The following is a 72089-nucleotide window of genomic DNA, read 5'->3' on the forward strand; positions in this document are numbered from 1 at the left end:
AGGGGAAGTTAGATCTTAGGCTGTGCCGAGGGGTCTAGGGAGCGTCAGGGTCTAGGGAGCGTCAGGTACCCCCCACGGCTATTTTTAGTTGCGCTGCTAGGTTCAGGGTTTGCGGTAAGTACAGATACGACCTCCTTCAGAGCTTGTCTCATGTTGTTCCTAAACCACCAGATCATAACAGACCTGTGATGAAGTCGTGGTCACATGACCGTGACGTCATGGCAGGTCCTTCTCGCGCAGGGCCTGTGATGACGTCGCGGTCACATGACCGTGACGTCATGGCAAGTCCTTCTCCCATACCATCTTTGCCACCGGAACCTGCAACGGAAGATGGCGGCCGGCGCGAGCGACTACGGAGGGTGAGTATAGCAGGTTTTTTTATTATTATTTTTAACATTACATTTTTTACTATTGATGCCGCATAGGCAGCGTCAATAGTAAAAAGTTGGGGACACACAGGGTGAATAGCGGTGGTAACGGAGTGCGTTACCCGCAGCATAACGCGGTCCATTACCGCCGGCATTAACCCTGTGTTAGCGGTGACCGAAGGGGAGTATGCGGGCGACAAACACTGACTGCGGGGAGTAAGGAGCGGCCATTTTCTTCCGGACTGTGCCCGTCGCTGATTGGTTGTGGCAGCCACGACAGGCAGCTGGCGAGACCAATCAGCGAATTAATACCCGTGACAGAAGGACAGACAGACGGAAGTGGCCCTTAGACAATTATATATATAAGATTATTTCTAGTGGATCGCGATATTCTAATTCTGCAACCCTCTCTTCCTCTTTTTCAAATTCCCTCATCATTGTGAAGGCTCTTGCGAGTGGGTTAATTGCTTTCCTTTTTTATTTGCTTGACTTCTTGTACTTAATGCTTCTTCACTGTCCAAGATATAAATCTGGGCAAACTTGAGAGTACTACCCACAGCGGGATGCAATGGGGCAGTTCTGTGGTAAATTTGTCCATGAATTCGAAAACCGTATGGACCATGCCCAGGGGGTGGCGCTACTTGTGCTCCCATTGATACCCAAGCAAATGAGCCATTGTATTGCCTTAGATTAGCCACAAAGTTAATGGAGTGCTGATGCTCTCCTTTCATCAACCTGACTAATTGGTCATCCATACGAATGGGACGTAATTGGATGCGCCCTCTCTTGCAGCAGAAAGGGAATGTTTTGTCCTGCCCCATTTCGTCTTTGAAATTTTTAGATTGGCAGAACTGACATCGAAATGTCAGTTCACCAGCATAGTGCTCTTCAATACGTGTCTCCTCTGTTTGATTGAGAAGTCTTCTAGCGGCAAATGTAACTTGCCGTCGTCGAGTGGCTCTTGCATTTTGGACACGTATTCTATCTTGTTCTCTTTTTTGTGAAATGTGTGCCACTTTGTGCATTGTGTGCTGCTCGTTGTCGTGCAGCATTAGATGCTCTACGTCAGGGGTGTCAAACTGCATTCCTCGAGGTCTGCAAACCGGTCATGTTTTCAGGATTTCCTTGTACTGCACAGGTGATAATTTAATCACCTACACAAATAATGAGTTGGTGATTAAATTATCACCTGTGCAGTACAAGGAAATCCTGAAAACATGACCGGTTTGCAGCCCTCAAGGAATGCAGTTTGACACCCCTGCTCTACGTGATTCAGTTACTTCATTGGTTTCTCTTGCTCTGGCCGCCATCTGTCGGGCTGCATCAGCAGTTCTTCGACAATTTTGTTCGTCTTGTTTCATTAAGATGCAGGTTACGCATCCGTATGCGATTCGCTTCTCTACGTGCAGCAGCGCGCTCAATTTGATCCATCTTTGCAATGTTGCATCACAGTGTTGTCTCACAGGCTAACGTTCGAAAAAGGCTTATGCCTTAACTCGCCACCAGGGGAGCTCCTCTCCTTAGGTATCCATGGTTACAAAAAGCAAAAAAAGAATATCCAGCTCAACGAGACAGTGAAAAGTAAAAACTTGGTACTTTATTCACTTCATGTAGAAGCAGAGGATAAAAACATCAGCACAATAAGGATAAGAACACTATCTATCTACGCGTTTCAGGTGGCAAAGCACCCTTAATCATGGTATCATGATTAAGGGTGCTTTGCCACCTGAAACGCGTAGATAGTGTTCTTATCCTTATTGTGCTGATGTTTTTATCCTCTGCTTCTACATGAAGTGAATAAAGTACCAAGTTTTTACTTTTCACTGTCTCGTTGAGCTGGATATTCTTTTTTTGCTTTTTGGATTCCCCACGCCTTGACACAGTGTTTCCGTGCTCCGAGTTAAACTGTTACTATGGTGAGCTGGATTTTCTTTTTCGTTACTATCCATGGTTACGCCCAGGCAGTTGTCTGCTAGTGGTAGCAACTACGGATACCTAAAGGTACCTTCACACATAACGATATTGTTAACGATATCGTTGCTTTTTGTGACGTATCAACGATATCGTTAAGGAAATCGTTATGTGTGACAGCGACCAACGATCAGGCCCCTGCTGGGAGATCGTTGGTCGCTGAATAAAGTCCAGAACTTTATTTCGTCGCTGGACTCCTGCTGACATCGCTGGATCGGCGTGTGTGACACCGATCCAGCGATGTCTTCACTGGTAACCAGGGTAAACATCGGTTAACTAAGCGCAGGGCCGCGCTTAGTAACCCGATGTTTACCCTGGTTACCAGCCTAAAAGTAAAAAAAACCAAACAGTACATACTTACCTACAGCCGTCTGTCCTCCAGCGCTGTGCTCTGCACTCCTCCTGTACTGGCTGTGAGCGTCGGTCAGCCGGAAAGCAGAGCGGTGACGTCACCGCTCTGCTTTCCGGCCGCTGTGCTCACACAGACAGTACAGGAGGAGAGCAGAGCACAGCGCTGGAGGACAGACGGCTGTAGGTAAGTATGTACTGTTTGTTTTTTTTTACTTTTAGGATGGTAACCAGGGTAAACATCGGGTTACTAAGCGCGGCCCTGCGCTTAGTTACCCGATGTTTACCCTGGTTACCGGCATCGTTGGTCGCTGGAGAGCGGTCTGTGTGACAGCTCTCCAGCGACCAAACAGCGACGCTGCAGCGATCCGGATCGTTGTCGGTATCGCTGCAGCATCGCTTAATGTGAAGGTACCTTAAGTTGCTGTTCGGCTGTGGATGACTCATTGTGCACAGACTCGTCCAAATTAGGTATATTAATAGTTTCTCAACCCAACGCCATAAATCAATATAACAAGCTTTGTAATACATTATCAGCTAAAACGACTTTCTCCATTTATGAGCCACTTCTTCCATGGCCTCATGAATTCATCACACACTCTGAAAAACTGCAACAATCTGTCTTGCTCAAAATTTAAAATGGGATACCAACTCACTGATTGCAACTGCCTATTGAGGTCTACGGATAGGCACGGTACCTTAACAAAGTGAGGGTGTGCCCAAACGTGTAACATTGGGGGCAAATGGGGGAGTGCCCGATTTGATGTCCAAATAAGTGATGTGAGCAATGTATTATATTGAGTTTTCCAGCGGACAGAAGTTGGAATAATAATTTCCACGATTGGATGTGTTTAAATAAAATTTTCCTGTGCTGAGAATCTTATAAATGTGCCCCTGCTGTGTACTGTGTAATGGTCGTGTCTGACTGCACACCACGCTCTGGTCCCAGGTTTTTTTGCATCCATCGCCTCCCTCTTTATTTCGGGGTTAATTGTCCCCGTTCCAGAAAGAACGATTCACAGGTTTCTACTCAAACCTGTTTGTGGTGCCGAATAAAGACTGCGCAGTTTGTCCCATTCTGGTCCTCAAGTTACTGAACAAAAGGGTTTGTCTGCGACATTTCAGGATGGAATCCCTTCGTTCAGTAATCGCTTCCATGGAGGCGCAGGAATTTCTGTACTCCATAGACATTCAGGACGCCTATCTTCATGTCCGTGTATTCCCGGGACATCACAATTTCCTGCGTTTTGCAGTACATCAGGAGCATTTCCAGTTTGTCGCCCTGCCGTTCAGTCTTCCAACCGCTCCCAGGGTTTTCACAAAGATCATGGCAGCGTTGATGGCCATTTTGAGGATCAGATGTCTTGTGCTCTTTCCAAACCTCGACAACATGATAGCCCCATTTTGGGACAAAGTAAAAAAGTGAAAAAAATGTAAATGATTGTAAAAATAAAAATAAAAAATAAAAAAGTATTGTACCCATAAATAAATATTTGTATGAAAAAATATACCAAAACAATAAAAGCACACATTTGTTATCTTCGCAATGACCCACCCTATAAAACTGTCCCACTAGTTAACCACTTTAGTGAACACCATAAAAAAAGCAACAAAAAAAGCTAAGCAAAAAACAATGCTTTATCACACCGCCGAACAAAAAGTGGAATAAAACACTATCAAAAATATATAAATAAACATGGTACCGCTGAAAACGTCATCTTGTCCTACAAAAAATCAACTTGCCATACAGCTTCATCTGCGGAAAAATAAGTTATATCTCTCAGAATATAGCAAGTCAAAATATTTTTTTTCTATAAAAGTTTTTATTGTGTAAAAGCACCAAAACATAAAAAAATTATATAAATGAGGTATCGCTGTAATTAGACTCACCCGAAAAATAAAACTGGCTTATTAATTTTACCATACACAGAACGGCATAAACCCCCACACCAAAAAAAATCTAAATTGCTGGTTGTTGTTCATTCTGCCTCCCAAAAATCGGAAAAGAAAGTGATCAAAAAATGTCATGTGCCCGATAATGGTACCAATAAAAACGCCAACTCGTCCTGCAAAAAACAAGACCTCAAATGACTCTGTGGGCCAACATATGGAAAAATTATAGCTCTCAAAATGTGGTGATGCAAAAACAATTTTTTGCAATAAAAAGTGTCTTTCAGTGTGTGATTAGCAGCCAAACATAAAAACTGACATAAAATGTGGTATCGCTGTAGTCGTACTGACCCAAAAAATAGTCGCCTAATCATTTATATTGCACCAGGAACGGCGTAAAAAATAAAACCAAATATCGCAGTAAGGCTTGACGCATAATTATCTTGCCCTCTACGCTGAGCGCTTGCATCGGGATTTTCATGTAAATCTCTGAAATACGTGATTCAAACAGAACCCCAGTCAAAAGATTCCCTATAGTGAGGCAGATGGGGGCACTGTGGATGCCGTCTGACCTGTGATCCAGCAGTGTCTGTCTTTTTAAGCATGCTTAAAAGTGCCGTCGGCTAAAGTTTTGTGCACTTCTCAAAAGAAGGAAACTGTGGAGCAGAGGCCAGATGGTGTCCAGAGTAATTACTCTGCTGCCTCATTATAGTGAAAGGATCTATCGGGGGTTTCATCTGAATCGCGTCACTCAGAGATATAGATGGAAACACCGAAGTGCTCAGCGTAGAGCGCAGGATAACTGTGATCCCAAACGTTATGCAACATGTTCCCAATAAAAGCTTCTACTTAATTCAGAAAAAAAACAAGCCCTCACTCCGGTCGGTTATCTGTTAACAGAAATATAGGGGGCTTCCGCGTTTCTGGTAGCACAAATCTCTGGAAAATCATAATGACTCCTCACCCGCCAAAAGAAATTCAGCAAATTCTCCTCTCCCAAATCCAAATGCCTCCTCCCTTCTGAGCCCCGCAGTGTACCTAAACCACATATATCATCCACGTTTGGCATTTCTGCAGTGATGGGAGCCCGCCTGATTTCTGGGTGCATGTCTCCAGAAGCACGGGCTGGGTATAATGTACTGGAGTCTACAACGTACTGGTCACTACAACGGCAGTTTGCAATGTTCACTTGGCAACATTCATTGCTGCTTGTTTCTGGAAAATACCTGTGAAGTCAAAATCAGCACTACACCTGTAGATAAATTCCCCATGGGGTATAATTTCCAAAATGGGGTCACTTGAGGGGGGATTCTGCTCTTCTACCAATTAGGGGCTCTGTATATGGAGTCGGCACACTTGTCTAGGAACATCTGTGCTCCAGGAGGCAAATAGCGCTCCGTTCCACCCGAGTCTCTCCTTATGGCTAAGCACTACTGTACAGAAACATATGGGGTATTGCCATATTCAGTAGAAATTGTGGAACAAATTTTGGTGCTATTTTTACCCACTTCTTGTGTGAAAATGTAAAATCTGGGACTAAAATAAAATGTTGGTGGTAAAAATGTTATTTTTTATTTAGTGCCCAAGGGTATAAAATTCTGTGACACACCCATGGTGTCAATATGATCACTGCACCCCTAGATGAATCCATTGAGAGGTGTAGTTTGTAAAATGGGGTCTCTTATGGGGGTTCTGCTGTTCTGGCACCTCATGGGCTCTCCCAGTGGGTCATGGCACCTGAAAATCATAACAATAAAATCTGGCGCTCCTTGCCTTCTGAGCTAAAGGATTAGTAATGGATAGGTGTCTTTTAGACTCTTCTCCATTACTAAGCCATTAGGTTGATGTCACCTGACAATATAAAGGTGACATCAACCCCACAAATATTACCCCACTTGCCACCGCTACAGGGCAAGTGGGAAGAGCTGGGTAAAGTGCCACAATTGGCGCATCTTTGGACGTGTGTTATGAAAGGCAATTCAGTACCACAATGGACATAGCGGTCAGAGCACATACAGTGATCTGACAATAACCCAAAATCATAGAACGAGCTTTGAGACGTGGGAACTCTGCAGACCGCAATCCCTAATCCTCTCCAAACAACACTAGAGGCAGCCGTGGATTGCGCCTAACACTGCCTATGCAACTCGGCACAGCCTGAGAAACTAACTAGCCTGAAGATAGAAAATAAGCCTACCTTGCCTCAGAGAAATACCCCAAAGGAAAAGGCAGCCCCCCACATATAATGACTGTGAGTTAAGATGAAAAGACAAACGTAGAGATGAAATAGATTCAGCAAAGTGAGGCCCGACTTTCTTAACAGAGCGAGGATAGAAAAGGTAACTTTGCGGTCTACACAAAACCCTAAAGAAAACCACGCAAAGGGGCAAAAAGACCCTCCGTACCGAACTAACGGCACGGAGGTACACCCTTTGCGTCCCAGAGCTTCCAGCAACAAATTAGACAAGCTGGACAGAAAAAATAGCAAACAAATAGCAAAGAAGAACTTAGCTATGCAGAGCAGCAGGCCACAGGAATGATCCAGGGAAAAGCAAGTCCAACACTGGAAAAGCAACCCACTGGCACGAGAACAGCAGGGCTTAGCCCGAGCACAAATCCCACAGGACTGCACAAAAGCACGCACATCCCGCGACAGAGACGGCCACCAAAAGGATCTAGCCACTAACTCTCTGGTACCAAAGATTCCAGGATGACCAGCCAACACCGAACAATGAACCTCAGAGATAACTTTATTGGTCCACCTATCAGGGACAAACAGTCTCTCCGCTGGACAACGATCAGGTTTATTAGCCTGAAATTTTTGCAGCACCTGCCGCAAATCAGGGGAGATGGCAGACACAATTACTCCTTCCTTGAGGATACCCGCCGGCTCAGACAAACCCGGAGAGTCGGCCACAAAACTCCTAGACAGAGCATCCGCCTTCACATTTTTAGAGCCCGGAAGGTACGAAATCACAAAGTCAAAACGGGCAAAAAACAGCGACCAGCGAGCCTGTCTAGGATTCAACCGCTTAGCAGACTCAAGATAAGTCAAGTTCTTATGATCAGTCAATACCACCACGCGATGCTTAGCTCCTTCAAGCCAATGACGCCACTCCTCGAATGCCCACTTCATGGCCAGCAACTCTCGGTTGCCCACATCATAATTTCGCTCAGCAGGCGAAAACTTCCTGGAAAAAAAAGCGCATGGTTTCATCACTGAGCAATCAGAACCTCTCTGCGACAAAACAGCCCCTGCTCCAATCTCAGAAGCATCAACCTCGACCTGGAACGGAAGAGAAACATCTGGTTGACACAACACAGGGGCAGAAGAAAAACGACGCTTCAACTCTTGAAAAGCTTCCACAGCAGCAGAAGACCAATTGACCAAATCAGCACCCTTCTTGGTCAAATCGGTCAATGGTTTGGCAATACTAGAAAAATTGCAGATGAAGCGACGATAAAAATTAGCAAAGCCCAGGAACTTTTGCAGACTTTTCAGAGATGTTGGCTGAGTCCAATCATGGATGGCTTGGACCTTAACAGGATCCATCTCGATAGTAGAAGGGGAAAAGATGAATCCCAAAAATGAAACCTTCTGCACACCAAAGAGACACTTTGATCCCTTCACAAACAAAGAATTAGCACGCAGGACCTGAAAAACTGTTCTGACCTGCTTCACATGAGACTCCCAATCATCCGAGAAGATCAAAATGTCATCCAAGTACACAATCAGGAATTTATCCAGGTACTCTCGGAAGATGTCATGCATAAAGGACTGAAACACTGATGGAGCATTGGCAAGTCCGAATGGCATCACTAGATACTCAAAATGACCCTCGGGCGTATTAAATGCAGTTTTCCATTCATCTCCTCGCCTGATACGCACCAGATTATACGCACCACGAAGATCTATCTTGGTGAACCAACTAGCCCCCTTAATCCGAGCAAACAAATCAGATAACAATGGCAAGGGGTACTGAAATTTAACCGTGATCTTATTTAGAAGGCGGTAATCTATACAAGGTCTCAGCGAACCATCCTTCTTGGCTACAAAAAAGAACCCTGCTCCTAATGGCGACGATGACGGGCGAATATGCCCCTTCTCCAGGGATTCCCTCACATAACTGCGCATAGCGGCGTGCTCAGGCACGGACAAATTAAACAGTCGACCTTTTGGAAATTTACTACCAGGAATCAAATTGATAGCACAATCACAATCCCTATGCGGAGGTAGGGCATCGGACTTGGGCTCATCAAATACATCCCGGTAATCAGACAAGAACTCTGGAACCTCAGAAGGGGTGGATGACGAAATTGACAGAAATGGAACATCACCATGTACCCCCTGACAACCCCAGCTGGACACCGACATGGATTTCCAATCTAATACTGGATTATGGGCTTGTAGCCATGGCAACCCCAACACGACCACATCATGCAGATTATGCAACACCAGAAAGCGAATAACCTCCTGATGTGCAGGAGCCATGCACATGGTCAGCTGGGTCCAGTATTGAGGCTTATTCTTGGCCAAAGGCGTGGCATCAATTCCTCTTAATGGAATAGGACACTGCAAGGGCTCTAAGAGAAACCCACAACGCTTAGCATACTCCAAGTCCATCAAATTCAGGGCAGCGCCTGAATCCACAAATGCCATGACAGAATACGATGACAAAGAACAGATCAAGGTAACGGAGAGAAGGAATTTTGACTGTACTGTACCAATGGTGGCAGACCTAGCGAACCGCTTAGGGTACCGTCACACAGTGCAATTTTCATCGCTACGACGGTACGATCCGTGACGCTCCAGCGTCGTAACAATATCGCTCCAGCGTCGTAGACTGCTGTCACACTTTGCAATCTACGACGCTGGAGCGATAATTTCATGACGTATGTGCGATGTAGAAGCCGTTGGTTACTATGCGCACATCGTATACGATATATGTTACACCATGCAATCATGCCGCCACAGCGGGACACTAGACGACGAAAGAAAGTTTCAAACGATCTGCTACGACGTACGATTCTCAGCGGGGTCCCTGATCGCAGGAGCGTGTCAGACATTGCGATATCGCTCGAACGTCACAGATATATCGCTCGAACGTCACGAATCGTGCCGTCGTAGCGATCAAAATTTCACTGTGTGACGGTACCCTTAGTGCGCTTAGGACAATCAGAGATAGCATGAGTGGAATCACCACAGTAGAAACACAGCCCATTCAGACGTCTTTGTTCTTGCCGTTCAACTCTGGTCAAAGTCCTATCGCACTGCATAGGCTCATGTTTAAGCTCAGGTAATACCGCCAAATGGTGCACAGATTTACGCTCACGCAAGCGTCGACCGATCTGAATGGCCAAAGACATAGACTCATTCAAACCAGCAGGCATAGGAAATCCCACCATGACATCCTTAAGGGCTTCAGAGAGACCCTTTCTGAACATAGCTGCCAGCGTAGATTCATTCCATTGAGTGAGCACGGACCACTTTCTAAATTTCTGACAATATACCTCTATCTCATCCTGACCCTGACAAAGAGCCAGCAAATTTTTCTCTGCCTGATCCATTGAATTAGGTTCATCGTACAGCAATCCGAGCGCCAGGAAAAACGCATCGATATTACTCAATGCAGGATCTCCTGGCGCAAGAGAAAACGCCCAGTCCTGAGGGTCGCCGCGCAAAAAAGAAATAACAATCAAAACCTGTTGAACAGGATCACCAGAGGAGCGAGGTTTCAAGGCCAGAAATAATTTACAATTATTTTTGAAACTCAGAAACTTAGTTCTATCTCCAAAAAAACAAATCAGGAATAGGAATTCTTGGTTCTAACATAGATTTCAGATCAATAGTGTCTTGAATCTTTTGTACACTTGCCGAGAGCTGATCCACAAATGAAGACAGACTTCTAATGTCCATCGCTACGCCTGTGTACTGAACCACCCAAATGTCTAGGGGAAAAAAAAGGCAAAACACAGTGCAAAGAAAAAAAATGGTCTCAGAACTTCTTTTTTCCCTCTATTGAGAATCATTAGTACTTTTGGCTTCCTGTACTGTTATGAAAGGCAATTCAGTACCACAATGGACATAGAAGTCAGAGCACATATAGTGACCTGACAATAACCCAAAACATAGAACGAGCTCTGAGACGTGGGAACTCTGCTGACCGCAATCCCTAATCCTCTCCAACACACACTAGAGGCAGCCGTGGATTGCGCCTAACGCTCCCTATGCAACTCGGCACAGCCTGAGAAACTAGCTAGCCTGAAGATAGAAAATATGCCTACCTTGCCTCAGAGAAATACCCCAAAGGAAAAGGCAGCCCCCCACATATAATGACTGTGAGTTAAGATGAAAAGACAAACGTAGAGATGAAATAAATTTAGCAAAGTGAGGCCCGACTTTCTGAACAGAGCGAGGATAGGAAAGGTAACTTTGCGGTCAACACAAAACCCTACAAACAACCACGCAAAGGGGGCAAAAAGACCCTCCGTACCGACTAACGGCACGGAGGTACACCCTCTGCGTCCCAGAGCTTCCAGCAAGCTCGAAAAAAACAAATACGCAAGCTGGACAGAAAAAATAGCAAACAAAAATAACACAAGAGCAACTTAGCTATGCAGAGCAGCAGGCCACAGGAACGATCCAGGAGGAAGCAAGTCCCATACTAGAACATTGACTGGAGGCCAGGATCAAAGCACCAGGTGGAGTAAAATAGAGCAGCACCTAACGACTTCACCACATCACCTGAGGAAGGAAACTCAGAAGCCGCAGTACCACTCTCCTCCACCAACGGAAGCTCACAGAGAGAACCAGCCGAAGTACCACTTGTGACCACAGGAGGGAGCTCTGCCACAGAATTCACAACAGATTCGTGACGCCACCTGTGGTGTTCGGTTAGGGTGACCGACGCTGCTGTGGGGTCCGCTGGGGTGATGGAATGGCAGCTGGATGGTATACCTTCCCACAGGTGAAGTGTGTCCACAGGGCTTCCCAGTAAGGTAGATGGTGATGGTGTGAGGTGCAGTCAATAACGAGGACACAAGGTTGCAGTCTCTTTAACTCTTTACTGAAGACTTCAGGATCCTCAATCCAGAGCACGCTTAACAGGGCTATCTGAGACCGGCCGGTCCGATGGGCACATCCAGCGTTCCCTTTGCAGATGGAAATCGTTGCCTACCACTAGCGCCTGTGTGTTGTAGTGATACCCTGCTGAGCATTCGGAATAGTCCTCACAACTTCTGTTCTCGTTCGTTCGTTCTTTCTAATTCTCTCTCTCTCTTGTTCCAGATGTTACTAGTTTCTCTTCCCCCAGGTATGTTATGGCTAGGACGCACCCGTATGATGGGAAGGCTCGGAGCTCTTCCGGGACCCTAGAGACGCCCCTCTCCACGCGTTGCCCTCTATGTCTTCGTAGGAAATTTAAGGTAGACAGCCAACCTATAATTAACTGTCCTGCGGAGTTCGAAGTAAGGCCTAGAGTCAGTTACTCCCGCGGTGTTCCGGCCACCGGCTACGCGCCTCAGTAGGATGTTGCCTCGGTCTCACGGCACGACTCCTACTGGCTCTCCTTTGTGCTTGATCTCGTTTCTCACTATTCCACAATATCCTTCCCTTCGTGTCACTTTCTTAGGATACCGCCGCGGGGTGTGCAGGCGCGGTTCCGTAACGTTCTGCTCTGTTCGCTAGGCACCTGCCAGGTTCCCACGCCTGACAGGGACCCCCCTGTGTCTTCTCCCTGCAACACACCCTGCCACGGGATGTTGCCTGAATCCAACCCAGTCAGCTTCTGACTAACTTCCTATCCAACCCCTAGTTTTACCAGTGTGAGGAGTGGCCCAATAAATAAAGCCTTTTTCTCCCCCTAGTGGCCGGAGTATGAAGTGTAATGTGTGCTGGTGATACCTGGTCAGTAGAATTCCTTCAGTGCCATCAGACGTACTATCACTCCCCTTAGCGGCAGAGTGTCATAATGCAACGACCAGATCTCTGGTGCGCTGCACATGTGACTAGGAAGATAATGTGGTTTTAAACGCGTCTAATGAAAGTCTATGAGTAATTTACGCATAGCTCCCAACCGTCCCTCATTCTGTGGGACTTGACAAAGGTCCTCGGACCGAAACATTGCCGCAGGAGGCAGAATAAAATGTGAGCTGCTTTTTCACTCCCTGGTGTGGCGCTGTCCTTCTCTTCATTTGCATTTGGATCTTCTGTCTGGGATGGACCCCCTGGTGAGGACGTGCGTCCTGATGTCCATAGAGACAATATTATTTTAGGGTGCGGCCGGACCAAACTTTTCCTGATATTGTCACTCTGTGGGACTGTCCCGATTTTAAGGCTTTGCCCCGCAGTCCCGCACGGGACTCTGCTTCTCCCGAAGACAGCAGGAGAAGGAGCCGACACGCCCCTTTGCATGAGTCCATGCCCCTTCCCCTGCAGTCTGTTTTTCTTCCAGTGTGCGCTGTATAGCTCAGAGGGAGAAAGAGGGGACATTTTTGAGGTACGTGTCACAGAGGGGGTGGTGTGTGCCATACATTGATGTATCAGCCGGTCATCCCTGCACCCGCAGAGCCTTACAACACATATTGGCTGCTCTGTGCGCACAGGATCTGTGATGAGGTCACAGGAGGGGAGGAGCAGGGGTCACATGATTGGTACCTCTCTGGATTGCAGGACTCGGCTGTGGTGCTGGTTGCCAACTTGCCATGGTGCTGCTGGATGAGGTAAGTAAGGCTACTTTCACACTAGATATATACTGCACAAAAGATGATACTAAGGTCGTTTTGTTAGGTATAGAAAAATACAAAAACTTTATTAATAAAAGACAGAGCGTATAGGGATACGAAAGGTACATACACACAATTGATTACACCATAGAATGCAATAAAAAGAATGGCCACGCCGGGATCCTGTACCATATATACACGGAGTGGAGCTGCGTGTGTACGAGGTGTACGGAGCGGAGCCGCGTGTGTACGAGGTGTACGGAGCGGAGCTGTGTGTGTATGAGGTGAGCGGAGCCGCGTGTGTATGAGGTGTATGGAGCGGAGCCGCGTGTGTATGAGGTGTTTGGAGAGGAGCCGCGTGTGTATGAGGTGTACGGAGCGGAGCCGTGTGTGTAGGAGTAGCTATGTGTGGCCATTATACGGTATGACTGTGCGGCCAATATACAGTATGGAGCATCATGTGCAGAAAATACACAGTATGGAGCATCATGTGTGGTCATTATACAGTATGGAAAATCATGTGTGGCCATTATACAGTATGGAGCATCATGTGCGGTCATTATACATTATGGAAAATCATGTGCGGTCATTATACAGTATTGAGCATCATGTGCGGAAAATACACAGTATGGAGCATCATGTGTGGTCATTATACAGTATGGAAAATCATGTGTGGCCATTATACAGTATGGAGCATCATGTGCGGTCATTATACAGTATGGAAAATCATGTGTGGTCATTATACAGTATGGAAAATCATGTGCAGAAAATACACAGTATGGAGCATCATGTGTGGTCATTATACAGTATGGAAAATCATGTGTGGCCATTATACAGTATTGAGCATCATGTGCGGAAAATACACAGTATGGAGCATCATGTGCGGTCATTATACAGTATGGAAAATCATGTGCGGTCATTATACAGTATGGAGCATCATGTGCAGAAAATACACAGTATGGAGCATCATGTGTGGTCATTATACAGTATGGAAAATCATGTGTGGCCATTATACAGTATGGAGCATCATGTGTGGCCATTATACAGTATGGAAAATCATGTGCGGTCATTATAGAGTATTGAGCATCATGTGTGGTCATTATACAGTATGGAAAATCATGTGTGGCCATTGTACAGTATGGAGCATAATGTGCTGTCATTATACAGTATGGAGCATCACGTGTGGCCATTATACAGTATGGAGCATCATGTGTGGCCATTATACAGTATGGAGCATCGTGTGCGGTCATTATACAGTATGGAGCATCACGTGTGGCCATTATACGGTATGGAGCATCACGTGTGGCCATTATACAGTATGGAGCATCATGTGTGGCCATTATACAGTATGGAGCATCATGTGCGGTCATTATACAGTATGGAGCATCGTGTGCGGTCATTATACAGTATGGAGCATCGTGTGCGGTCATTATTCAGTATGGAGCATCATGTGTGGCCATTATACAGTATGGAGCATCAAGTGTGGTCATTATACAGTATGGAGCATCATGTGGGGCCATTATACATTAATGAGCATCATGTGTGGCCATTATACAGTATGGAGCATCATGTGTGGCCATTATACAGTATGGAGCATCATGTGCGGTCATTATACAGTATGAAGCATCATGTGGGGCCATTATACAGTATGGAGCATCATGTGTGGCCATTATACAGTATGGAGCATCATGTGGGGCCATTATACAGTATGGAGCATCATGTGTGGCCATTATACAGTATGGAGCATCTTGTGCGGTCATTATACAGTATGGAGCATCATGTGGGGCCATTATACAGTATGGAGCATCATGTGTGGCCATTATACAGTATGGAGCATCATATGCGGTCATTATACAGTATTGAGCATCATCTGTGGCCATTATACAGTATGGAGCACTATGTGTGGCCAATATACAGTATGGAGCATCATGTGTGGCCATTATACAGTATGGAGCATCATGTGCGGTCATTATACAGTATGGAGCATCATGTGTGGCCATTATACAGTATGGAGCATCATGTGCGGTCATTATACAGTATGGAGCATCATGTGTGGCCATTATACAGTATGGAGCATAATGTGCGGTCATTATACAGTATGGATCATCATGTGTGGCCATTATACAGTATGGAGCATCATGTGCGGTCATTATACAGTATGGAGCATCATGTGTGGCCATTATACAGTATGGAGCATAATGTGCGGTCATTATACAGTATGGAGCATCATGTGCGGCCATTATATAGTATGGAGCGTCATGTGTAGCCATTATACAGTATGGAGCATCATGTGCGGCCATTATATAGTATGGAGCGTCATGTGTAGCCATTATACAGTATGGAGCATCATGTGCGGTCATTATACAGTATGGAGCGTCATGTGTAGCCATTATACAGTATGGAGCATCATGTGCGGCCATTATACAGTATGGAGCGTCATGTGTAGCCATTATACAGTATGGAGCATCATGTGTGGCCATTATACAGTATGGAGCATCATGTGCGGTCATTATTCAGTATGGAGCGTCATGTGTAGCCATTATACAGTATGGAGCACTGTGTGGCCATATTTTTTTGTTTAGAATTATTCTTTATGAAACAGTGTGATCAGCAGTGCTAAATGGGTGTGGTTGGGATGTGGATATGGGTGTGACTAGTTATGAATGGGTGTGGTCAGAGGCGTGGCCTAAAATCTGCCGCAACGCAAACTTTATCCCTCTTTCCCATCTTCAAAAGTTGGGAGGTATGTTTACGCAGCAGAGACGGAGCGTCTCCACCTCATTGACATGCTGCGGTCTAGAAAGACGTGCCGCACGTCCGTCTCTGCGGGTGAGCCGTGGGCATTGGTGCACACATAATGGGCATGGGATTTCTTGAAATCCCATCCACCATGCTGTAACAGCTGTACGCTGAGGGTCGGACATTAATGATGTTCGCAGCATCCAACCCGCAGCGTTTACTGACTGTGTGCACATACCCCAATATATCTGCAAACAGGAAATCACTTTTTTCCTTCCCAGAAGCCAACTTTCAATTATCTTTATTTCAAGTGTAAAAACCCCGCATGCAATGGAAAAAAAACGCATCAAAAACGCATGTGGAAAAAACGAGGCGAAAACACAGGTAACATGCCAGTGACCTCAGATGCAGATTTTACCTGCGGCAAATCCTGAGCCATTCCTGACCGTGGAAACATACCCCCTTACCCCATGGATTCAGACCCTAAATCACACAGGCAAAAGATATAGAATTCATAAAATGACCACCAGATGGCAGTGCTGTCACATAATACAGAACTACATTTCCCAGAAGTCTGTCCTGCACAACAAACATGTCTGCTTCCTGAAAGGCATCAGTGCTCTCTAAGCCAGGGGTCCCCAACTCCAGTCCTCAAGGCCCACCAACATGTCATGTTTTCAGGATTTCCTTAGTCTTGCCCAGGTAATAATTGCATCACCTGTGCAATGCAAAGGAAATCCTGAAAACATGACCTGTTGGTGGGCCTTGAGGACTGGAGTTGGGGACCCCTGCTCTAAGCCATAGGTAAGTGAAGGCCACATGCACACACAGCTGTTTTATCAATCTGGTGCAGCCTTTGTTGTGAATGGAGAGATGGGAAAAGCAGCAGATTGTGCAGTGTCACAGTGACCCCCAGACAGTCAGTGTTAACCCCCCACTCTCTGGATCCTGATGGTCGCTGGCGGCAGAAAATGCAGAATCTAATCATTATATGTTCGTTTTGGAGTTTTGCTTTTATGAGTAGAGTATGCATATTATGAAGATTGTCTATTTTTTTTTTCTTTTTTTACTTAACTGCATGTATTTTGGGCTAAAAATATTTTTTTCAATAAGTATTTTGCACCGTTTTGATTTGACAGGTTGTTTCCCTGCGTACTCAACTTTGATGTGGTCTGTGGTCATAAATCAGCTAAGAACTAAAAAAAAAATCACAGCTAAAAAGAGTCATAAAGTTTTCTATTAAACTTCAGACCAAGCTCACTGATGGATTCTCAGTCAACTCATTCTGCAGCTTGCGACAGACAGTGCAGCACAGAGCTTGTAAAAAGTAAAAGGTGCCTAAATTTGAACCAAACCCAATTTCAAACATTATTAATAGACACATTTACAAGCATTTAACTAAGAAAAAAAAGTTTCCGAAGGTGGACAACCGCTGATTAGCTGATGATTAAGGATCCATCTGCAGAAACCACTCCGTGTTCAGGAGGAAAGTATCAGCGCAGCGAGTGCTCCAGAGTGTTAGCTGCTTTTATCCCAGCAGGTCTCTGGCACATTATTATAATGCTGTGGTGTATATACCACCCTGGACACGACAATTCTGCTGGTAGTGGACTGTTACTGCACATGGTGATCATCGGGGACAGCAATGATAATGTGTGCAAACTGTAAGGCGCTGCGGAATATGTTAGCGCTATATAAAAATAAAGATTAGTATTATCCACAGTGTCCTCTTTTATATACCATCTTAAATGCTATGATGTCTCTCATAGGCAGCACACACAGTTGTGAGAAATTCCTGCTCTCCTGTTTCTATGTAGCACATGTTCAGACGTAGGACTTTATACTGCAATACTGAGCAGTGCAACTGTGAATCCAGCTGTGGAGTGGGATAACACATTTATTAAGAAGCTCCAGCACAAGTCTGTGTGTTTCTGCCACACACTGTTCCTTAGGCTATGTTCACACTTTGCGGATTTTGCTGTAAACTCATAGGAAACTGCTGCGGATCTGCAGCAGTTTCCCATGAGTTTACAGTACTATGTAAACCTATGGGAAACAAAAAACGCTGTGCACATGCTGCGGAAAAAAACGCGCGGAAACGCAGCGGATTACATTCCGCAGCATGTCACTTCTTTTCTGCGGATTTTCACCTGCTCCAATAGGAAATTGCAGATGAAAATCCGCATAAGAAACCGCAGTAAAAACCGCGATAAATCCGCAGTAAAAACCGCAACGGGTTTTCACTGCGGATTTTGGAATTCCGCTGCGGAAAATTCCACAGTGGAATCCGCAAGGTGTGCACATAGCCTCACTCTTCTTTGAGCTGGAAATCCGTCTGTCAGATCCTTCAGTGAGCTGGAAATCCATCTGTTGGATCCCTCAATGAGCTGGAAGTCCGTCTATAGGATCCCTCAGTGAGCTCGAAGTCCATCTATCGGATCTCAGTGAGCTGGAAATCCGTCTGTCGGATCCCTCAGTGAGCTGGTAGAACGTCTATCAGATCCCTCAGTGAGCTGGAAGTCCGTCTATCAGATCCCTCAGTGAGCTGGAAGTCCGTCTATCAGATCCCTCAGTGAGCTGGAAGTCCGTCTGTCGGATCCCTCAGTGAGCTGGTAGAACGTCTATCGCAGAGGCCTCAAACTGCATTTCTCGAGGGCCGCAAACAGGTCATGTTTTCAGGATTTCCTTTTATTGCACAGGTGATAATTTAACGACCTGCACAGATAATAATTCCAGCACCTTGTGCAATGCTATGGAAATCTTGAAAACACACAGGGTTTGAGGACGTCGAGGAAGGCAGGTTGAGACCCCTGGTCTATCGGATCCCTCAGTGAGCTGTAAGTCTGTCTATCGGATCCCTCAATGATCTGGAATTCTGTCTGTCGGATCCCTCAGTGAGCTGGAATTCCGTTTGTCGGATTCCTCAGTGAGCTGGAAGTCCGTCTGTTAGATCCCTCAGTGAGCTGGAAGTCCGTCTGTCGGATCCCTTAGTGAGCTGGAAATCCGTCTATAGGATCCCTCACTGAGCTGGAAATCCATCTGTTGAATCCCTCAGTGAGCTTGAATTCCGTCTGTCGGATCCCTCAGTGAGCTGGAATTCCGTCTGTCTGATCCCTCAGTCAGCTGGAAGTCCATCTGTCAGATCCCTCAGTGAGCTGGAAGTCCGTCTGTCAGATCCCTCAGTGAGCTGGAAGTCTGACTGTCGGATCCCTCAGTGAGCTGGAAATCCGTCTATCGGATCCCTCAGTGAGCTGGAAATCCATCTGTTGGATCCGTCAGTGAGCTGGAATTCCGTCTGTCGGATCCCTCAGTGAGCTGGAATTCCAACTATCGGATCCCTCAGTGAGCTGGAAGTCCATCTGTCGGATCCCTCAGTGAGCTGGAATTCCGTTTGTCGGATTCCTCAGTGAGCTGGAAGTCTGTCTGTCGGATCCCTCAGTGAGCTGGAAGTCTGTCTGTCGGATCCCTCAGTGAGCTGGAATTCCATTTGTCGGATCCGTCAGTGAGCTGCAAGTCCGTCTGTTAGATCCCTTAGTGAGCTGGAAGTCCGTCTGTCGGATCCCTCAGTGAGCTGGAAATCTGTCTATTGGATCCCTCAGTGAGCTGGAAATCCATCTGTTGAATCCCTCAGTGAGCTGGAAATCTGTCTATCGGATCCCTCAGTGAGCTGGAAGTCCATCTGTCAGATCCCTCAGTGAGCTGGAAATCCGTCTATCGGATCCCTCAGTGAGCTGGAAATCCATCTGTTGGATCCGTCAGTGAGCTGGAATTCCATCTGTCGAATCCCTCAGTGAGCTGGAAGTCCATCTGTCGGATCTCTCAGTGAGCTGGAAGTCCGTCTATCAGATCCCTCAGTGAGCTGGAAGTCCATATGTCGGATACCTCAGTGAGCTGGAAGTCCATCTGTCGGATCTCTCAGTGAGCTGGAATACCTTCTGTCTGATCCCTCAGTTAGCTGGAATTCTGTCTGTCAGATCCCTCAGTGAGCTGGAAATCCATCTGTCGGATCCCTCAGCTGGAAATCCGTCTGTCAGATCCCTCAGTGAGCTGGAATTCCGTCTGTCGGATCCCTCAGTGAGCTGGAAATCCATCTGTCGGATCCCTCAGTGAGCTGGAAGTCTGTCTTGGGAATTTAGCAGATTTTCAGAGTGATTGATTAGTCCAGGGGGCAGGGAAAAAGATAAGAAAGTTGATCATAATTAGAGAAAAGAATCATTGTTTTATATGATTAAGTAAATTAAAGCGTTTCCTATATTCTCTTGTACTTTAGATTTCTGAAGAGTTTGTTGAGACAACAGTGACTATGCACTTCTGCCCCATTTACTGCTTTCTTGTTGTTTTTTTCCCCTCTCGCAGGTTTATTTTATGTTCATTTTCTTCACTATTCGAACATGAAACTCTTTAGTGTACTTCTAACTCAGAAAACAAGAAGTCTCCTCTGTTTTCTCACTAATGCAAGGAAATTTCCCAGCTGTGAAGTCTTGAACTTCTGCGGTTATTCCACCTACAAGCAGAAAAGAAACATAAAAGATTGTTACCGGATTCTTAATGTCCCCGAAGGATGTTCTGCCGATGAAGTGAGAGATTCATATAAAAGCTTAGCGAAGAAATACCATCCAGATAGCGGTGCCACCACTGCAAGTGCCACCATGTTCATGCAGATAGATGAAGCCTACAGGGACTTATTGACCCACTTGGCCAAAGAGTCTAAAAAACTCCAAACTCTGGAAGACGATAAAGAAAAGGTGTCAGAATATAAAATACCGCAGCATAGACAGTACTTGAATTATGAAGGTGTAGGTTTCGGTACGCCAAGTCAAAGACAGCGTCAATATGGGCAATTTCGTGTTGACCGTGCTACTGACCAGGTTCTCGATTTTCGGAAGCAGAAGCTAGAACAACAATATGCTGAAAACTCAATGATAGCCAAAGACATAAAACACAGCAAAAAGGTCAAAATTACTCAAGCCATTGATCGTCTAGTAGAAGACCTTATCCAGGAGTCTATGGCTAAAGGGGATTTTGATAATCTCAGTGGAAAAGGAAAGCCCCTCAACAAGTTCTCCTCATGTCCACATACGGACCCCATGACCCATAATCTCAATAGGATATTGATAGATAACGGTTATCAACCTGAGTGGATCCTGTTGCAGAAAGAGATCCGGGATACTATAGATAAACTGAGACAAGATTTGGTGGCTTCTCGGAAAAAACTAGGAGATCCCATGACCTACAGGCAGGAAACCCAGTGGACGGAGATTTGTGAGACGTTCAGAGAAGACATAACCAAACTCAACAAGAGAATCAATGACTTTAATCTGGTTGTTCCTATAATGAGCAGACAGATGGTCCATTTCAGGGCGGAGAAAGAAATAACGCGAGCGGAGCAGGCTTTTCTCACCTTCAAGGAAGAAATGAATGCGTCAAATAACTCTAAAGTTGCCGAAAAGACGGGCAATGATCGGGTCAACCCTACGGAGATCTTTTTAAATTGGATAAACCGGTGGAAGAACTTCAGAAATTAGAAAATAAAGACTAATGGGAAGTGATATAATGAATGGATCTATTATTTCGGGTTATGAATGATACGGGGCTGAGCAGTGATGTAGTTGGGTAGTAATGTTGTCGTACATCAGTGAGGCCATGTGTTTCAATCCAATTTGGGCAACGTGTAATTTGCTTTTTTTCCCCTATTCTTTGCTTGTTTTCCTTAAAGGGAACCTGTGATGTCCCCAAACGCCATTAACCTGCAGTTATAGGGTTAATTTGTAGGTACATATCCTTACAATGCTGTCCGGCCACCTTACTGAAAGCAGCGTTAGCCGGCTTTCAGTTATGCAGGCGTGAGCGAAGAGGCTTCAGTCACCAATCAGTACACTGTCAGAGGTGACTATAAGCACACGCCTACACATTGACCGCTTGCTCTGCACAGATGCACCGCAGAGCCAGCTGTCAATCAAAGTGTGGGGGTGTGCTTACTACTACCGTGCACAATGCTGTGATTGGATGAAGCTACAAAAGTCGGCGGCTTCCAGGAGGAATAAAGTTTATTTTCTTCCTGTACCCGGGCGTTCAGTGTGGTGGCTGTGCTGCAATGTAGCGCTATTTACCTGAAGGTTAACTTTATATCTGCAGGTTAGTAGTCTTTAGGGACAGAGCAACATTAACTTATCCACAAAATATATGAGAAGTTGCTCATATCTGGGGGTCTGTCCCACCATGTGGACACCTACACCTGTGTCTCCAGCAGCAAGGGCGCTGGGGCTTCATTCAAAGTCTGATGTGGGTACAGTTAAAACCAGAAGTTTACATCCACTCAATATCTGACATGAAATCAGAATAAACCTTTCCTGTTTTAGGTCAGTTAGGATTACCATACTTATTTGCCAAATGCCAAAATAATGAGAGAGAGACTGTTTTAAGGCATTTTATTACTTACTGCAAAGTCAAAAATTTACATACATTTTATTAGTATTTGGTACCATTGCCCTTAAACTGAATGACTTGGGTGAAACGTTTGGGATCTCCTTCCACAAGCTTCTTATAATAGTTGGTCGGAATTTGGATCCATTCCTCCTGACAAAACTGGTGTAACTGATCCCAGTTTGTAGGTCGCCTTGCTCTAACCGGCCTTTTCAGCTTTGCCTATACAATTTCAATAGGATTGAGATCAGGGCTTTGTGATGGCCGCTCCAGAACATTGACTTTGTTATCCTTAAGCCACTTTACCATTTTGGCAGTATGCTTTGGGTCATTGTACATTTGGAAGACCCATTCCCGCCCAAGCTTTAACTTCCTGGCTGATGTCTTGAGATGTTGCTTCAGTATTGCCCCATAATCTTATTTTCTCGTGCCATCTATTGTGAAGTGCACCAGTCCCTCCTGCAGCAAAACAACCCCACAACATGATGCTGCCACCACCGTGTTTCACAGTGGGGATGGTGTTCTTAGGCTTCCAAGCTTCTTCCTTTTTCCTACAAACATAACAATGGTTATTATGCCAAAAAAGTTCAATTTGTTTCATAAGACCACAGGACATGTCTCCAAAAATTAAGGTCTTTGTTCTTGTGTGCATTTGTAAACATTAATTTGACTTTTTTATGTTTTGGAGTAATGGCTTCTTTCTGGCAGAGTGGCCTTTCAGCCCATGTTGATACAGTACTCAGTGTGGATATTGACACAATCTTACCAGCTTCCGCCATCATCTTCACAAGGTCTTCTTCTTTTGTCCTTGGGTTGATATGCACTTCGGACCATAGCATGTTCATCTCTGGGACACAGAACCCATCTCCTTCCTGAGCGGTATGATGGCTGGACATTCCCATCTTGTTTGTACTTGCGTGTAATTCTTTGTACAGATGAACGAGGCACGCTTAGGTATCTTGAATTTGCACCCAAGGATGAGCCAGACTTGTGCAAGTGCACAATTCTCTCCCTAATATCTTGGCTGATTTCTTGAGACTTTCCCATGATGCTACACAAAGAAGCAGTATGTTTCAGGTGTGCATTAAAATACATCCACAGGTTTGTCTCTAATTAACTCAGATGTTGCCAAAAATCAGAAGCTTCCAAACACATGACATCACCATATGGGCAGGCCAGAATTGTTTAATGGCATAGTAATCTTAGTGTATGTAAACTTTTGACTTTGCAGTAAGTAATAAAAATACCTTAAAACATTCTCTCGCTCTAATTATTCTGGCATTTGGCAAATATTAATAATTATGGTAATCCTAACTAACCTAAAACGGGAAAGGTTTATACTGATTTCATGTCAGATATTGAGAAAAACACGCAGAGGTGTCTTTTTATATAACATAAGGAAACTTCTGGTTTCAACTGTATCTGTCTTCATTAGTTCCATAGACAATGAACGAAGCAGCAGTTTCATACTCTCCTCTCTACCTCAACTTCTTCCGCCACCCAAGGTTTGGGAACAGGACTTAAGCGTCCAGGGAAATGTTGGCTATCATGGACCTTGTTTAGTGGCACATAGAGTCCATATAGTCCTATAGGCACCTTTAGTAAGGCATTTCCAGGTACCTTATACTCACTTAGGCTAGGTTCATATTTCGTTAGTGCCATCCGTTTAACGGATCCGTTAACGCACCTATTACCATCCATTATCGTAACGCATGTCAAAATCGGCATGCGTTAGCGATGATGCGTTACTTTGCGACGCACCCTCGAACGCGGTCTACCGCGTTTTCAGGTACGTTAGGTCTAACGCACAGTGAACGGACGCGTTCGCTATGCATAGACCTCCATTTCTATTGCATGCCGATGCAAAGGAACCATGCGTTAACACGATTGTAGAAATAAAGAGATTTTGGGCATCAGCGTTAGCACATCCGTTTAACTAATGGCACTAACGCGATGTGAACCTAGCCTTGGGAAAAAAAAAAACACTTCTAGGAGGGAATACTTTGGAACACGTTTCAGTTTTTTAATATTATTCCACTTTTGTACAAATAATTGACATAAAATCAGGAACTACATTCTTAGGGCCTACAAACGTAATAGGGCATAAACCTGAGAGGTTACACCAGTATGTGACATGGAGGCAGCACGTGCATATTCCTCATCCGATTCCAGCGTTGTGTCCCTGCCGACAGCCATATCAGGTGGCCAGGCTACTGAATGCGTCCTCCTGTGCTGGTCTGACTCCCGTCTTCTGCTGCCGCTATGACTCGCCTTTTTAGGTTCATATCATCCTGGCTGTCATCACCTGTGCTACCGATCCTGGATCTGACTCTGATCCTGACCTCATCCTTGCTTCTACCTCACCATTGGGGTTGTGGTTCATGAATGTTTTCTACTCCTAGCCCTGAGCCACGGCTCCATTCCTGAATTACCTCCCATCTTGTCTTCTGCACAGCTGTCAAAATCAACTCTCCTAAACCGTTCAGGAGGCTCCCAGGGAACGGGGACACCTTATAACTCCAAAAAGATTTGTGTGCTGCTGAAATCTTCCGAGTCCCGAGTACTCCATCTTTTTTTTTTAAATCCATCATATGGTTCTAGACACACGAGCTTTTTCATCTATTGCTAATTTTTATGGTCTTTGCTAAAAGGGAGGGGCTCACAGAATATTAAAGCCTAAAGACACGCCCCCGAGGATCCTATCAGCCACGCCCCCGAGGAACATGAGCCACGCCATTGTAACTCTCTAACAGCGGCATGTGGTGGCAGTGGCGCCATCCTAGTAGGGCATTGAATCCATGAGATGTGACTACAATGCGCCGATGAGTACCCATAGCAGCAGATGGCTTACTGGAGGCGCCTGTCCCCGCAATATTTGTTTTTTCACCATTACACCCCACCACCACCTGTTTCCAGTACGTTTTGAAGACCGTCACAAAAATAATAATAACAAAAAAATCGCTGATCAAAGAAACCTATGTAGAATCTTATGTATTGTCCGTTTGTATTTTGTTGTCCACAACAAATAAAGCTTGGCGAAGTAAAAAAAAAAAAAAAGTTCCTTCACATCATTACTGTGTGCGTGCACCATTCACATTAAATAAAGCTTGGCGAAGAAGAAAAAAAAACGTTCCTTCCTGTTACTGTGTTGAGTGGCTCGCATGTGCCAATCACAACAAATAAAGCTTGGCGAAGAAAAAAAAAATTCTCCCTGTTGCTGTTTTGACTTGAGTGCGCGTGTGCCAATCACAACATGGCCGCCACGCGCAGGCGTAGTCCACAGGCAATGATCGATCGGCGTGAGTTACGCCCCCTCGACGTCGTGACGTAAGCTGGTAGAAGCCCTGCCCCTAGATGGAAGTAGTGTAGCGCGTGAGCCGAGCGGCCGGACTGCAGAGGGTAAGTGGCACACCCCTTCACTGCCGGCCGTGCCCGCCGCTGCTCCCAGCCTGCCTGCGCAGCTGCTGTAGGACTACAAGTCTAAGCATTTTGGTTGCAATTGCTGGGTGTTGTAGTTCCAGAACTGAGCTGTCATTGCTGCTATTATTAGCCTGCGACCTCTTCTAATGACATGGATGCGCTTTACTGAGTCCGGGCGCAGGTGAGCTATGATGGTGCCCTGGGAAACCGTCAGCAGGCTGCACACCTGCATTCTGACTGATAGAAGCTGCCGTAAATCAGGCTGCATATGCTGCAAAATACTCCCCTGTGGTCAGATTCCCCATAGAAGTGAATGGAGAGAGCCAGTGCAATGCATTCTCCACAGAGGTGCAACATTTCAGGGGCCAAATGTGCACAACCATGCTCTCTAGTGGCTGCTCCCAGGTACTGCAGCTCAGCTACTACTCACTTCAATAGGAGGCGCAGAGCCTGAGAACGACCACTACTCGGGTACATTGTGCACATCTGGCCCAATATCAGCTGATCGGCGGGGGGCATCGGCTGCTGGACCCCCACTGGTCTTATATTGATGATCTATTTAGTGACATTACAACCCTTTAAAAGCAACCTGTGAGCCATTAAAGACCAAATCATTATCTGTAGTCGTAATCTGCAGGTAAATAGCATTAAAGGGGTTGTCCAGGCTTCTCATGAAAGCCTGCACACACTGTATGTGACTGCAGACCTGTGAGCCCTCGCGGTGCGCGCTGCCTGCGTTCTCCGGTGCTGGCGGTGAGACAGTGGTGGGGTGACGGCACGTGTGCGATATCTGTACTTCTGGGGACTCGTCGGCTAGACATGCCTGGCCTCGCTCCCTTCATTTGTACTGAGCGAGGCTGCGCACGTCTAGTCTGAATGTGGCCGGGAGAATCCTCGTAGCGCGCACCGTCTGTGTTTGTCATAAGCCTGGACAACCCCTATGAATCATTTCTGACTGCCTTACTAGAGCAGAGGGTACAGGGAGAAAACAAAGTTTTATTCTCCCTGCAGTTGTTCGCTTCCAGTCATCGGAGCGGTTACAGTCACCCCTCATTATACTGTGAGTGCTGCAGTCGCCCTCCTGCACTTTGAGTGACAGCGTAGCCCACACACACTCTGCACACGCACGCTGCCAATCAATGTGCTGTGGAGTGGTGACTGTAATGGCTCCCTGTGCCGCCACAATAACTGGAAAGCGAGTGGCTGCAGGGAGGATAGAACTTCATTTTCTCCCTGTAGCCGCTGATCCGGTATGTAAACGCCATTTTCCTGCAGATTATCGCTACAGTTGCCTGTATAAACCATTTTTATTAAACTGACCGGTTCCCTTAAATGAGAACGCACTGGTCCATTCAGTAGTAGCCGAGCCCTGGTCTTAATCCTCCTTTTGTTTTTTTGTGGACCGTGCATCATCCAAAAAAATCTCAGAAACATTTTCCATTTTTCAGTCGAGCCATTATCCATAAAAGTCTATGGATCCTTGAACTTTTAGAGGCAGAACTCGGATGTCATCTGAGTAGTGATGAGCGAGTGTACTAGTTGCTCCGCACGCTCGGGTGATCTGAGTATTTGTTGTTGCTCTGAGATTTAGTTTTCATCGCCGCAGCTGCATGATTTGCAGCTACTAGACAGCTTGATTACATGTGGGGATTCCCAGGCAACCCCCACATGTACTCAGCCTGGCTGCTAGCTGTAAATCATTCAGCTGTGGTGATGAAAACTAAATCTCCGCGCAATAAAAATACTCGGATGTCACCCGAGCGTGCTCTGGAAAACCCGAGCAACGAGTACACTCACTCATCACTACATCCGAGTGCTGCCCGTGATTGACAGTGTAGTACACGGGCAATTGTTTTATTTTTTATTTTTTTTACACATGAGAAGAAATGATGAAACCTTGATGGTAAAAACTGACGCGTGGAGCAAACGCTGAGGACACTTGGACCATCATTTTGGAAAACCAGAAAAATCCCTTATATCTGAAATACGCCCCCCAAAAAGAAATGTTTTTTGGGGGGGCGTATTTGGAGGAGTTTTTATTTTCCTGGAGCATTTACTGTAGAGTTTATCCCTGACGCGTTCTTTGCAGCCATTTGATTGGACAGTACCTAGCTTGGAGCGGAATCATCTAGGTCTAATCTTGTCTATTCTTCCAGAACAGTAAAGTGGGTTTCCCATAAAAATGAATAGAAGTATACACTGCTCAAAAAATAAAGGGAACACTAATATCCCACATCCTAGATATCACTGAATGAAATATTCCAGTTGTAAATCTTTATTCATTATATAGTGGAAAGTGTTGAGAACAATAAAACCTAAAAAATTTCAATGTAAATCACAACTAATATCCCATGGAGGTCTGGAGTTGGAATGATGCTCCATATCAAAGTGGAAAATGAAGTTACAGGCTGATCCAACTTCAGTGGAAATGCCTCAAGACAAGGAAATGATGCTCAGTAGTGTGTGTGGCCTCCACGCGCCTGGACATGCTCCTGATGAGCTGGCGGATGGTCTCCTGCGGGATCTCCTCCCAGACCTGGACTAAAGTATCCGCCAACTCCTGGACAGTCTGTGGTGCAACGTGACGTTGGTGGATGGAGCGAGACATGATGACCCAGATATGTTCAATCAGATTCAGGTCTGGGGAACGGGCGGGTCAGTCCATAGCTTCAATGCCTTCATCTTGCAGGAACTGCTCACACACTCCAGCCACATGAGGTCTGGCATTGTCCTGCATTAGGAGGAACCCAGGGCCAATCGCACCAGCATATGGTCTCACAAGGGGTCTGAGGATCTCATCTCGGTACCTAATGGCAGTCAGGCTACCTCTGGTGAGCACATGGAGGGCTGTGCGGCCCTCCAAAGAAATGCCACCCCACACCATTACTGACCCACTGCCAAACCGGTCATGCTGGATCATATTGCAGTCAGCAGAACGTTCCCCACATCGTTTCCAGGTTGTCACGTCTGTCACATGTGCTCAGTGTGAACCTCCTCTCATTCATGAAGACCACAGGGCGCCAATGTCGAATCTGCCAATCCTACTGTTCTGTGGCAAATGCCAAGCGTCCTGCACAGTGTTGAGCTGTAAGCACAACCCCATCTGTGGACATCAGGCCCTCATACCACTCTCATGGAGTCGGTTTCTAATAGTTTGTGCAGACACATGCACATTTGTGGCTTCTGTAGGTCATTTTGCAGGGCTCTGGCAGTGCTCCTCCTGTTCCTCCTTGCACAAAGGCTGAGGTAGCGGTCCTGCTGCTGGGTTGTTGTCCTCCTATGGCCCCTCCACATCTCCTGGTGTACTGCCTGTCTCCTGGCATCTGCTCCATTCTCTGGACACTACGCTGACAGACACAGCAAACCTTCTTGCCACAGCTCGCACTGATGTGCCATCCTGGATGAGCTGCACTATCTGAGCAACATCTGTGGGTTGTGGACACCGCGTTATGCTACTGTGCAGTACCTCTAGGGGTGAGAACAATAACAAAATGCAAAAGTGATCAAAACAGCTCAAAAGGATGATAATAGAGAAATGGTCTGTGGTCACCCCCTGAAGAACTGCTCCTTTATAGGGGTTGTCTTGCTAATTGCTATCATTTCTACCTGTTGTCCGTTCCATGTGCACAGCAGCAGGAGAAATTGATTCACAATCGGTGTTGCTTCATAAATGGAAGGTTTGGTTTCATAGAAGTGTGATTGACTTGGAGTTACATTGTGTTTGTGTTCCCTTTTATTTATTTATTTATTTTTTTGAGCAGTGTATAATCCAGTTGTTTTTTTTTCAGCAGATTTGATTTTGGAGTGGATCTACTCTTAAAACAAAATCTGTGTGTGAACAGCCTCTTTAAAGCATTTGGTCGATGATGACCTATCCTTATCCTTAGGAAAGGTCATACAGATCAGATTGGTAGAGGTGTGACATCTGCCCCCCCTCTGATTGTGATCAGATGCACAGCTCCACAGCTTCATCAATTGTCTAGTGGCCGCGGCCAGGTACTGAGGGGGAATCTGGGCTATTGCTGCCGACCATACAGAATAGCAGCGGAGCTTCCATCGCCTCTGACATGCCGGAGCGATGATGTCATCAGCCGACACGCTCCAGCATGTTCTTAGTACAAGAGGAGCCTTGGGGACCGAAGCAGAGCGCCAAGGGAACGAGAGTGAAGCAAGCATGTTTTTTTTTTTTTTTTGTGTGTGTGTGGTTTTTTTTTTTCTTTTTAAATTGTCCTTGGGATCTTTTTTGCTCTCGTCCATGAACACGTGACTATAAAGTATGTGGGTTTTTAAATTAAAGAGAGATTTTTTTCCTTTTTTTTTGTTGAGGTTTACATGTATAAGTGCCCCATAGGTTGATTGCTTTGGTTGTTAATGGAGCCATGTTGGGGCTCATACTATATATAGGGGGCCTTGTTGGGGCTCATACTGTATATAGGGGGCTCATACTGTGTATAGGGGGCCATGTGGGGGCTCATACTGTATATAGGGGGCCATGTGGGGGCTCATACTGTATATAGGGGGCCATGTGGGGGCTCATACTGTATATAGGGGGCCATGTGGGGGCTCATACTGTATATAGGGGGCCACGTGGGGGCTCATACTGTATATAGGGGGCCACGTGGGGGCTCATACTGTATATAGGGGGCCACGTGGGGGCTCATACTGTATATAGGGGGCCACGTGGGGGAACATACTGTAAACACGGGGGCCACGTGGGGGCTCATACTGTATACACGGGGGGCCACGTGGGGGCTCATACTGTGTACACGGGGGGTTGGGCGTCCACGTGGGGACGATCTGTCATTTTCCATCTACAGATGTGCACCAGAGCACATGGGTTACTCACATGACCGATCACATGATCTATTAAAGAGGATCATGCGACATGTCACGTGATACATCAGGTACCTGGGGGGACCCCACGCCTTCTAAATTGCCCTGATCCCTTGCTAGTCTTAATCCTCCCCTAGACGAAGCTGATCAGTAAGGGGTGCTGTGTCCCACCCCCACCAATCTGGTATTTAAGTAGCTGATGACCCCTTTAATTTGGTCTCTTATGTAGTCAGTAATCACAGAAGGGAGAAAAAGCTGCTACACCTACAATACCATGTCCAAACACAAAAGCAGAAACGGGATGCAGCAGCCCCCCATGATAAAGGCGGGACCGCACAGGTGCAAAATACTGAAAACAACCACTTACTAACCCACCAAACCTCTGTGGGGGGCCGCCAAGTATTCTAATTGTTTTCAGTTTCCCGCCTTTATTTATTTATTGTATGTACCGTATATACTCGAGTATAAGCCGAGATTTTCAGCCCAAATTTTTGGGCTGAAAGTGCCTCTCTCGGCTTATACTCGAGTCAAGGTGGGTGGCAGGGTCGGCGGGAGAGGGCGCTGAGGCATACTTACCTGCTTCCAGCGATCCTGGCGCTCCCCCTGCCGTCCCACGGTCTTCGGTGCTGCAGTTCTTCCCCTCTTCAGCGGTCACGTGGGACCGCTCATTAGAGAAATGAATATGCGGCTCCATCTTCCATAGGGGTGGAGCCGCCTATTCATTTCTCTAATCAGCGGTAACGGTGACCGCTGATAGAGGAAGAGGCTGCGGCACCGAAGACAGCTGTCCGGGAGAAGGAGCCGGACGGCGGGAGCAGGTAAGTATGTCATATTTACCTGTCCCCGTTCCAGCCGCAGGGCGCCGCTCCATCTTCCCGGCGCCGCTCCGCTCTGACTGTTCAGGTCAGAGGGCGCGATGACGCATATAGTGTGCGCGGCGCCCTCTGCCTGATCAGTCAGTGCGGAGAGACGCCGGGACCGGACGCTGGGAGCTGCAAGCAAGAGAGGTGAGTATGTGTTTTTTTTTTTTATTGCAGCAGCAGCAGCAGCAATGGCAGAGATTTATGTGGAGCATCTATGGGGAAATATGAACGGTGCAGAGCACTATATGGGGCACAGCTATGGGGAAATATGAACGGTGCAGAGCACTATATGGCAGCTATGGGGAAATATGAACGGTGCAGGGCACTATATGGGGCACAGCTATGGGGAAATATGAACGGTGCAGAGCACTATATGGCAGCTATGGGGAAATATGAACGGTGCAGAGCACTATATGGCAGCTATGGGGAAATATGAACGGTGCAGAGCACTATATGGCAGCTATGGGGAAATATGAACGGTGCAGAGCACTATATGGCAGCTATGGGGAAATATGAACGGTGCAGGGCACTATATGGCAGCTATGGGGAAATATGAACGGTGCAGGGCACTATATGGCAGCTATGGGGAAATATGAACGGTGCAGGGCACTATATGGCACAGCTATGGGGCAATATGAACGGTGCAGAGCACTATATGGCAGCTATGGGGAAATATGAACGGTGCAGAGCACTATATGGCACAGCTATGGGGCAATATGAACGGTGCAGAGCACTATATGGCACAGCTATGGGGAAATATGAACGGTGCAGAGCACTATATGGGGCACAGCTATGGGGAAATATGAACGGTGCAGAGCACTATATGGCAGCTATGGGGAAATATGAACGGTGCAGAGCACTATATGGCAGCTATGGGGAAATATGAACGGTGCAGGGCACTATATGGCAGCTATGGGGAAATATGAACGGTGCAGGGCACTATATGGGGCACAGCTATGGGGAAATAATTATCTATTTTTATTTTTGAAATTCACCGGTAAATGCTGCATTTCCACCCTAGGCTTATACTCGAGTCAATAAGTTTTCCCAGTTTTTTGTGGCAAAATTAGGGGGGTCGGCTTATACTCGGGTCGGCTTATACTCGAGTATATACGGTATATATGTATGTTTGCTTCTTTTTCTCTAGTGATTTTTTATTTTTTTTTGGTCCTTTATCACTAATCAGGAGAGTCTAGGTCACTCATTGTCATTAGCGATTATTGCCCCTGGGGCGGCTGGAGGTCAGATTTTGTGCCCTCCATGAAGGCTGTGTGTCCAGCGGCCGGTCACTTCACCATCGTCTTCTCACGTTGTATGTGTTCGTTCACATGTTGCATGTTTTGGGGAGTAGGAGTAACGCCACATCTTGCAGTAGCAGCAAAGTAAATGTGATTTCCAAAATATCGATCACATTTTCCATGTTGTTGTTTTTTTTTAATCGCAGCACCGTCAGTTTTTTTTCAGCAATCAACTTGTTTTTCCCCCATTGAGGTCAGTGAGACTTACAAATAAAGTATATGGTTGTTTTCTGCCTAAAACCGGATAGAAAATGCAAAATTGTAATGTAGATTTTCTACTGTTTTATTTTAATTCCCTGCACACAAATGCTGCGTGTGAACACGCCCTGATAGTGACAGCTGTAGGCCTCGTCCCTCAGTAATGCCTCTTTTCTTCAGCTGGTGATCATGGCCGGGTTTCTGGATAATTTCCGATGGCCGCAGTGTGAATGCATCGACTGGGGCGAGAAGAGGAACACCATCGCCTCCGTGGTGGCCGGCGTCCTGGTAGGTGATCACGTCACGCTTTATCATTTACATCATCAGTCACTTCAATATGGAGTCCAGCTGCCGCCCGATTGATGTTTCCCCCATGGTGTCCTCTTAACACATGAACTGCCCAAATCTGCCAGAGGGAGCGCCCCCGCTGTTAAAGGGGGTCTCCTCATCAGACAGTGGCGACTTGTTAGGGCTCAAACAGATCAAAACGTGACCCACTGATCAGCGGTAAACCTGACAGTAAGTGTTCAATTTCCTTACAGCACCACCACTGTTGAAAGGAGGTATTACACAATGTCCATAAATCTCAATGTCCTGTGTGGGTGATGCAGGGCAGGATGGGGACTCCACAGCGCGAGACCATCTTTACAGGTTCCTTACACTCTAACCAAGATGTGAGGATGCCGAACAGAAAAGCCCCCCTTTATAAATCTCCTCCTCTGGTCAAGCACTGAGCTAACTACCTTCCTGTTCTGACCGGCGCCGATCTCTGCCGTCACCATGGGGTCACAGACCGCTCCTGCCGGCAGTTCCATGGCTTCCACTAACATCCCTGACAGAGCAGTAGCTTCTTTTCTACTCTGCCCTGTTGCTGGGGTGTGATGGACGTCATGCTGATTGACAGCCGCCTCCCCGCTACCTAATTGCAGGGAGCTGTCTGTCAATCAGCATGACAGATAAGAAGAGCTGCTCTATTGACTTGGCTGGAAGGAGCGGTCAGTGACTGCTCTGAGCCGGCGCTGGGTGGTAGAACAGGCAAGTAGTTGCCTCTGTTAGTAATTAGTGATGAGGGAACGTGCAGGAATAAGGTGTTATCTGAGCATGCTCGGGTGCTGACCGAGTGACTTTGGCGTGCTCAAAAGATATGTTTGAGTCCCTGCGGCTGCACGTCTCACGGCTGTTCGACAGCCACAACACATGGAGGGATTGTCTGTTTGTGGCTGTCTAACAGCCGTGAGACGTGCAGCCGCAGGGACTCACACATTTTATTCGAGCACGTTGAGGACACTCTGTTAGCACCCAAGCATGCTCAGATAACACCTTATCCCAGCACATCCCTCATCACTGCTAGTAATGCCTTTCTTTACAAATTGTATACTTAATGTTCAGTAGTAATAAATCGCTATAAATTTGGTGTCTCCACAATCGTACTGACCCCCAGAATGAATATGACCCATTATTTGTGCAGCACGGGTGATGGCATAAAATTGAAAAAAAAAAAAATTAAAAAAATGGTAATTCAATTCTATTTTATTCTTCCTGTTTAATGAGTTATATGAACTCCTAAATGGTGCATTCACTCTGAATGCGACATTGGGCGGGGTACCGCAGTGGTCTGTGTCAGTCGGTCACATAGACAGTGAATGGAGTGGTGATGCCCATGGTGAAACCTCGCTCTGGTCAGACCCCACACTGCCCATTTTCAGGATTGGAGCAATTCTCTTCCACACCCTTATGTAACGCCAACATATTCCGTAGCGTTTGCAGAAATGATCATCGCTGTCCCTATTGGATATAGGACCCCCACCAGTGCTGCAAAGCAACACTGCTAACCAATGAGCCACCTTACTGGTTGTATTCTTATTTATTTTACTTCTGGTTCAGTTTTTTTCAGGGTGGTGGATTATGATCGATGCCGCGGTGGTGTATCCTAAACAAGAGGACCTGAATCACGCTTTCCACACTTGTGGGGTTTTCTCAACTGTAGCGTTCTTCATGTAAGTTGGAGGTATAAGCTTATTCCTAAGGTAGGGGATAACTTGCTGATCTGGGTGTCTGACCTCCGGAACCTCCACCAAGCTCGAAGCCAGGGTTCTGGAACCCGGAAAATGGGGTCCAGGATGGAGCAGGTATGTGTGTGCTTGGCATCCCTTCCATTCATTGTCTATGGGACTGCCAGAGGAAGCACATCACTGTGCTTGAATATCTGTTAGACCCCTACACAAGAAATTGGGTGGAGGCCAAGCCATGTACACCTCCACTCCATTCATTAGTGCCCCGTTCTTGCTTACAGAGCCCCCTACTTGGTATTGCTAGGAGGTCCCAACGGTCAGACCCCACTGATCAGCAAGTTATCGCTTTTTTGGAGGGGGATATATGTTGGGGGGTGCTGGGAAGGGGATAAAGTTATCGCATTTCGGCGTCAACAATCGAGATCAGTTTTCACCGTTCGGGGCCAAAAAGTGAGACCAGTTTTCCCCCCATCGACACTGAAAAGCGAGACCAGTTTTCCCCCCATCGATGTCCAAAAGCGAGACCAGTTTTCCCCCCATCGACACTGAAAAGCGAGATCAGTTTTCCCCCCATCGACACTGAAAAGCGAGACCAGTTTTCCCCCCATCGACACTGAAAAGCGAGACCAGTTTTCCCCCCATCGATGTCCAAAAGCGAGACCAGTTTTCCCCCCATCGACGTCGAAAAGCGAGACCAGTTTTCCCCCCATCGACGTTGAAAAGCGAGACCAGTTTTCCCCCCATCGACGTTGAAAAGCGAGACCAGTTTTCCCCCCATCGACGTTGAAAAGCGAGACCAGTTTTCCCCCCATCGACGTCGAAAAGCGAGACCAGTTTTCCCCCCATCGATGCCGAAAAGCGAGACCAGTTTTCCCCCCATTGACACCGAAAAGCGAGACCAGTTTTCCCCCCATCGACACCGAAAAGCGAGACCAGTTTTCCCCCCATCGACGCCGAAAAGCGAGACCAGTTTTCCCCCCATCGACGCCGAAAAGCAAGACCAGATACCCCCATCGATGCCGAAAAGCGAGACCAGTTTTCCCCCCATCGACGCCGAAAAGTGAGACCAGATACCCCCATCGATGCCGAAAAGCGAGACCAGTTTTCCCCCCATCGACGCCGAAAAGCGAGACCAGTTTTACTCCATAAAATATAGGAAAATACATGCCCTACCTCTTTGGATCTGAGGTGCTTGCGCAGTATATTGTGATCTGTGAGCAGTCATGGTACGTGACACTGGAGGCGATTCCCGCGGCAGAGGGGGAAGAAGCACAAGGTGCATGTGCAAACACCGTTTCCACCATTGATGGTGGAACTGTAGAGGAACGAGATTTTACCCCTGATTACTCTCTGGCAACTCGTATGCTTCAAATTTTAAAAAAAAATTTTTTTCACAATGCCAAATCCGTATCTGGCCAGAACTGTGATTTATCTTATATGTTACTGCTGTACCCAGTGATGTAGTTACATTGGTGACCATAAAGCTGAGGACAGATCGACTGGGGAACAAGGGGTTAAAAGTTGAGTAGAAATAAGGAGTTTGGCCTCTATCCCGAGGCTTCTGCTGCTCTCATATTCTTGGAGATGGAGATTAGCAATGTCGGCTCTACGTCTCCAAGCATCAGACGTCATTCGGCCACTTCCTGTACTGATTCCTTGGTCTGACCGCTGCCTACAATGGATATCGGGCAGCAGGCGGCGGGTTTTCTGCTAACCATGCTATTAGGAAAACCAATCAATGCTCTGCTCAATACTGTCACGCTCACGCCCTGACTGGTGGGCATGAGCTCAGGGGGTTTGTGGCCCCACTGTGCCACAAACCAGACTACCCTGGAAGGGGCGTGACTATGACAGCTGCCTGGGTTTTCACTGGAGCCTCTGATGGTGAGGACAGGCTTGTGCCAGGTGCTACTCCAGGATGGTGTCTGGCTGTGGCTGCTGATCCCACTTGGGAGACAGGAACACCAGGATTGGTGCGGGCATTAGGCAGGACTGGCAGAAGAGCACGGCTGGAACACAGACGAGTAGGCTGGCACGGCTGAGACAGGGCTGGCAGAGACACGGCAGAGAACTCAGGGCTGGCAGAGACACGGCAGGAAGCAGGAACACAGGACTGGAAGGCAGGGCAAATCCTGCAGGACTGGCAGGAACACAGGATTGGGAGGCACTGCAAAGAACACAGGACTGGAAGGCAGGGCAGGAACGGCAGGACTGGCAGGAACACAGGATACACAGGACGGGTTGATGTGATGTATGAATCAGGCTGCACTCTGATGACACCCGAGTGCAGTCCTATTGTGAGTGTGATGAAGGAACAGGTAGGGACCTGTACACACAGAAGATGCAGGTACGGAAACAAGCCAGAAGGAAAGGAGAATGAAGGAACAGGTACGGATCTGTTCACACAGGAGGACCAAGTAACAAGTAGAAGGTGGAACTAAGAGAAGAGAAGGAGAAGGCAGAGCCAAGGACGGAGACGCTGGAGGCGGAGCCAAGAGCGGAGACGCTGGAGGCGGAGCCAAGAGCGGAGACGCTGGAGGCGGAGCCAAGAGCGGAGACGCTGGAGGCGGAGCCAAGAGCGGAGACGCTGGAGGCGGAGCCAAGAGCGGAGACGCTGGAGGCGGAGCCAAGAGCGGAGACGCTGGAGGCGGAGACGCTGGAGGCGGAGACGCTGGAGGCGGAGACGCTGGAGGCGGAGATGCTGGAGGCGGAGCCAAGAGCGGAGACGCTGGAGGCGGAGCCAGATAGAACCGCAAAGAGCGGAGCCACAGAGCAAAGCCAGAGAGTGCGAAGCAAGATCTGAGTGCAGAGCCGCAAGAGTGCGGAGTGTAAGCAGACAGAAAACACAAGGAAAGAAAGCAGGGAAGAAAGCCACCGAGAAAAGACAAAGTACAGACAAGGCAATAGAACAAGACACAGGGACAAAGTCACAGGGACCAGGATATTCTGCCTCCTGGAGGGCGGATTACAAGATCAAGGCAAAAGCACAGAGAAAAGCTCAGAGGAAATAACTCAGAGCAAGGCCAGGCAAACTCAGCAGCTAAACACTAACTGAGCTAACACATTGCACAGGCCCAGAGCACAGGGTGGAGCTGCACTATATACAGGAGGCCTCTTGGTAATTGGTCAGGAACTGATTGGACAGATGCACCTGATTCCTATAAGAACCAGAGAGTTCAGGCGCCGGCCCCCTATACACATAGCCATGAGGCATGCAGAGAGCAGAGACACAGAACATGGAGCTGGCATTAAAGAGAAAGCACATCATGGCCTGGAGCAGTGGGTAAGATTGTGAGAGAGATGTGAGGCCATGCTGTGATGCCAGCAGAGCTGTTACAGTACCCCCCCCCCTTTACGGCCCCTCCTTTTCAAGCCCGCCAGAATAACCTGTAGAAGAAGGATAGGAGGACACATAGTCATAGCCATCACAACATTCCTCTCGTAGAATGAGGTATTTGAGACATTAAAGATCTCAGGATGCTCAGTCTCTTTGAGTCCAGTAAGATCAGCCTCCCACTCAGAAGATACAAGGGACAGGACTTCTTTCACCTGGTCAACAGAAAGCAGGGACTTGGAAGCTTGTGATTTGACCACAACATAGTCTGATTCTTTGGACACTGAAGACACCTTCACTGGATCCAACTTAAGTCCATCATTACAAGAAAATTGGACCTCCTCCTTTAGACCGGTGGGAAGCAGAGATGAGAACACTTCAGTCTTGGCTTCGCCCGATAGCCAGATGGAAACTGGAGGCATACATATAGGAAACATCTTCAACCTGGTACCCTGAAAAAACTGGACCTCCTCTTCAAGATTAGAGGATGAGTAAGTCTCTGTCTTAGTATTATCAGCAAGTAGCCACTTGGAAGCAGAAGACATACATTTAGCAAGCCCCATCAGCCAGTTGCTCTGACAAGACTGGACCATTTCTTCCTCCGGATTGGTGAAGAACAGAGATGCAAGAGCTTCAGCTTCAATTTCTTCATCCACCTGCCACATGGAATCCGAAGGCATCATTACAGGAAGCATCTTCTTCCCAAAGTTCATAGAAAATGTTTTAAGTGACAGGGATGTTCCTGGGAACTGGTCACAGGTATTGACACTGGAGGTGTGCGGAGAGGACGCCACTGTCTCCTTTACTTCAGTGAGGTCAGCACACCGTGACTCAATAGCCAGCTGATTGGGTGGAGAAGATATCAACACTGTAGGTTGACCTAGCAGTTTAGGAACAAGAAACTTCTGGGGACTTGATAGTTCCAAACGCAGAACCACGCTGGGTCTTTGGACCGGAACGGGCAGCAGAGTATCCGGTTCAGAACGACCGACGGGCGGACTGGTCAACAAGTGGAAAACAAATCTCTCCGCATACAATGCTCCGATTTGGAGCTGTAGTTGTCCTTTCAACACTGGACTGTTCATAAGTAGGGCTCGGCAATCACCAAACACCTTCACAGGATTCTGGAGCAGTGGAACAGGAATCACACTTAGACTCCATCTGGTTAGCAGCTTTAACACATCTGCAGGACCGAAGCTCCCACAAGGCACTGGAACAGACTCAGACTTTAGCGGAAGGGAGTTATTCTCACCAAGGGCAGTCTCTCCTACTGGCCCGAGGTTTGGGAGCTTTAGATCCCCTGGACAGAGGTCTTCCAGGTGTTCCTCACAACAGCAGCGACATAGTAAGCCCTTCTTACGACTGGTCTTAGACTGACGCTTTGCCAGTCCACTCTTGTCTGTCTTTTTGGGTTCTATTTCAGTAGCTGCTTTAACGGGTAGAGGAACTGGAGGATCACAGACGGTCATGGCTTGACGTAGAGGTTTCTTCACTGGTTTCGCCCGTCAGGAGCGCCTCTCGGATCTAAATGGGGAAGACTTCACAGGAGCAGCAGGACGAGGTTTGTCAAAGACTTTACGGAAGGCCACCAGGAAGGCCCCAAGACTCATGACGATAGGATCCCCTGCTTCCCAGAGGGGACAAATCCATAATAAAGCATCTCCTGCTAGGTAGGACATGATGTAGGCCACCTTAATCCGGTCAGAGGGAAAACAAGCTGCATTCTGCAGGATGTAGCGCAAGCACTGTTCCAGGAAGCTTTGGCATTCTTCTGGATTCCCATAGAACCTAGGTGGGTCAGCTGGGTCGTGCTCCTCCTCATAGGCCCGGAGTTGATCGTAGAGAGCGTTTGAAATTATGATTGGGCCCGAGGTCTCCTCAATTGGAATGACACAGGGCGGAACAAATTCTTCAGCTTGCTCATACTGGTAGAGAGAAAGTTCATCATGCTCAGAGAGCGGTAGGACATGGGATACAGCGGAGGCCATGGCCTGTGCAAACTGTCACGCTCACGCCCTGACTGGTGGGCGTGAGCTCGGGGGGTTTGTGGCCCCACTGTGCCACAAACCAGACTACCCTGGAAGGGGCGTGACTATGACAGCTGCCTGGGTTTTCACTGGAGCCTCTGATGGTGAGGACAGGCTTGTGCAGCAGGCTGCTGCCAGGTGCTACTCCAGGGTGGTGTCTGGCTGTGGCTGCTGATCCCACTTGGGAGACAGGAACACCAGGATTGGTGCGGGCATTAGGCAGGACTGGCAGAAGAGCACGGCTGGAACACAGACGAGTAGGCTGGCACGGCTGAGACAGGGCTGGCAGAGACACGGCAGAGAACTCAGGGCTGGCAGAGACACGGCAGGAAGCAGGAACACAGGACTGGAAGGCAGGGCAAATCCTGCAGGACTGGCAGGAACACAGGATTGGGAGGCACTGCAAAGAACACAGGACTGGAAGGCAGGGCAGGAACGGCAGGACTGGCAGGAACACAGGATACACAGGACGGGTTGATGTGATGTATGAATCAGGCTGCACTCTGATGACACCCGAGTGCAGTCCTATTGTGAGTGTGATGAAGGAACAGGTAGGGACCTGTACACACAGAAGATGCAGGTACGGAAACAAGCCAGAAGGAAAGGAGAATGAAGGAACAGGTACGGATCTGTTCACACAGGAGGACCAAGTAACAAGTAGAAGGTGGAACTAAGAGAAGAGAAGGAGAAGGCAGAGCCAAGGACGGAGCCGCAAGAGGCGGAGACGCTGGAGGCGGAGACAAGAGCGGAGACGCTGGAGGCGGAGCCAAGAGCGGAGACGCTGGAGGCAGAGCCAAGAGCGGAGACGCTGGAGGCGGAGCCAAGATGCTGGAGGCGGAGCCAAGAGCAAAGACGCTGGAGGCGGAGCCAAGAGCGGAGATGCTGGAGGCGGAGCCAAGAGTGGAGACGGAGCCAAGTGCAGAAACACAGGAGGCGGAGCCAGATAGAACCGCAAAGAGCGGAGCCACAGAGCAAAGCCAGAGAGTGCGAAGCAAGATCTGAGTGCAGAGCCGCAAGAGTGCGGAGTATAAGCAGACAGAAAACACAGGGAAATAAAGCAGGGAAGGAAGCCACAGACAAGGAGACCGAGAAAAGACAAAGTACAGACAAGGCAATAGAACAAGACACAGGGACCAGGATATTCTGCCTCCTGGAGGGCAGACTACAAGAACAAGGCAAAAGCACAGAGAAAAGCTCAGAGGGAGAAACTCAGAGCAAGGCCAGGCAAACTCAGCAGCTAAACAGTAACTGAGCTAACACATTGCACAGGCCCAGAGCACAGGGTGGAGCTGCACTATATACTGGAGGCCTCTTGGTAATTGGTCAGGAACTGATTGGACAGGTGCACCTGATTCCTATAAGAACCAGAGAGTTCAGGCGCCGGCCCCCTATACACATAGCCATGAGGCAAGCAGAGAGCAGAGACACAGAACATAGAGCTGGCATTAAAGAGAAAGCACATCATGGCCTGGAGCAGTGGGTATGATTGTGTGAGAGATGTGAGGCCATGCCGTGATGCCAGCAGAGTTGTTACAAATGCAATCCAACCAGCAGAAGTGACTGCTAGAAAGCGCTCCACCTTATTCTGTAAGTGCTCAGTTTCTCCACAGCACCCCCGCAGGAAAAAATAAGTATTACATGGGGAAAAAAAAGAAATTTAACAATTTCTACAATGGAAAGGTGGCCATTGCCTCTTTTCTGTAGGATCGTCATTCATTGGACATTTATGATTAGAGTTGAGCCAAATGATTCACATGATCCCGGTCAGCCTCATCAGTGGTCCATGGCCACTAGACCACAGCCCTCCTAGCGTCTCCAGGTGTCTCTTCTGTCGCTCATAGATAAGTCTGTGGCCGTTGGATCAGGGTTGTACAAATTTTTCTGTTTAACTCTAGCTATGACTTATGATCATTGTTCAAGATTGGAAAAATCCTTTGAAAACTTAAAGGGGTATTCCCATTTCTCAAAGATCCTATCCCAATATGCAGTAGATGTATTACTAGTAGAAAATACCTCCAATTAGAAATGTAGTATAGTTCTTATGTGTATAGTTCTTAGGTGTCCATGGTTGCGACCACTAGCAACTAACTGTCGCTCTGAGTGGTCGTAACCATGGATACGTAAGCTACTGCAATGCCCTGCACATGGGGTAAGTGACAAAGCGAATGAGAAGTACTATACTACATTTGTAATATTATTATTACACCTACTATATATTGGGTGGGATAGGATCTTGGAGATGGGAAGACTCGTTTACGAATGATCAGGTTCCTCATGCTGGAAGGTGGTCGGAAAGCTGAGCTATTGTTTTTGTCCTCAGTCGCCACTAACTTTACCGAGTGCTGTATATCAGCAGTTCTCTTCAGCTCTCCGTAAATTACACTGGCAAACAGGGTATCTCGGCTTCCCGGACCCCCACGGAGGCAGCGAGGCGTACAGTGTTAGATCTAAGGCTTCCAGGCTGTTAACGGCGTCGTGTACTGCCAGTTATTACAAGCAGTTATCAGATATGACTCTGTGGCCATAAATACCGTCACTAGGTGCAATCATAACACCGCACATGCCCTCTCAGGATCTTCAGCATGAAACGTTTTTACTCTGTAAACATTTCTACCCGGTAATGACCTTGCTTTTCCCGGCAGCACTTCTCCTCAGATTACTCAGTAATGATCACTGGAAACCTTCTGTGCTCCTACCAGCACTGCCTGACTCCTGAAGGGGCCGGCCATTTTACCTTTATAATCACAAAGTGTAGGAGGACGTCATCTTGTGGCACATAACCTAATGCTTAATCTTATATAGTAGTATGTTCACACCTCTTTTACCTCACGTCGGGCATTAAAAACAAAATTCTGCCCATCCGCCACCGACGCCGCTGGGGTTAATGTAGCAGACGACGTTGATCTTTTTCAGTAGTTTGCGGCGTTTTCAGGCAGGTACAAAAAAGTGTCATCGACTGCGTTTTTGGAGGAGACCAATGGACGTGTCTGGTCACATGCTGAGGTTTTGTATGGGGCTCTGTGCGGCCGCTCACCTTCCTTCACACCAAGCTCGCCCCCTATGTCGGTATGGACCTTGGCACCGTCATAGAGAGCACAGAAAGGGACTACTCCAAAACCTAAGCGCTCCTACTCTAAGGTTTTACATGGTAACTTTCCTCATTGCAGTCATTCTTGGGTGAAGAATGTTTTGCCACAGGCAACAATGCGGTTCAGTAAGTTTCCGCGTCTCGGAATGATTTCCTGTAACTGACTTGTGTTTGTCCTCACAGGATAAATGCTGTATCCAATGCCCAGGTACGAGGTGACGGCTACAGTGATGGCTGCCTGGGCCGCACAGGTCAGTAATAGATTTTTTTTTGTGCTTTTTCTCCCCATATATAGATACTAGTGATGAGCAAACGTGCTCGATTAATATGTTCGAGTCCCCATTGCCCCAGCGCGCGCCTGCTCGCTCGACCTCTTGCCCCAGCACGCGCCTGCTCGCTCGATCTCTTGCCCCAGCGCGCGCCTCCTCACTCAACACCATGCCCAAGCGCGCGCCTCCTCGCTCGACCCCTTGCCCGAGTGCGCGCCTGCTCGCTCGACCCCTTGCCTCAGCGCGCACCTTTTCGCTCAAAACCTTTCTCGATTGCGCGCCTCCTCACTCGACCCCCTTGCCCCAGCGCGCGCCTGCTCGCTCGACCTCTTGCCCCAGCGCGCGCCTGCTCGCTCGACCTCTTGCCCCAGCGCGCGCCTGCTCGCTCGACCTCTTGCCCCAGCGCGCGCCTGCTCGCTCGACCTCTTGCCCCAGCACGCGCCTGCTCGCTCGACACCTAGCCCCAGCATGCGCCTGCTCGCTCGACACCTTGCCCCAGCACGCGCCTGCTCGCTGAACACCTTGCGGGTTGTCTAGTATTAGAAAATCAGGTAGAACAAGGCAGGTGTTGCTCTGTCACATTGTAGCTCAGCCCTCATATACTTCAATAGAGGTAAGCTACAATACCGGACATGTCCATGGACAGCTGTGGCGCTGTGTTTAGACTAAAGCACCTGTGTCTTTAGTACTTGAGAAACCTTTAATGGTAATTGCAGACAGCGCAGATTTTTCATGCAGAATTCCACTATGTAATTCAGAACCTGCTAAGCAGATGAGTTCATGTACATATATTCACCTGTACTGTGGATTTTGAAACCCTGTCTGCATATTCATAAAGTGCAGCCTGTGTGTTCTGCCCTCCCTGAGGACTTTGATGCTTTCCCCTCTCCACACTCTGATCAACACTACTTATCTTCCTCCAATGCTGCTGTCTCCATAACTGAGAATAAGAAAGGTAAGAGCAGAGAACTGAAACAGCCAGGAGCAGAGCGCTTACAGATCTAGTTCAGATGCAGCAGTACAGACAGCAGTGTTCAGGAGTCACACCGATTTTGCACCATGAAAATGGACAGAAAGGTTTAGTGAAGACTATTGAAAATGTTTCTTATTTTTGCATGTAAGAAGCAAACGAACCATAAAAAATAGTATATGGATGCCCACAGGCTTAAAAGGAGTTAACTACACCGATTCCAATTCTACTCTGTTGCGCAGGTGCCCGGATCTGGCTCTTCATTGGCTTTATGATGATGTTTGGATCACTCATTGCCTCCATGTGGATCCTTTTTGGAGCTTTTGTCACACAAAGTAAGTATCCTGTCATCCCTTAACCCAGAAATGACACTTATTAAATCTGTTGCAAGGGAAAATAGAGGCGTTGCCCTTTGCAGCTGTCAGTACTTTCCATTGCTGCTCCTTATGACTTTCCTTACCTTCCATACAGCAAGCTCGCACCCCCATGTAGTTGTATGCAGCCTCCGAGGAACGTGCTAGGACACCGCTCCATGCAATTCGGTGCTGCCCTTGTGTGGACGCAAATATCAAACACTGACCAAAGAGGGAACGGGTGTGAGCAGGTGCCTGCTAAGAGTAGCCACCTCCACATATAACAATTAAAGTTCCACTCCGTAGCACTATAGCATGTACACATGAAATTGGAATTGCATTACTGCTATGGAAAGAAACGAAGATAATTAGCACATAAATTAACAAATTTCAAGTGTGCCCAGCAGCCACGACAAGGCGATCCTCTTTGCTGGGAACCTAACCTAATATGACCCTTCTCATTCATATGGGTAGGTAGCCTACATTAATCACAGCAGGATCCTATCAGCCCAGGAGAGGAATCACATTAGGTTTGGTTCCCAGCAAAGAGGATCGCCTTGTCGTGGCTGCTGGGCACACATGAATTTGTTAATTTATGTGCTAAGGTTCTTTGTTTTTTCCTATTTTCTATAGCCGTGGTGCAATTCCAATTTCATCTATTTCATGTTTATATGAAATAGCACTTTATTTATTAGTCATACTCTGGTGTGGAGGAGCAGCAGAATGGACTGTGTTCATTCTAGTGTTCGGACCCTCCCATATTTTGCTTATCCCCCGCACTGGTGATACCTGTTAATACCCCTTTGATATGAGTTGTATAGCCGGGTCGCCATGTGCTGCATCAGTTTGTGGGGTATGAATGCTTCTCATCGGCATCACCGGAACTTGTGTAGAACAGATCGCGGCCGGTGATGCCGGACTTCTACAGCGAGAACACCGGAGTGTCTGCACCGCTTTACCCGAAAGCTTCATCCATACTCACCCTCGTTATTTGCTTCTTCTCTAGATGTCAATGTCTACCCTGGTCTGGCTGTATTTTTCCAGAATGCTCTGATATTTTTTAGGTAAGTTACCGGTTATATTATTCACTTCACATTACTCTGTTCACTTACAGCTTAAAGGCAAAGTCCACTTTTGCAACCTTTTTATCTCTCCAGTGCATAAATTTGTAATTTTGCAATTAATTTTTACTTAACCCCTTCACGCTATAGCCATTTTCCCTTTTTTTTTTTTCTTGAATTTTCCTACCCGTCTTCCCAGAGACATTTTTTTTTATTTTTCCATCAATATAGCCTTATGAGGGCTTGTTTATTGTGGGACTAGTTGTACTTTTGAATGTCACCATTCATTCTACTACACAGTGTATTGGAAAGGGCGGTGAAATTTCAAAAAAGTGCAATTTAACAAATTGTGGGGTTTTTTTTTCTCCATGTTTACTATATGGTAATATAATTCCCCAGGTCAGTACGAGTACGCAGATACCAAACATGGATAGTTTTTTATTTTTTTAAAATTTAAGTGAAAATTTTGGTCAAATTTGTAAGTAAAAAAAAGTTTTTTGCTTTTCTCGCCATTTTCCAAGACCGGAACTTTTTCATTTTTGGGGATCTGGGGCTTATTGTTTTGTGCACTGAGCTGATGTTTTTGCTGATACCATTTGTAGATAGATTTGATGATTTGATCGCCTATTCCAATGTTGCAGCATCCCCAAAAAACGGAATTCTGGCATTTTAATTTTTTTCTCATTGTGCCATATACCGATTGCATTAGTTTATTTTATATGTTGATAAGTTGCACTTTTACGAACACAGATGTATATATAATTTTTTTGATTGTTTTATTCTTAATGGGGCAAAAGGGGGGTTGAGATGACCCTTGTGTTTTTTTTTTTTTTTCTTTTTAGAACTTTTTTTTCTTAATATTTTTTCCTGAATTTAATAGTCCCCTTTGGTAATTTGAAGCAGCGATCGTCTGGTGCCTTGTACTACACATAGCAGGGTGTCAGCTCTGCTAGGTATAGCTAAAGTCACAATCTCCTATGATCTCCAGCCACCTGCTGACTATTACAGGACAATCGTGAGGCTATGTGCACACGATGCGGATCCGCAGCAGTTTCCCATGAGTTTACATTACAATGTAAACCTATGGGAAACAAAAAAACGCTGTGCACATGCTGCGGAAAAAAAACGTGCGGAAACGCAGCAGTTTACATTCCGCAGCATGTCACTTCTATCTGCGGATTCCGCAGCGGTTTTACAACTGCTCCTATAGAAAACCGCAGTTGTAAAACCACAGTGAAATCCACAGACAAAACGCGGTAAATCCTTGATAAATCTGCAGCAAAAACACAGCGTTTTTGCTCTGCAGACTTATCAAATCCGCTGCGGAAAAATCTGCAGTGGACCATTTATACGTGTGCACATAGCCTAATGATGGGCACTGGGGGTCTTCAGCAAACCCTCGTCTGTCTTAGCAACCCATCGGCGCCCTCAGTCGCATCACGGCCACTTTGAAGGGAGCGTGGAACGGTGCGTGCCCCTGTCGGCGCTTGTTAAATGCCGCTGACAGAGACTAACAGCTGATGGCGGAGCTTCACTCCCCCTGGGGCTGTTAGAGGCACATGATGGCTGATTAAATCTGCCATCATGTGCACAGAAACATGCAGGCTCAGCTTGTGAGCCCGCATCAAAGTCATTGTGCTGGCATATAACGTACCAATATGTTATGTCTGTCAGTACAAAATGACTGTTCAAACCAAGCATCGGCAACGTTCAGGCACTTTCCGACCTATTGTTTTCCAATAGGAAAAGCCAAAGCTGTCAATGAAGGAAGAGACTGGCTGTAATAGTAAGAAAGCAAGTAGGTGGGATGATGTACTGAACTGCTTGGCCACAGAGCGTCTGTGCTTGGTTTGCACAGTCATTTTCATCGGACAGAATCCCTTTTAAAGAATTTACTGTTTTGGTCTTGGAGCTCTTCTGCACTGCGATGTGTCTCTATGGTTACAGACCACAAACAACCACGGTGTAGTCTGATCCTTCAGTCATACCGCTTTTCCTCTTCCTCATCTTTGTGTTAATCTACAGACGGGTTTCAGAGACATGACTGAACGTCGTACAGACTACACACCACGTTTGCTTGTGGTCTATAACCTTAGTGATCTACACTGGTGATGTAAATGCAAAATGGTAGTAGGTTTTTGTACAGGATTTGCAAAGTTGCTTGGGACAATAGAGGTAAAAAGAACAAAAGGGCGATTTCCTCTTTTATAAATAGGTATTGTCCAATAGTGCTTGTAAATAAAAGCAATTTTGCAGTTTACTGCTTACTAAAAATTTCAGACGCTTTTGAGATATGAACACTTTCTTTGGTTTACAGCTGGTTGCTTTGGAAACCGACCACCACTGCAAGACAGCAAAACATGCTTTTCCATTGAGCTTGTAAGCACAGTTTTGAAACTGACCCGGATCGCTGGAACGCACTGTTGCCTATTAATCCTATCCATCTTTATCTTGGTGCTTACGAGCTAGACCTCAGCGTTGGTCGGTCTCCAGGGCAACCAGCTGTAAACCAGAGAGAAATGTGAATATAGCAACAATGGCTGAAAATAGTAAATTGCAATTGTTTCCAGTAAGCGCAGCTTGCTGACTGTTTCCAATAAGCGCAGCTTGCTGACTGTTTCCAATAAGCGCAGCTTGCTGACAGTTTCCACTCCCTGTATGACCTCAGCATAGGACATGTAGAAAAAAGTTGTTGAGATCTGACGTTGCTTTTCAACACTTGTATCCGTGCCATGAACTTTCTTCTCTTTGTCTATGGTCTGCAGCACGCTCATCTACAAGTTTGGAAGAACTGAAGAACTCTGGTCCTGAAGCCGCCGTCCACCATGTTTTCTCTCGTTTTACCGTATGGTTTTTATACAATCACATCTCCACCTACAGTCTCCAGTATTGAGAAGATATCCTCTCTACCCCATCGGCCGATCCATTCACTCTGGAGTCTATTGTGCCTATTCCGCCTCTCTCCCAATCATAGGGGTCGCCTACATGAGGCTTGTAGGGTCACCCTGAAATCTTAGTGGAAAAAAAGTCCACAATTTGTATTAATATTATTAATACACATTCAGCATGAACAATTGTTTTGTGTCTACCGTCGCTATAGCAACAGACTACAAACAAACCCTGTGTAGTCTGATCCTGCCATGCTATTGCCATTTGTTGCTAATTTACCAAAATATGATAGTGAAAAGTTGCGGAAGACAGACAAGACCGGGAACTTAGTAGGATCAGATTACGAGGGGTCTGTTTTTTATATAATATATATTTATAATAGTGTGTGTATATATTGATATATATATATATATATATATATATATATATATATATATATATATATATATATATATATATATATATATATATATATATATATATATATATATATATATTATAGTATACCGGTAAGTATATTTTATCTAAAATATATATATCATTTTCTTTAGAATCCCGTAAGTCTACATAGGAACAGTAAAAACAAAACACTTAATATTTTTTTTTTTTTTTTTACTGCTTGTTTATAAAATTCTATATTTTGTTTATTTTTAGATACATTGAAATAGTAAAAAAAAATTTTTTTTTTTTTTTTGACAAATTGGACCTTTCCTTTAATTTCAGAGAGGTTGCAATCCCAGTTTGTGGCTGTCTAGATGTTACGACAAATCTGGATGCACAGCCACTCGCTTAACTGCACGTATTGGGTGTTCTCTGTCTTTACTTTCCTTTTTCGAGTAAATTAATTTTCAGTAGCCTCTAACGAAGCCAAATTGCTGTGAACTAGCCCCCTCAGCAGTGGGATGCGGTTCTCAGAGGGTGAGGGCATCGCCTCCATCGTACGCTGTGAGTGCAGTCCATGAACTACTGATAGTAGTGCAGCTCACTATTGCTTTACCTACATTTTGTGCTGTACCCAAGCTTAAAGGGTTTGTCCAGAATTTAAAAAAAAAAAAATAATGAAGACTGTTTTCTGAGCAACCTCCCTTTAATAGCGGGTCGAGTGACCTCACATCTTATAGGGAAATGTTGCGCCAATAATTGCTGCACAGCGCCAATCCCAATAGCCATATATAGTGTAATACGTCGGTAGAGACGGTTCTCGGCGTATTTACCGCCCAGTCGGGGGTGAACGGTTGCTTTTTAGGTCTCCCTTGCCTGACTGCTGCTATGAAGTCACCGTGTCGCACGTCGTCTGTTATCCTTCGTCTTTCCTCGTACTGAATGTCGGCGTTGTCAGTGTGGCACAGTCATCCTACTGCTAGTTGCACGTTGTATTTATAGCATAGCCATGGTGATGGCCGCCTCGGTGGGTGTCACCCACCTGTTTATGGGTATATTCACACTGATGTGGTTTTAGTACATTTTTTATCCCTGTTCTGTTTGGTAGAGCCGACGATGGATCTCATCAGTAGTAATTGAGTAGTTAAAGGGAATATGTCAGCAGGTTTTTTGCTATGTAATCCGAGAGCACCAAGATGTAGGGGCAGAGACTCTGATTCCAGCAATGTATCACTTGCTGTCCTTTTGATGCAATCACTGTTTTCTCTACTGTGCTCTGAATGCTGAGCCTTGTACACACCGAGTCCTGATTAAACACCCCGCCCACAGCCCTGATTGGCAGCTTCCTGTGTACACTGTCAGCAAACTGCCAATCAGTGGTGGGGGCGGGGTTACACAGTAGCTGGACTGTCTGGCACGAAACACCTAGTCACCCTGTTATAATCTCCTGCTTGTGTTTAAACCGCAGCACACAGCCTAATAAGTGACACATCCCTGGACTCGGGTTCTCTTCCCCTGCATCATGCTGCTGTCAGATTAAATGGAGAAACCTGCTGACGGATTCCATTTAATGATTTAATTTTTTTTTGCCCAAAATACATGCACTTAGTAAAAAGAAACAAAAATAATAATTAGTCCCAGAAGGTGGACAACCCCATTTAATTATGCTGTGACTGTCACCGACAAGCTTTATCTATGTGGACACGCTGGATTTTGCACATAGTTGGGAATAATGTGTGCATCGTATTCTGGATTCTCGTTATTGTCTTGTAAATTTATGTAAGTTAGTAAAATGTTTGGAGATTCATTAAAATTACTGCAGGAAAGGCGTTACCCAGAGCGACCAATCGGAGTGCGTCTTGCATTTTAAAAAAGGCTTTTGAAAAATGAAAGGTGGAACCTGATTGGTTGCTATGGGCAACCTGTTCCTACGCTGCCATGTTTTAAATATTCTCCTCCATTATGGTTTTAGTTTTCTTCTTCTGGGATTTATGTAGAATAAATTGTTCTGTATATGTTGTTGAGTAAATTCCAACTAAATTTTATAAAATAAATTGTGTAATTGGGAATATGGCCGGGTGTCGGGGTCCATATCACTTCTACGGGAAGCAGTCTTTGTCCACTACTTTTTCATTGATGGCCAATCCTTGGGATCGGTCATTATTGTGTGATCGGTCGGGGTCCGACACCTGGCAAAAGCCACCCTGAAAAGCATCAACTCCAACCCACCCAAACATTACTGCTGAGTGGCAGAACCTTTACACCCCTTTAAGGGTTGTCTGTGCTGAAACAATCCTTTATTGGCACAACCTGACTGCTGCCAAGCTGTTTTTCCACTTGCTTGTCAAACATTTGACTTGGTTGCTATGGATTTGTCCATAGTAACCAGTCTGTCTTGGTTGCTAAGCTGAAGGTAGAGCAACAGGAAAGGGGCATGGTGCCTGTGTGAACTTAACGAGGTAGTCGTATCTCCAAGATCCTATGCCAATATGTAGTAATAATAATATCAGCAAATGCCTCAAATTTGAAATGTAGTATAGTTCTCCTGATTCGCTTTGTCGCAGTAGCTTAGTTGTCCATGGTTACGACGGCTCATTTAGTAACAGTAATTTAGTTGGCTGTTGGTCGTAACCATGGTTACCTGCTACTGCAATGCCCTGCGCATGAGGAAAGAGACGTAGCAAATCAGAAGAACTATACTACATTTCTAATTGGGGATCTTTGCCAATATTCTTATTATTACACCTACTACATGTTTGAGATGAGTGTATATATATATATATTTCCTGTATCCAGTTACTTCTATTTATTGCTCGTAGGATATATCAGGAGGCAGGCCGTCTACCATACTAGTCAGCTGCCCACCACCTTGGTTGTTGCCCGGCATGATCCCGCGCAGGGACGTGTGGGCCGGGTCTAGCTCCAGCGCTTACTATGCATTGATGATGGAGTCAGAGGCACAGGACATGAAGCCGGGACGCGGATACCTGTGATCTGGGACCATCTTTGTACCCCACCTTAAATCTGTTGTACATTAATAGAAATGAATGCGCCGGCTTTGTTACAGTAGCATCGTGCGTTCTGCAAAAATATCCCTGTGTCTTGCAGCCTGAACTGTAATAAAAGCCGCCTGTCTATTAGACAAATGTGTTCTAATTTTTTTTATTATTTTTTTTTTTTTTTTAAGTTTTCCAATATAGCCGTCCTATCTGCATCCTGCTCTCATGTTATGAGTGTGCACTATTCCAGGCCTGCACCTGTATGGTGACAGATCACTGACATGCGTGTTATAGCTCGGCAAAAAAAATATCACAAAGGGATTTATACATTTTAGGGTAAGTTCCCCCGATGAGTGAATTTGATGCACAAAGTGGATGTGATTTATAGGAATTTTGTGATTTATTACTGTGAAAGCTTTTATTACCTTCACCCCCCCAGGCTATTTTCTGTTTTCATTTCTTTTTCTCCCTTTCTCCCAAGAGTTATAGCTTTTTTTTTTTTCCCCAGCCATGAGTTGTACTTTTGAATAACAACTTTGATTCTACCACATAGTGTACTGAAAAATGGGGGAAAAAATTAAAGCATGATGAAATTGCAAAACAAAGTGCAATTCTACAATGTTTTTTTTTTTTTTTTTTACTTCTTTTATTTACCATGTTCAATATATGGTAAACCTGACCTGGCAATTAGATTGCCTAAAACAGTATGGTTCCGCAGATACCAAACATGAATAGTTTTGTTTTGTTTTTTAAGTGGGAGGGTTAAAAAAAATTCTGAAACTTTGCGAAATTTTTTATTTTTTTTTAGTTTGTCGCCATTTTCTAAGATCCGTAACGTTCTCATTTTTCGGGATCTGGAGCTGGGTGAGGTCTTATTTTTTGTGCCCCGAGCTGATGTTTTTTTTCTGATACCATTTTGGGTAGATAAGAGGTCTTGATCACACTTTATTGCAATTTTGCGGCAACCAAAAAAAAAAGTAATTCTGGTGTTTTGATTTTGTTTCTCGTTGCACCATTTACCGATCGAATTAATTTACTTTTATATTTTGGTAGATCGGATATTTCTGAATACGGCAATATCAAATGTGTAATTTTTTTTGTTTTCAATTTTATTTTAATTGGGGCAAAAGGGGTTGATTTGAGCTTGTTCTATTTGTAAAAAATTTTACATTTTTTTCACTTTTTTTTTACCGTGTTTAATAGTCCTCTTATGAGACTTGAAGCTGCGATCATCCTATCGCCTGTGCCAAATGTGGCACCCCTAGGGGTATTTGCCACAAAAATAGTTACTGACAGTAAGTACAAATACTAAAATAGCAAGACTGCACTACCACCTCCGGCCAGAAGGGGGAGCTCCAGAAACTTCCTTTGATCCATTCTGGTCTGAGAGAAGAAATGGCAGTTGGGCTAAGGAGCTGAAAGTGAGAGGTCATACAGTTGAATCTCTAACAGCCCTGTGACTGTTACCAGGCCTAAATCACCGGCCTGAGGAGAAGAGGGATAGAGAAAAAGGACATTGTGAGAACCGGGTAGCATTAATCACTACCCAGAACAGGCGCAAAGACGGATACCGGATCCGTGGCTGTATTCATTATATATAATACAGCAACCGGAAAAACGTGAGGTGATATCAGCTTCACTAGGGCCGGACGCAGCAACAGACACAGAGTTCAGCGGTACTCCCAGAGGGGGTAAACCGATAAAAGGACTCGGGTTGCCCGTCGAACCAGGACCCGGAGGGGACAGATTGGGCCGGCAGCCAGTTCACATACAGCAGCAGGGCCACACAGAAATTGCGCACAATAAGAGGCGAAGACCCCGGCAGGGTCAAAGTAACTCAGAGTTCCCATACAGACTCCGGTGACAGGACTGGTTGTAAATCCTTTTATGTTAAAGTAAACTGGTTAAACGTTTCAGTGCCTCAGTCTTTCATTTGGACAATAGCCATCTATCCAGGATCGGGATCGTCACTGCTGGGAGAACCTGCTGCTGATCAAGTAAGTGCCTGTCCCCTCATGATACCCCTTACACTGTGCATTGCCTGAGGCCACAGCACCGGGTCAAGCCACCTGTGACATCCCCCTCAAGAGACAGACTCCATTGGTCCGGTGCTGGGTATCCCGGTCTCTTGGGCGTCACAATTGGCGTCACGAACAGGATCTAGCCAGCCCGTATACCGGGTATTGTGTGCCGTGATTGGAGCCCAAAACTGTGAAAACTTGGATGAAAAATCTTGAAAATTGACTTTATTAAAGAAAAATCCATTCTCCATTGAAAACTATTGAAAGTGACTTTTCCCCATTGGTTATAATGGAGTAAAGATGGCCGCCATCCCCTGAGGTAATCACTTCATAGCCGTTAGGCACGAGACTGTTAATTGAGCTACGCCATCACCTGAGCCCCAGTCTAACTGAAAAACTTCAGAATCCGCCATTACAGAGCGCGGTGGGTGGGAGCAGCAGGGGGCGTGTCATTGTGGGCGGCACCAAGCTGAGCGCTCTGACATCAGAGCAAGGGGAAAATCGATCCTGCTGCACAGCGGAACGAATCTACACTATCCCGACGGAAGCGGAGGACCGGAAGGGTCCGGATTAACTAAGGGGGCACAGTATGCCGCAGCACCCGGCGACGCTAATGCAGCTGAAAGACAGAGTGTCGATAGAGAGTCTGGTAGCGCAGCGGTGCAAGGAGTGGCGCCCATCATGCCGGTGCTGATGCCATATACCCCGGGTGGCCCATGGCTTCCAATGTATGAAGGTGAGCCTAATACCCTTGACGATTTCAGAGAAAAGATGCTGGCCCATTTTGACATGTTCGTGGGTGAAGTTCAGCGTGTTAGTCTCCTGATGATGCAGTTAAGTGGCCATGCTAAGCGAGAAGTCACAGCATGGGCAGCTGATCTAAAAGGCACTGTTGAACGCATATTTGCTGGATTAAAAGCTACATTTGAAACCACGGCCAGCAGCAAAGCTAAAATACGATTCTTTAATTGCAAACAAAAAGCTAATGAGGGCATGAGAGACTTTGCCTTAAACCTGCAGGAAGCCCTTAAATCACTTACACTGGCTGAACCCATTTTTAACACCGGAGCGGATAAACTGCTAAGAGATCAATTTATTGAGGGACTCTACACCCCTTCTCACCGGGGGCATGTGAGCATGCTTGTTTTTAAGAACCCTGAATTGACATTTGCCCAATTAAAGGAGAGCGCTATACGTCTCCAGCTGGCAGAGGCACCTCGGGATCAGGATCCTGCGCAACCCATGGCAGAGGCACCTCAACAACAGGGAGTGCCAGTGACATCAGCTATGTCTGGGGCCATTGCTAAGCCCCTGGGGCCCAGTACTAATGAGGCTCTTCAACAAAAGCTTGACTCTTTAGCTGATGTTGTTGCTTCAATGGCTAAAACCATGCAGGAGATGAGAGGACACAAGATGGAGTTGGCAAACTGTAGAGAGGATGTTCCATGGATGAGACCCCGGAGATACCCGACATGGAGAGGACGACCCCGCGACCGCTACCAACCGGATGGACAGCCCATTTGCCGCTGTTGCCAGCAGCCGGGCCACTTTGCACGAGATTGTGATTTAAACGGGAATCCCCTGGGAATGCGGGCCGCTTCGCAGGAATGAACTTTCAAGGCCCAACACCCTGGCACGACAGGTACATCGGAGGACGACCCATTATCCCTATCGTGCTGGACGGAATGCCCCTCAACGCTTTGCTGGACACAGGTTCCCAGATTTCATCTATACCGTATATCCTTTATAAGAGGTACTGGGCTGATGCAGATATTGATAAAGGGCCCTCTGATGTTGAACTAGATATATCGGCCAGTAATGGTAAGTTGGTACCGAAACTAGGATTCAGGGAGATGACCATAAAGATTGGTAAAGTAGAACTGAAGAAACAGGGTATAATTGTTGTTGATGTTGACCGGCGGAACTGTGAACCAACTGTATTGATAGGAATGAATGTGTTAGAGAACTGCTTTTCCGAAGTCATTTCTGTCTTACAGCAAATTGCTGAAACTGCCCAATCCTGCCAGCAGAGAGTTCTCCAGAGGGAAATAAAAGTATTGATGTTAAGGCAACAGGTAGAAGTTGCAGGTGGAGAAATCGGCAGTGTGAGGGTAAGTGATCCAACGTCTATTGTAATCCCACCAAAAACAGAAATGCTGGTATGGTGTAGAGCAGCCATTGGTACTAAGGGACGAGATTATCAAGCCTTAATAGAACCAGTGTACACCGACAGCAGGCCCACTATACTCACAGCACGAGGGATAGTCGAGGTACACCGGGGACGAGTGCCGGTACGACTTTTGAACTGTGGAGAGGAAGAGGTCACTTTGCCAAGGTATGCTACAATGGCAAAGCTATATACTGTTGACAACAATGCCATCACAACCATTGAGCCCTTAGAACCAACCTGTCAGGTGGAAGGCAATGGCTCAGATGGAGAAATGGAGGATTGGTGCCAACAGCTACACGTGGGCATAAATTCAACACCTACCCATCAAAAACAAGGGGTGTATAGGCTAGTGACGGAATATGAACAAGTCTTCAGTAAACACCCATTGGACTTCGGACGGATAGAAGGGGTAGAACACACAATCCCCACCAGTGACCATCCCCCAATAAAAGAAAGATATAGACCCATACCGCCCGCTCACTATCAATGTGCAAAAGATATGCTGAGGGAGATGAAACAGGCCGGGGTAATAAGAGACAGCTGTAGCCCCTGGGCGGCCCCTCTAGTGATTGTCAAAAAAAAGGACGGAACCATGAGAATGTGCGTAGACTACCGGAAGATTAATAACATCACCCATAAAGACGCCTACCCCTTGCCTAGGATAGAAGAGTCCTTAACTGCTTTGAAATCTGCTAATTATTTTTCCACCTTAGACTTAACAAGCGGGTATTGGCAAGTCCCTGTGGCTGAGCGAGATAAGGAAAAGACGGCATTCACCACACCAATGGGTCTATGTGAATTTAATCGCATGCCGTTCGGACTCTGCAACGCATCCGGTACTTTCCAGCGGCTGATGGAATGCTGCCTCGGACACAAGAACTTCGAGACCGTCCTCCTGTACCTAGATGATGTGATCGTCTACTCAAAGACTTACGAACAACACTTAATAGACCTGGCAGAAGTGTTCGAAGCCTTATCCAGGTATGGCATGAAAGTCAAGCCATCCAAATGTCACCTTCTCAAGCCAAAGGTACAGTACCTGGGACACATCGTGAGTTCGGAGGGAGTAGCACCAGATCCCGAGAAAATAAGCGCCATAAGGGATTGGCCAAGACCTACCAGCGCAAAAGAAGTGAGACAATTCCTGGGATTGGTGGGTTACTATCGCAGATTTATAAAAGGATTTACCAAGTTGGCAGCACCCTTGCAAGACACCTTGGTAGGGCAGACGAAGAAACCTTCAAACCGAAACCCTCCTTTTCAGTGGAACGACGAAAGGGAAGACTCCTTTGAACAACTAAAGAAGGCACTAACCGGAGAAGAGGTTCTGGCATACCCAGATTACCATCAACCTTTCATTATCTACACCGATGCCAGTAATGTGGGACTAGGAGCGGTGCTGTCACAAAAGCAAGAAGGTCGGGAGAAAGTCATCGCCTTTGCAAGTAGAAAGCTCCGGCCTACTGAAAGAAATTCAGAAAATTACAGCTCCTTCAAATTGGAACTACTGGCAGTAGTTTGGGCTGTGACTGAACGTTTCAAACACTATCTGGCCGCTGCAGAATTTATTGTCTATACTGACAACAATCCGTTGACCCACCTGGACACAGCCAAATTAGGTGCGTTAGAACAGCGATGGATAGCCCGGTTATCTAATTACAACTTCAAGATCAAGTATCGAGCAGGTCGCAAGAATGGAAATGCCGATGCCCTATCCCGGATGCCACACTTGAGAGATGTAGAAGAAGAAATGGGGGAGCTTGAAGAAATTGAACTACCAGCCTTCCATCATCCCAAGGCAAAACATCATCAGTCAAGTACCTATCAGAAACAACAAGAGGTGAATTTAAATCCGTTAGCACACCATAGATGGGCTGACACCCAAGACAGCAATCCGGCTGTGAAGTTGGTGAAGGAACTGTTAACTGAGCAAAGTGCATATCCCGATGAGGATGCCCCAGAAGAGACGCATCAACTCTGGAAAGAGAGAGGCAAAATGTTCCTGTATCAAGGGAAGCTCTGTAGAAGGTACACCAATCCGAAAACACATGAATTGGTTTGGCAGATTATCGTGCCTAAACAAGATGTCAAGATGGTCCTCGAAGCTTACCATAATGGTGCTGGTCACTTCGGTTGGAAAAAGTTAGAAGTACTTCTAAGAGAAAGATTTTATTGGGTCGGGATGAGAAAATCAATCGAACAGTGGTGCAGAAATTGTGGCCCGTGCAACCTCAGAAGAAACGATCAAAAGAACCAAAGAGCACCACTGCAGCCCATAATCACCAAACAACCACTTGAACTTGTAGCCATGGACCACGTGAAGTTGACACCAAGCCGGTCTGGCTATGTCTATGCCTTGACCATCGTGGACCATTATTCACGCTTCTTGGTAGTAGTACCCGTAAAAGATCTGACAGCAAAAACAGCAGCCAAAGCGTTCCAAACGTACTTTTGTAGACCCCATGGATATCCGGAACAGGTTCTCACCGACCAAGGTACAGCCTTTGAATCAGAGATCTTCAGAGAATTCTGTAATATGTATGGTTGCAAAAAGATCCGGACGACGGCCTATCATCCACAAACAAACGGCTTATGCGAGAAGATGAACCATATTGTAATAGAACTACTAAAGACTTTACCTGAGGCAGAAAGGAATCAATGGCCAGAGAAATTGCCTGACTTGGTGGATCTGTATAATCATGTCCCGGTGAGTTCCACCAATTGCACCCCAGCTTACCTTATGCGTGCAAGACCCGGCCAATTACCAATCGATCTAGAAATGGGAATTCTGAAACCAGACGCAGAAGTCCAAGACTCCAATTGGGATATCATACGGCAAAAGCAGTATCGCCAAGTGCAAGAGAGTGTGGAAAGAAGCCTTCAGCAAACTAGAGAAAGACAAGAGCGAACTTTCAACCAGAATGCTTTAGCGACCCCATTAAGACCAGGTGACCAAGTGCTCAAGAGAAATCGTCGAACCAATAAACTGGACAATCAGTGGGAAGCCGTACCCTACACAGTTTTACCAACAAGAGTGGATAATCCTAAAATGTGTCTCATTAGCAAAAACGGAGGCTTAACATCTGTACTAGTGTCAAGAGACAATCTTAAATTATGTCCGGAAGCATTGAAAGAGCCAGACGTTGTCCAGCCAGAACCAGAAGTTATTCAACCCATACAGGTTCAACCAGTAAAGGAAAAAGAAGAGGAAGTGTATCACACCTGTATAGGAGACTTTCCCAAAACCCTACTAACATACCATGGTGCAGTAGTGGTTCCCATGGTGGCCTTTTACCCAACACCAAACCCAATACCAGAAGTCCCAAGACAGGAAGAGGCTGACCCCGTACTACAGGAGGTTCCAGGCCAGGAAGAACAGATTCCTGGTCAGAGTAATCCCATTCACGGTGGACTTGCCAACTCCATAGTCGTGGAATTATCTTTAGCAGAGCGGGCAGATACTACATCCGCAGTAGACAGTAGTACACCACATGAAGAGACACCGCTATTACGTAGATCACAGCGTAGTACCCAGGGTCAATTACCGGCCAGGTATGCAGATTACCAACTATAAAGCTCATAATGTGAATTGTGTATATGTTATGCCGTATATAGTTAAACAGAAAATGTAGTATAGTCATTGTTATCAGTCTGCAACGTTTAAGCCCAGTGCCTACAGAGACTTGTCTGTATGAACTTCTTGCATATTCTTGAACTTTTTATCAGCCCGGAGGCACTAAATCAAAGCTCCGGAAAGACTGCTTTTTGAACTTTGCTCCTCACTCTTTTTGAACTTTCTTTAGACTTTATATTGATAACTCCGTTGGAAAAATGGAACTAAATTCCTGGACACTAAGTACAGTGCCTTTCCTAATACCTTCAAGGATAGAACTGTATTAATGGACGCTATTTGAAGTGACTTTGTACAGAACTATATTTTTGTTTCCTCGAGTGGTTTTTGTAACTTTTCATTTTTAAGACTCTGTACATATTAATTGTTATTTCAAAGTGTTATTGTCCCACAGTCCCGGAGTACTGTTCTTAACTAAGGGGGAATGTGGCACCCCTAGGGGTATTTGCCACAAAAATAGTTACTGACAGTAAGTACAAATACTAAAATAGCAAGACTGCACTACCACCTCCGGCCAGAAGGGGGAGCTCCAGAAACTTCCTTTGATCCATTCTGGTCTGAGAGAAGAAATGGCAGTTGGGCTAAGGAGCTGAAAGTGAGAGGTCATACAGTTGAATCTCTAACAGCCCTGTGACTGTTACCAGGCCTAAATCACCGGCCTGAGGAGAAGAGGGATAGAGAAAAAGGACATTGTGAGAACCGGGTAGCATTAATCACTACCCAGAACAGGCGCAAAGACGGATACCGGATCCGTGGCTGTATTCATTATATATAATACAGCAACCGTAAAAACGTGAGGTGATATCAGCTTCACTAGGGCCGGACGCAGCAACAGACACAGAGTTCAGCGGTACTCCCAGAGGGGGTAAACCGATAAAAGGACTCGGGTTGCCCGTCGAACCAGGACCCGGAGGGGACAGATTGGGCCGGCAGCCAGTTCACATACAGCAGCAGGGCCACACAGAAATTGCGCACAATAAGAGGCGAAGACCCCGGCAGGGTCAAAGTAACTCAGAGTTCCCATACAGACTCCGGTGACAGGACTGGTTGTAAATCCTTTTATGTTAAAGTAAACTGGTTAAACGTTTCAGTGCCTCAGTCTTTCATTTGGACAATAGCCATCTATCCAGGATCGGGATCGTCACCGCTGGGAGAACCTGCTGCTGATCAAGTAAGTGCCTGTCCCCTCATGATACCCCTTACACTGTGCATTGCCTGAGGCCACAGCACCGGGTCAAGCCACCTGTGACATCCCCCTCAAGAGACAGACTCCATTGGTCCGGTGCTGGGTATCCCGGTCTCTTGGGCGTCACACATACATAGCAAAGCTACAGCCCTGCTGTGTACAGCAGAAATCACTATCTCCTATTTCCTAAATATACGTTATTGATCATGAAGGAGTTAAAATCCACATGTCCATCTCTCTTGAAGGTATGCTGAGTTTTAGGCTACTTTCACACTGGCGTTTTTTTTAATACGTCGCAATACGTAGTTTAGGGGAATGTAAATGTAACGTTTTTTGCAGCCGACGGACCGCTTTTTCCGACCACGCATGCGCGGCCGGAACTCCGCCCCCACCTCCCTGCACTTCACAATGGGGCAGCGGATGCGCCGGAGAAATGCATCCGCTGCCTCCGTTGTGCGGCACAACAAACGCTAGCATCGGAATCTCGGCCCGACGCATTGCGACGTGGAGATTCCGACACTAGTGTGAAAGTAGCCTTATGTGCTGAATTTTTCACCATAGAATTGTAGTAGGTGCAGAAAATCCACAGGTAAAAACATGTATGTAATCCACACATCGCTATCAATGTTTGCTTTTGATACTCGGATATTTCACATTGACCAAAGCACCTTTTTTTCTTTTTTTTCTTACAACATGACATGCCAAAAAGTAAAAACACATGTAAAAAAACACAAGTAATATAATTTATCCAATAGGCACAGAAATGCTGCAGAAAATCAACCTCACATATTCCTGGTCGGAATGCAGCCATAAAGTTAATTTGGTCACGAAGACCCTGATTTTTGATTGTTTTTTTTGTCACTTTCCTTTTTTGTCTTGTGATACTAGTTGCCGTTTCTAGCGCCAAATCCATCAAAGTGGTGTATGCGGTTCATAAATTTGCCGTAAGGAAAAAATGGGCTTTTTTTCATCGATCACCCATGACGGCACCACAAGAGAGGGGAACTGCCCTTCAAGGACAGGAAACATACAGGTTAAAAAGAGCAGCATCTCTCCCCGCATCAGTTGGTTTCCTGTCCTTGACGGGGGAACCTCTGATAGGCGTACCTGCAGATAGAAGACTGAAGACCAGTTGCTGGCCTGGCCGGTCGGCTCAGGCAGCGATCCCTTCCCTGCCTCGGTCAGTGCAGGGTCACCGATAGCACCACAGTGGATCCATGGGGACTTTCACTCATGTGTGGGCGCAGGTGAGTGGCATCCCGGGACGGTGATGGACTGCTCTGGTGCGGATCGTCATGCGTTATACGCGACGTGAGACGCGGTGGATGCACGTCAGCAAGTGTGTTCCAATGGCCGGGAGTGTATCTGGGTGTTGCATCCCCGGAGGCGCGCCAAGGTGACTAACGCCTGAATGATGTAGGCCTGAAATGCGCAGAGCCAGATGACCCGGACATTTAGTTGGTACCAAAGAGGCAGGCTGTAGCGTGGCTCCCGCATTTAAAACCAATGGACAAGCGCTTCCATGCTCAGCATCCCCTCCAGGATAATGGAGAAAAACACTGAGCAGCAGAAGCAGTTTGATGGGAAGCCTCAGAAGCAGTCTGATGGGAAGCCTCAGAAGCAGTCTGATGGGAAGCCCCAGAAGCAGGTGGAGTGGCGTCAACCCCCATGGCAGTGGTGGCGGTAGCCATGCCTGTGAGAGACCGAGTTCTGCAAAGAGCAGCAGATCTAGTCAGAGGAGCTCCAGTAAAGCCGACGAGTCTTTAGCCCCCCAAGATGGTCTTTCGGCTGAGAAGTCTCCCCCGCTTAATCCGGTACCATTTGATTGCCTCACAGTGGTAAGTGATCTTTGTGAAAGTTTTCTTGGGTAATGTGAATTTTTTTTTTCTTGTAATTTATTGCCAAGGAAAGAAGTGTGTGACAGACTAAGCACAAGGAGTGTGCGCCTTCTAGAATATTATTTCCTGATTTTTACCAAAAAAAGGACTTTGCCAGTCATGCATAGAACAGACTGTAACAGAAGAGACTCCTAACTTTGCCACTAATTTAAGGTCCATCATCGGGGCAGAAGAATCCCTAAGATCACTCTCTCAAAAAAAGAGCTTTATAAGGAAAACACAAAAGGATAGAAGGGCCTAGGCAGTTATCCCCTGGGTCAGAAGTTACCAGTAAATCAGATAGCGATGACCACTTGGATTCCTCCTTGTCAGCCTCTTCTTCAGACAGGAACATGGGGCATCTCTGTTTTTCTATAGTGGAGACTGATAAGCTAATAGTCTGTCAGAGCCACGATGTGGATAGTGGATTCCAAACCAGAGAGATTGGTACAAGACATTGTTAAAAGTTCCTCCCAGGATACCAAAAAAACAGCCCAATGACTTCTATCCCAGGTGGGTTAGAACTAGAGTTCCAATCAATCCCACAACGAAGGTTTGTTGTGTCTCCCCCTCGGTCATCGTCAAGAGAGCAAAGGGCCCTAAAGGCCGAAATCTCAGATCTGGTCCAGAAGACTGTGATCCTAGAAGTTCCTGTGTCGGAAAGGGGAGAGGGGTTTTACACATCTTTGTAATTTAAAAAAAGGTCTATAGTCTACAACAGGGGTGTCAAACTGCATTCCTCGAGGGCTGCAAACAGGTCATGTTTTCAGGATTTCCTTGTACTGCACAGGTGATTAATTTAATCACCTACACACATAATGATTACAGCACCTTGTGCAATGCTAAGGAAATCTTGAAAACACGCATGGTTTGCGGCCCTCGAGGAATGCAGTTTGACACCCCTGGTCTTCAAGGCCTAAATAAATTCCTGAAAATTCAACCATTCAAAATGGAACCTATAAAGTCAACAGAGATGCTCTTCCCAGATTGTTTCATGGCAGTTTTAGATCTGAAGGATGCTCACTAGTGATGAGCGAGTGTACTCGTTGCTCGGGTTTTCCTGAGCACGCTCGGGTGGTCTCCGAGTATTTATTAGTGTTCGGAGATTAAGTTTTCATCCCAGCCACTGAATAATTTACAGCTACTAGCCAGCTTGATTACATGTGGGGATTCCCTAGCAACCAGGCAACCCCCACATGCACTCAGCCTGGCTAATAGCTGTAAATCATTCAGCTGAGGTGATGAAAACTTAATCTCCGAACACTAACAAATACTCGGAGGTCACACGAGCGTGCTCGAGAAAACCTGAGCAACAAGTACACTCATCACTAATGCTTACTATAATGTGGCCATACACATAGAACACCAGAAATACTTTAGGATAGTCATTGGGGTGGTAGTCAAGCACTTTCAGTTCAGGGCCCTTCCAGATGGCCCAGCAATTGCTCCTCCTGTCTTCACAAAGGTGATTACAGAGGTGATGGCCCTTCTCCAGGAGGACATGTTAATGGTCACGTATCTCGATGACTTTCTGGTGGTGGGTAATTCGGCCCAACATTGTGCAAATCAGCTAGAGGAAGTAACATTTACCTAATAGAACTTAGGCTGGCTGTTCAATTTAAAAAAAAAAAAAAAAAGTCAAGATTAGAGCCCCCCAAAAATACAAGAATTTGTAAGGCTGGGTTCCCATTGCGTTATGGGATCGCGTTTAACGGACCGCGTTGCACGGTGAAATTAACGCCGTGCAACGTGTCCGTTAGCGCGCCCATTCAAGGCAATGGGAACGCGCATCGCTAGCGCGTGCCATTTTCGGCACGCGCTAGCGATGTGCCGGTGTTTTGTAGCGCGCCGCGGACGCTGCTTGCAGCGTCCGCGGCGCGCCCGAGGTCCGTTCCCCGCTCTCGCAGATCGGGGATCTGCGAGAGCGGGGACGTTAAACGCGACCCCGAAAATCACATTGCGTTAGCGCAACCCGCTAGCGCTTAGCGCTAAACGGATTGCTCTAACGCAATCTGAACCTAGCCTAAGGCTCCTGTTGAACTCTGATGTGCAAGAGTGTCTTTTTCTTGGCGACAAAATAGAAAATATTAGGAGTCAAGTGTCAAAAGCCCTGAAAGTCCCCACCATGTCCATTAGTGTGCAATGTCCCTCCTAGGTTCTTTTCAAAAACCTGATCTGCACATCCAAACATAGACTGAGTGTGAACAGGTGCTGAACCCAGAGTCGCCAACTCGTATATAGTTAAGTAAATAGGGCAGCACACTGCAGCGCCAAAACATGCAAACTTGAAAATACGAAATTTGAACTGCATTACTGCACTAGAAATATGAAAAATGAGAGCTTTTAGCGCATAAAAATGGCCAATTTTATGTGTACCTGGTAGCCCCTTTACGGCATCTCTCTTATACCAGGTCCTACGCTTGACCTACCTCGCTGAGAATAAACGTCTCCATCTGAATGGGTACATGTGAAACCTCTTCTTGGACTCAAATTCTCTCTCTCTGTGGAGGGGTATTGGACCTACTATAATTAAAACACCTGAAGCTAGGAGGCGGGAGTGCACGATCAGAAGGCTAGAGAATACATTTCAAAAACCTGACCTGCACATCCAAACATAGACTGAGTGTGAACAGGTGCTGAACCCAGAGTCGCCAACTCGTATATAGTTAAGTAAATAGGGCAGCACACTGCAGCGCCCTAGCCTTCTGATCGTGCACTCCCCGCCTCCTAGCTTCAGGTGTTTTAATTATAGTAGGTCCAATACCCCTCCACAGAGAAAGAGAATTTGAGTCCAAGGAGAGGTTTCACATGTACCCATTCAGATGGAGACGTTTATTCTCAGCGAGGTAGGTCAAGCGTAGGACCTCGTATAAGAGAGATGCCGTAAAGTGGCTACGAGGTACACATAAAATTGGCCATTTTTATGCGCTAAAAGCTCTCATTTTTCATATTTCCAGTGCAGTAATGCAGTTCAAATTTCGTGTTTTCAAGTTTGCATGTTTTGGCGCTGCAGTGTGCTGCCCTATTTACTTAACCTCCTAGGTTCTTTGACCTCGTGCGTGCCGGCAGTTCTGTGGGCCCAGTTCCATTCTAGGATCTTGTAATGAGAAGTGTTAGAAAACGAGATTTCCCTTAAGGGGCACTTGGAAACAAGGATAACGTTATCCCTAAGAACAATGCAGTCTCTCTATTGGTGGCTGAATGTATCTAACCTGTCCAGAGGGGTTCCCTGGGTAAATTTACGCAGGTGGTCATCATGAATGCAAGTCCCAAAGGGTGAGCAGCTCATCTGAAGGATAAAATACTCGAGGGGGGTCTTGGCATGGAATGATGTAGCACTTTCATCAAACTCGAAGGAGTTATTTGCAGTACAGCTAGCAGTAACGAAACTCCTTGTATCCCTACAGGGTCATCATGTCAAAGTCCTCTCCGACAATCAGGTGTCGGTGGCATACATAAATCACCAGGGGGGAACTCCATCCAGACCCTTGATAGAGGTGACAGATTGCTTATTCCAACTAGCGGAGAGTTAGTTCCTTTCTTTAATGGCTCTTGACATAAAATGAAAAGAGAACATCAGGGTGGACTTCCTGAGTAATCAACTAAGGCAAGGAGAGCAGGAGCTAAATCAGTCCATCTTCAACCAAATAGCACAAATGTGGGCCGTCCAGACATAGACCTATTCACCACAGAACTGATAATAAAACTGAAAAGATTCTGTTCCCTGAATCTGAGAAGGTCCTCAGTGGGGGGTAGATGCCTTCCTGATTCTGTGGGATTTCAACTTGCCATATGCTTTTTCACTAGTTGCCCTAATCCCATTGGTAATAAGGAAGATCAGGGAAAGCAGGGCAAGGATTGTTTTGATTGCTCCCTTTTGGCCCAGAAGACCATGGTTTTCATGGTTGAGGGTAATGTCCGTCACCGATCCTTGGGTCCTCCAATCTCCTCACAGGGGCCAGCTCACCATCCACAAGTAGCCAACCTTCATTTAAGGGTGTGGAATTTGAGAAGGCGCTGTAAAGAGAGATAGGCTTTACTCCTTTCTTCCCTACTTCAGAGTAGGAAGGCAGCTACTACAAGACTATATGCTAGAACTTGGAAAAAGTTTCTAACCTCTTCAGGATCAAAGATAGAGGATGTGGTGCCAGTGGGTCTATTCTGAAGTCCCTGCAAAAAGTTCTCTAACTAGGCCTATCCTCCAGTACCTTCAAAGTCCAGGTGTCGGCTCCAGAGGACCTGTATAACTGTGATTTAGCAGCAAATTATTGTATGTCAAGGTTTTAGAGCTTCATCTAGGTCCAGGCCCATTTTTAGAGAAAAATTAGTGCCATGGGATTTAAACCTAGTCCTAACAGCCATGATGGAGTTACCATTTGAGCCCATAAAATCAGTGTCCATTAAGGTTCTTCCTTTTAAAACAGCCATACTGGTAGCATTAACATCTGACCGAAGAGTCTGTGACATTCAGGCCCTTTCCAGAGGTCCACCCTTTACTCATATACTAGAAGACAGGGTAATTTTGAAGCCCTATCCATCCTACCCACCTAAAGTAGCATCCCGTGTTTCATAGGTTACAGAAGATAATTATTTCTTCATTATGCTCTAGTCCAAAAAATCTGAAGGAAGAGAAGCTTCATACTCAAGATGTTAAAAGATGTCTAGTTAGACACCTGTCTGTTCCAGAGGCATGGAGGAAAGATTGTGTCCTTCAATGGACTTAGGTGGGGACTTAAGGCTTCAAAATGCACAATAAGTAGGTGGTAAGGGAAGGCCATTCCTTTAGCTTATTCAGCAAGTTGCAAAGCAGATCCAGAAGGTCTGAAGACTCACTCAACAAGGGCCGCGGCATCCTCCTGGGCGAAGAGATCGGATGTTTCACTTTACCAGATTCGTAAAGCTGCAACCTGGTGGTCATCCACTTTCTATAAACCTTATAGACTGAATATGGTTTCATCTTCTGACCTCCCCTTTGGGAGAAGGGTGCTCCAGGCTGTAGTCCACTCCTGAGTTCTTATTACTGTGCAATTCTCTTGTGGTGCTGTCGTGGGTGATTGGTAAAGACTTAGTTACTTACTGGTAACGGGATTTTTTGGAACATATGATAGCACTTATATTCCCTCCAGTCAGAGGTGTGAGTGAGCACTTCTCTTGCTAGTGTTATATGTTCACGTTTTAAGTTGTGATATGTGGTGTTGGTAATTTTTGATTTGTTGTAATAACCATTCGAGGTCCTCTTGTGCTCTGCAATCCAACTAATGCGAAGGAGAGGTGCTGCCCTTTTTAGCCAGTAGGCTTCCTGTCCTTGAAGGATTCCCCTCTCTCGTGGTGCTGTCATGGGTTCCAAAAAATCCCATTATCGGTAAGTAAGTAATCTTTTCCGATCTTAACTATCTTTCTGACTTCTACACAGGGTTGAGCGGGGGGTGGGGAGCTGGAGTGAAGTTTCAACAAGTTTTGTCACGTTTTTAAAAAGTCTCAGTTGATGAATAAGGTGAAAGTATGTGGTTTAGTTTTCCACCCAGAAAGCGGAAAACAAAAAAAAAACACGCGAGCACATATAAAATATACAATAAAAGATCAAATAGAATAATGAATTGGGTGGAAAAAAACAAACAATCACAACATTAGATGAAAAAACCACACAAAGGCAATGATGAATCGGGGCCTGAGTGTGCAGTAAAATCCCTTTCTGTAGTGAAATGGAAAGTTTTGCATTGAGGAGATACAGCCCATTCCCGATAATCTTCAAAAGAACCAACATTTTTATGGAATCTCTAAAAATTGCAGAGTGAGTGCGCTAAAGCTACGTTCACATTTGCGCCGCTCCCGGCTGCGTCGGGCGCAGCCGCGGCGACGCACGCGCCATGCGCCCCTATATTTAACATGGGGGCGCATGGACATGCGTTGCATTTGCGTTTTGCGACGCATGCGTCGCTGCAGCGCATGCGTCAGGGCGCAGGGAACGCAGCATGATGCAGTTTTTCCTGCGCCCAAAACCATGCAAAAAGCGACGCATGCGTCGCAAAACGCGTTTGTGCATGCGTTCATATTTGCGTTGTGCGTTGCGTCGCCGACGCAGCGCCGCACAACGCAAATGTGAACATAGCCTTAGTAATTTGAGGATTTTTCCATAAAAATGCTCAAACCTCCTCCATTCCTGGGTGTGTGAACAGGCTCCTATCAGTATGGTATAAATGTTCCAGATGGGACATCGTTAAGATTTCTGTGAAAATAGGGAACGGACTTTGAACATACACCTAACCATTACAGAACTCTCTAGGGCTATCCCTTATCAAACCAAGAAGTCTCCACCCTGACTGCCAAATGTGAGCGCAAATTCCACTATAGATTAGTTTTGTGTTTTTTTTCCTCACAGTTTATGCCCCATGTGGATATTCCCCAATCTATGTCCCACGTGGTCCACCAGAGTGTGATCTGCTCCAAAATCCACATTGAAACCTGCTTCAAATAAACGTTTTATTGCATGTGCAATTAATGTTGCTCATACAGGGAGGGGTTTTTTTCCTGATGGGGCTGAAACTTCACCGTGAAAAAAAAGGACTTTGCACTTTTTTTGATGCAGATTTCTATTGTAATTTGCACCAAACTTCACACTTAAACCAGAAGACTTCAACAAAAAACAACAACTCGGGAACTGTTTTTAATTTGGATTTTGAAGTTGATCCATTTCGATTTTTGGGGGCAGAAATATGGAACTCAACACTGAATGGGTCAACAAAGGGCGGAAGAGATTTAGGTGCCATAGTTGGACCTCGATGTTTCCAGTCCTTACAGGAGAGCAGGACGGCTCTGGCCAGGCAGAAACGTGACGAATGTCGGTGATTATAGAAGTCGAAGAACAACTCTGCCAATCATTCTACAGGTAACGTCACTTTATGGAGTCTGAATAGATGTGTGTATGATCTCCTAGCTATCGATTAACTCTGTATTTACTCTGCTGAAAGTTCCCAGAAAACCTGATAAAAATGTTATTAATAGTGTTATAATAAACACGAAATGTTCAGTGATGTTTGCAGAGAATCAGAATGTTGCTTGCCCGTGACCCCCGTTTGTCATGTGTCACATGGTTAATAAGGATGTGGTTCGCCCACGTGGTTTTGCTAAGAATACATTGGAAATGAGTAATTATAAAGTGTTCTTACCCACGAGGTATAATAATGTCACTGCCTATATGTATAAAGAATAAATACCAACAAGAAATGAGCAGCGAAAAAAAACCCTTTTCAGAGACGCACTCAAAGGTAAATCTGCAAACCAACATTAGAACAAAGAGTGCAAAACGGGTCTCATAAAAAATAACATTTTATTTCAATATTATAAAAAAATATATACGGTATGTATAAATTAAGACGTATGAATGACACAGAGTAATCCCCCTCATCCCAGCCTGCAAGGTATATCCGCATTATAAGACGCACCCCCATTTTCCCCCCAAATTTGGGGGAAAAAAAGCTGCATCTTATAATCCGAAAAATACTTATTTACAACTTGATGGTATGTAAATGCACGGGGGTAGGGTACATATGTGCTGGCCCCCCAGCCCCAACACACGTTTCACCAAAGGCTTCACCCCCTGACGAATTGTGGATATTGGGGAACCTCAGCAGATGACAGCACTGTTACTGAAAATACATCTGCACAAAGACCACCACTGATATTACCGCCATATGGTGACACATAGTGGTAAATACCAGCCCTACAGGACTTTTATTGATGGTGACTTACAGCTGATGTTCTTTCTGATGGAATCGTTCACTTTTCCCGTCTTTTCCATCTGGCCCAGACCGTCACAACTTCTCCAGCCAGGACTCGTCTGTAGAGAATACAACAAAGACACATCTGACTTCTCACATTTCCTACACGTCACCATCTATTCCCAACCTGCACAAACTCCTCATCCTGCTGATCCCCCAATACTGAGCCGCTGCTGCCGTATGTGTCCCTATTACTGCACCTGATACCCCAATACTGAGCCGCTGCTGCCGTATGTGTCCCTATTACTGCCCCTGATACCCCAATACTGAGCCTCTGCTGCCGTATGTGACCCTATTACTGCCCCTGATACCCCAATACTGAGCCGCTGCTGCCGTATGTGTCCCTATTACTGCACCTGATTCCCCAATACTGAGCCTCTGCTGCCGTATGTGTCCCTATTACTGCACCTGATACCCCAATACTGAGCCTCTGCTGCCGTATGTGTCCCTATTACTGCCCCTGATACCCCAATACTGAGCCTCTGCTGCCGTATGTGTCCCTATTACTGCACCTGATACCCCAATACTGAGCCGCTGCTGCCGTATGTGTCCCTATTACTGCACCTGATACCCCAATACTGAGCCGCTGCTGCCGTATGTGTCCCTATTACTGCCCCTGATACCCCAATACTGAGCCTCTGCTGCCGTATGTGACCCTATTACTGCCCCTGATACCCCAATACTGAGCCGCTGCTGCCGTATGTGTCCCTATTACTGCACCTGATTCCCCAATACTGAGCCTCTGCTGCCGTATGTGTCCCTATTACTGCACCTGATACCCCAATACTGAGCCTCTGCTGCCGTATGTGACCCTATTACTGCCCCTGATACCCCAATACTGAGCCGCTGCTGCCGTATGTGTCCCTATTACTGCACCTGATACCCCAATCCTGAGCCTCTGCTGCCATATGTGACCCTATTACTGCACTTGATACCCCAATACTGAGCCTCTGCTGCCGTATGTGACC

At 46.3% G+C, this 72089-nt stretch overlaps 2 protein-coding genes across 4 annotated transcripts; both read left to right on the forward strand.

Annotated features, from left to right (window-relative positions):
- The first annotated feature begins 16616 nt into the window (after positions 1-16616).
- Positions 16617-21587, forward strand: DNAJC28 (DnaJ heat shock protein family (Hsp40) member C28). Of its 2 annotated transcripts, none has more exons than XM_069760806.1 (2): positions 16617-16674; positions 20397-21587. In XM_069760806.1, the coding sequence occupies exon 2, from the start codon at positions 20432-20434 to the stop codon at positions 21563-21565; it is 1134 nt and encodes a 377-aa protein (XP_069616907.1). In that variant the 5' UTR covers positions 16617-16674; positions 20397-20431; the 3' UTR covers positions 21566-21587. The 2 variants fall into 2 exon arrangements, with proteins under 2 accessions (XP_069616907.1, XP_069616906.1); XM_069760805.1 differs by lacking the exon at positions 16617-16674 and adding an exon at positions 16838-16844.
- Positions 21588-25789: 4202 nt separating this feature from the next.
- TMEM50B (transmembrane protein 50B) lies at positions 25790-49258 on the forward strand. Of its 2 annotated transcripts, none has more exons than XM_069760808.1 (7): positions 25790-25862; positions 33256-33363; positions 34960-35072; positions 43720-43787; positions 45018-45110; positions 46135-46192; positions 48955-49258. In XM_069760808.1, the coding sequence occupies exons 2-7, from the start codon at positions 33265-33267 to the stop codon at positions 48998-49000; spliced, it is 477 nt and encodes a 158-aa protein (XP_069616909.1). In that variant the 5' UTR covers positions 25790-25862; positions 33256-33264; the 3' UTR covers positions 49001-49258. The 2 variants fall into 2 exon arrangements, with proteins under 2 accessions (XP_069616909.1, XP_069616910.1); XM_069760809.1 differs by lacking the exon at positions 25790-25862 and adding an exon at positions 25936-26064 and having other exon boundaries at positions 48955-49141.
- The last annotated feature ends 22831 nt before the right edge of the window (positions 49259-72089 follow it).

Source organism: Ranitomeya imitator, chromosome 3 (assembly GCF_032444005.1).
Source record: "Ranitomeya imitator isolate aRanImi1 chromosome 3, aRanImi1.pri, whole genome shotgun sequence".
Classification (NCBI taxonomy): Eukaryota; Metazoa; Chordata; class Amphibia; order Anura; family Dendrobatidae; genus Ranitomeya; species Ranitomeya imitator.

What these genes read in the sequence shown, in the direction of transcription:
- DNAJC28 (XM_069760806.1), top strand. Translation starts at nt 20,432, where the DNA reads ATGAAACTCTTTAGTGTACTTCTAACTCAGAAAACAAGAAGTCTCCTC.
- TMEM50B (XM_069760808.1), top strand. Translation starts at nt 33,265, where the DNA reads ATGGCCGGGTTTCTGGATAATTTCCGATGGCCGCAGTGTGAATGCATC. An exon ending in TGGCTGCCTGGGCCGCACAG is followed by an intron (nt 43,788 to 45,017) that starts GTCAGTAATAGA and finishes TCTGTTGCGCAG; the next exon opens with GTGCCCGGATCTGGCTCTTC. An exon ending in AATGCTCTGATATTTTTTAG is followed by an intron (nt 46,193 to 48,954) that starts GTAAGTTACCGG and finishes TATGGTCTGCAG; the next exon opens with CACGCTCATCTACAAGTTTG.